The sequence below is a fragment of the Miniopterus natalensis genome, chromosome X, assembly GCF_054644295.1.
Source record: "Miniopterus natalensis isolate mMinNat1 chromosome X, mMinNat1.hap1, whole genome shotgun sequence".
Lineage (NCBI taxonomy): Eukaryota > Metazoa > Chordata > Mammalia > Chiroptera > Miniopteridae > Miniopterus > Miniopterus natalensis.
This window is the reverse complement of record NC_142103.1, coordinates 57,671,282-57,743,370: the sequence shown is the minus strand read 5'-3', so window position 1 is coordinate 57,743,370 and position 72,089 is coordinate 57,671,282. Positions and strand designations below refer to the sequence as shown.

Genomic DNA, 72,089 nt, shown 5'->3' with positions numbered 1-72,089 from the left:
TATCATCTGTGTTATTTCTTGGTCTGTATCTATTGATTGCATTTACTCATATTTTCTTGTTTTGTATACCAGATCATATGTGATTGGATGAAAGGCATTGTGGATTTTATGCTGTTGAGTGCTGATTTTTTTCTTTTTTTTTATTGTTCAAAATATTACAGATGTCTCCTTCTGCCCCCATTTACCCCTTCCACCTCGCACCCACTCCCCAACCCAGGCTCCACCACACTATTGTCTGTGTGCATGGGTTATGCGTATGTGGATATAAATTCTTTACTTAATTTCTCCCTACCCACCCACCCCCAACTTCCCTCTGAGATTCATCAGTCTGTTCCATGCTTCTGTGTCACTGAATCTATTTTGTTCATCAGATTTTTATGTTCTTTAAATTCCACATATAAGTGAGATCATGTGGTATTTGTCCTTCTCTGCCTGGCTTACTTCGCATAGCATAATTTTCTCCAGGTCCATCCAAACAGTCTCAAAGGGTGTGAGATCCTTCTTCTTTATAGCTGTATAGTACTCCAGGGTGTAAATGTCCCACAGTTTTTTATCCACTCATCTACTGATGGGTACTTGGGCTGCTACAGATCTTAGCTACTATAAATTGTGCTGCTATGAACATAGGGGTGCACAGATTCATTCTGATTAGTGTTTCAGAATCCTTAGGATATATTCCTACAAGTGGGATCACTGGGTCAAAGGGCAGTTCCATTTTTAATTTTTTGAGGAACCTCCATACTGTTTTCCATAGTGGTTGCACCAGTCTGCCTTCCCACCAGCAGTATACCAGGGTTCTCCTTTCTCCACATCTTCACCAGCAATATCATTTGTTCATTTGTTGATGGTAGCCATTCTTACAAGTGTGAAGTGATACCTCATTGTGGTTTTAATTTGCATCTCTCTGATGATTAGCAACGCTGAGAATTTTCTCATGTGTCTCTTGGCCATCTGTATGTCCTCTTTGGAGAAGTGTCTATTTAGGTCCATTGCCCATTTTTATATTAGATTTTTTTGACTTCCACTTGTTGATTTGTATGAGTTTTTTGTATACTTTGGAAATTAGCCCCTTATCAGATTCATCCTTGGCAAATATGTTCTCCCATACCATGGGGTTCCTTTGTATTTTCAGGCTGATTTCTCTTGCTTTGCAGAAGCTTTTTTGTTTGATGTAGTCCAATTTGTTTATTTTTTATTTTGTTTCTCTTGCCCTAGGAGATGTATCAGTGAAAATTCCACTACGTGAGATGTCTGTGACTTACCGCTTATGTTTTCTTCTGGGAATTTTATGGTTTTGTGACTTACATTTAAGTCTTTTATCCATTTTGAATTTATTCTTGTGTATGGAGTAAGTTCGTGATCTACTATGATTTTTTTGCATGTACCTGTCTGATCTTCCCAGCACCATTTATTAAAGAGACTGCCTCTACTCCTTTTTATGTTCTTGCCTCCTTTTCAAATATTAATTGACCATAACGGTGTGGGTCTATTTCTGGGGTCTCTGTTCTGTTCCACTGATCTATATGTCTGTTGTTGTACCAATACCAGGCTGTATTGATTGCAATGGCTTTGTAGTACAGTTTGATATATGGTAAAGTGGTCCCTCCAACTCTGTTCTTCTTTCTGAAGATGGCTGCAGCTATTCGGGATCTATTCTGTTTCCATATCAATTTTTGAAATATTTGTTTTAGATCTGTGAAATATGTGTTGGTATTTTAATAGGAATTGCATTGAATATATAAATTGCTTTGGGTAGTATGGACATTGTAATGATATTAATTCTTCCAATCCATGAACATGGTATATTCTTCTACTTGTTTATATCTTTCTCTATTTCTTTTTCCAGTGTCCCGTAGTTTTCCTAGTACAGGTCTTTTACGTCCTTGGTTAAGTTTATTCCTAGGTATCTTAATTTTTTTTAGCTGCAATGGTAAATGGTATTTCTTTTTTAGTTTCTCTTTTTGAGAGTTCATTGTTGGTGTATAAAAATGCTGTTGATTTTTTCATGTTAATTTTGTATCCAGCTACCTTGGCGAATTCGTTTATCAAATCTAGTAGTGTTTTGGTGGTGTCTTTAGGGTTTTCTATGTACAGTATCTTGTCATCTGCAAATAATGACAGTTTTACTTCCTCCTTTCCAATTTGAATATTTTTTATGTGTTTTTCCCTAGTGATGGCTGTGGCAAGGACTTCCAGTAGTATGTTAAATAAGAGTGGTGAAAGGGGACAACCCTGTCTTGTTCCTGTTTTTAAGGAAAATAGTTTTAGTTTTTGACCATTGAGTATGATGTTGGCTGTAGGTTTGTCGTATGGGGCCTTTATTATGTTGAGGTATGTTCCCTCTATTCCCACTTTGCTGCGTTTTTATCAAAAATGGGTGCTGGATTTTTGTCAAATGCTTTTCTGTATCTATTGATAGGATCATATGATTTCTGTTTTCATTTTGTTTATCTGGTGTATCACGTTTATTGATTTGCAAATATTATACCAACCTTGCATCGCCAGAATAAATCCCACTTGGTCATTGTGTATGATCTTTTTAATGTATTGCTGGATCCAGTTTGCTAGTATTTTGTTGAGGATTTTAGCATCTATGTTCATTGGGGATATTGGCCTGTAATTTTCTTTCTTTGTAGTGTTTTTATCTGGTTTTGAGATTAGGATAATGCTCGCCTCATAAAAAGTTTGGGAGTTTTCCTTACTCTTGAATTTTGTGGACTAGTTGGAGAAGAATAGATATTAATTCTTCTTTGAATGTTTGGTAAAGCTTGCCTGTAAATCCATCTGGTCCAAGACTTTTGTTTGCTGGGAGTTTTTGATTATGCTTCAATTTCATTAGTTATCAGCCTATTCAGGTTTTCTGATTTTTCCTGATTCAGCTTTGGAAAACTGTATGCTTCTAGGAATTTGTCCATTTCACCTATGTTGTCCAGTTTGTTGGCTCATAATGTTTTCTTACAATCCCTTGTATTTCTGTTGGGTCAGTTGTTATATCGCCTCTTTCATTTCTGATTTTATTTATTTGGGTCCTCTCTCTTTGTTTCTTAGTGAGTCTGGCTAAAGGTTTATCAATCTTATTTATCTTTTCAAATAACTAGCTCTTGGTTTCATTGATCTTTTGTATTTTTTTTTTTAGTCTCTATGTCATTAATTTCTGCTCTGATCTTTATTATTTCCTTCCTTCTACTTCCTCAGGGCTTTTCTTGCTGTTCTCTTTCTAATACTTTTAGTTGTTGTGTAAGATGGTTTCTTAGAGCTTTTTCTTCTTTCTTGAGGTATACTTGTAATGCTATGAACTTTCTTCTCAAGACTGCTTTCACTGTATCCCATGGATTTGGGGTTGTTGTCTGCTCATTTTCTTTTTTTTCTAGGAAGTTTTTGATTTCTTCCTTGATCTCCATGGTAACCCATTCATTGTTTGATAACATGCTACTTAGCCTCCATGTGTTTGAATATTTTTTAGTTTTTTTTTATAGTGGTTGATTTTTAGTTTCATGCCATTCTGATCCAAGAAGATGCTTGATATGATTTCCATCTTCTTGAACCTGTAAAGACTTGTTTTGTGCCCTAACATGTGGTCTATTTCTGAGAATGTTCCATGTGCACTTGAGAAGAATGTGTATTCTGCTCCTTTGGGGTGAAATGTTCTGTAAATGTCAATTAAATGCATTAGCTCTAGTGTGTCATTTAAGGTCTCTGTTTTTCTCTGTTGACTTTTTTTTGTCTTGATGATCTGTCCAATGAAAACAGTGAGGTGTTAAAGTTTGCCACTATGATTGTGTTGCTATCAATCTCCCCGTTAAAGTCCATTAAGAAAATTTTTAAAATATATTCAGGTACTCCTATATTGGGTGGATATATATTTATAAGGGTTATTTCCTCCTGTTGGATTTATCCCTTTACTATTATGTAATGACCTTCTTTGTCTCTTGTTATGGTCTTTACTTTGAAGTCTATTTTGTCAGAAATAAGTATTGCTATTCCAGTTTTTTTGTTCGTTTCCATTTGCATAGAACATTGTTTTCCTTCCCTTCACTTTCAGCTTCTGTGAATCTTTTGCTTTCAGGTAGGTCTCTTGTAGACAGCATATATATGGGTCCTGTTTTCTTACCCATTCAGCTACTTTATGTCTTTTGATTGGAGAAATTAATCCATTTACATTTAAGGTTATTATTGATATATACTTATTTAATCCCATTTTTCCCTTTATGCTGATGTACTTTCTCTAAATATTCCTTCTTCTTCTTAAAGCAGTCCTTTTAGCATTTCTTGCAGTGCTGGTTTGGGGATACTCAACTTCTTTAGCCTTCTTTTATCTCAGAAGCTCTTTATTTCACCTTCAATTTTAAATGATAGCCTCGCTGGATAAAGCAGTCTTGGTTTCAGGTTCTTGCTTTCCGTTACTTTGAGAACTTCATGCCAATTCCTTCCGTCCTGAAGTGTTTCTGTTGAGAAATCTGCTGCCAGCCTTATGGGGGTCCTCGTGTAGGTCACTGCTTATCTCTTTCTTGCAGCCCTTAATATTCTCTCTTTGTCCTTAACATTTGCCATTTTAATTGTGATGTGTCTTGGAGTGGGTCTCTTTGGGTTCCTCTTGCTTGAAACTCTCTGTGCTTCCTGAACTTGTGTGGCTTTCTCCAGGAGGGGGAAGTTTTCTGTCATTATTTCTTCCACCAGGTTCTCTATCCCTTGCTGACTTTCCTCTCCTTCTGTACCCCTATGATGCAAATGTTGTTTTGCTTCATGTTGTCCCAAAGTTCCCTTTAACTATCCTCATGCTTTTTGAAGTGTTTTTTCTTTTTGCTACTCTGATTGTTTTTTTCTACCTTATCTTTTCATTCACTTATTCTATCCTCTGCTTCATTGAGCCTGCTTTTAATTCCTCCCAGTATATTCATATATATATATGACAACTGTTTGTTTTCCATCAACCTTATTTCCATTCTGTTAAGAATTTGTGGAAGAACAGCTTAGGATCACTCAGTGGTTGTTCCTACCCATTCAGTGGCCTGAGCAGTGGGGGCTTCAGACCAGTCTTCAGTGGCAGGCTGAGCGCTCCAGTCTTCAGTAGGAAACTGCTGAATGGGCACAGAAGGCACCTGCATGCCTTCAGACCAGTCTGTGACCTCAGGCTGAGCAGCAGTGAACTCAGGAACTGGAGCAGTCCATTCACCCTGAAATTCCTCCTTGGTCACAGCCTTTTCAACAGCAGCCTGCTCTTCTTTTTCAATATCTTCAGGATCCCTGCAGAAGTAAAGATCAGGCATGACCTCCCATGGGTGTTCACGGGAGATGGTGCCACACATGTGCAGTACTTCTCGGGTTAGCATCCACCACATCGGACCCACTGAGTGAGCCCCTTTGTTGTTGCAAGGGATGGCAATGTCCACATAGTGCAGAGGAGAGTCTGTGTTGCACAGAGTGATGGTAGGCAGGTTCACATAAGACACCTCTGTGAGAGGTTGGTGGTCAGCCTGGAGATCAGTGACCACCAGAAGTCTCGGCTCCCGGAAGGTGGCCTGGATCTGATTGGTGAAGGTTGCAGGAGTGAAGCGGTGGGCAATAGGAGTGGCTCCAGTGGCAGCAGCGAACTTCAGCACAGCTCGCTGGCCAGTATTCCTGGACGATATGACACTGACATCAGCAGGGTTTTCAGTGGCAACAATGGCACGAGCTGCCAGCAGAAGCTTCTCCCAGGTTCTCTTCAGATTTATGATGTAGATGTCATCACTCTTCCTTTTGTAGATGTACTGTTCCATTTGGAAGTCAAGGTTGGTGCCGCCTAAGTGGGTTCCCACTGCAAGGAATTTGAGGACATCCTCCTCCTTCATTTGCAGGACATCAAGGGCTCTGGACATTGTGAAAGTTTCCCTTTAAGTTACGTGGGAACCGAGAACAATGCCATATGGACCCCTCTCAAGGTAGCGCGGAAAATCTCATATATATCTTTTTTCATGCTGATAAATTTTTCACTAAGTTCCTGGACCTTCCCATTAAGTGTCTTGTGGTTCTCATTAATTTTCTTGAGCATCTTTATAATCATTACTCTGAACACTATTTCTGACAACTTGCTTAACTCCATCTCATCAAGGTTTTTCTGGTGATTTTTCCTTTTCTTTAGTTTGGGGTTATTTCTTTGTCTCCTTATTTTAGTGACTCTTAGTGCTTGTATCTTTATATTAGATATATTTCCTGTCTCCCAGTCTTGTGGAGTGGGATTTTGTAGTGTATGTCCAGTGGGGCCAGAGGTGTGTTTTCCTTATACTTCTGAGCTATATGTTCTAAGCATGTCCCTTTTGTGGGTGTCCCTTTTGTGGGTTCTTTGGGCTCTTTTGTTGTGATTGGGTCTAGGTTGTTGTTCACCCATTCATGGGAGGACCCTCCTTTCAGGTTGGATAACTGTGAGGCTCAACCACAACCACATCATCTGAGCTGTTGTACAGGTGCTGACAGGTCAAAACAAAACACAACCAAACTGCCAGGAAACAAATAGGAACATACAAAATATCCTGACAATCACAATGAAAACCACCCAAGAGAAAGTAGAATTGGGAGAGTGAAACGAGAACACAAATACTAAAGCAAAAAAAAGAGAGAAAAGGATATTATTGGAACTAGTAAAAATAATAAAATAAAATACAAATTAAAAAAATAGAGAAGCTACTGGGGGATAAAAGGGCCAGAGAAAAGATTCTAAAGGAAAGAAGGGCGAGCAAAAAAAATAAGGGTAGAGAGTAGAAATAGGAAAATGGTTGAAAAGAAAAAAAAGGAAAAAGAAAAAGATAAACACAAGCAAACCAACAACAACAAAAAAAGACAAGAAGACTGAGACGAAAAGGGGGAGAAAAAGAAAGAAAAAAATTATGTCAGTGGAACAAGAAGAGAGAGAGAGAGGTAAAGCAAGGGCAGGGAAGGAGTCTAATAGCTTATGTTGTCTGAAGCTCACTGTTTTGTATGCTGATTTCGGGTCTCCTGGGAGGTATTTGTGTGTCAACCAATATCAGGAGCTGTCTTGGTTTGGCTCTGGTGTCCTTAGGTAGTTGGCTGGTCTGAGGCTTTCTGTGGACCACCTCCACTTGTCAGCTATTTTGCCTCCCCCTGTGGTTGCCTGGTCTTACTCCAGCATCTTCTGAAAAGTCTTCCAGGTATAGGCCAGCTAGTGTAGCTCCGGATATTGCCCCCCTTACTTAGAGGTTTCCCTGACAGGCACTCACTATTGGGAGGTTAGTTTCTGCTTCAAGACCAAGTCCTCAGTCTCTACCGTATCTTCCAATTCTAGTTCCCCATATAATGGCCTGCTGCAGGTTCAGATTGAATTCTGTCTGTTTCCTTTTCTGTACAGGCATTTCAGTGGCCTGGACTCAGTGGGTTTGATCAAAAGAGACTCTGGTGAGCATGTTGCCTGCCCAGCCCCCAGAAGGGATTTTCAGCTTTTCCTGCAGTTCCCAAACAATAGTCCCTGAGAGTCTTATTCTTTTATAGTCATCCTGTGAGCTGTTCTCCCTTCCCACTCAGGACTGTGCCCTGCAGGGGATATCTGGGTCTTCACTGAGCTGTACCAGCCCCTTTCCTATGTGAGAGGTGTGTGTGCTCTGCCCCTCCCTTCCCAGATCTGGTTGGCTGATCTCACAGGACACTCAGTTCAAACTCTCCACAATGCAGACATAAATCCCAGCTTTCGCTGGTCTGTCTCCCCAGTACAAACCAGGAAGGTGGATGCCCACTCAGCAATCAAAAACTCAAAAACACACAAAGCAACAAACGGGTGGAGAACCCACCCTGGGGGGTCCCAGTGCCCCCATGCCTCAGAACCAAGCAGGTGCGGTCACAAAGTCAGCCCCACATAGGTCCCCTGCACAGATGATTTCAGAAAAGCTGGGACAGCTCCTTGCATGCTATCCCAGCTCCCCTTAGAGCAGGTCAAAAATCTCCAATTCACCTCATTGGTAGCTCCGGCGGTTGGAGACCCAATCTGCCCCACCTGCGGCTCCTGTCCTCTTGCTGGAGGCAGGAGGGCTCTCTTCCCCTTCCCTGTGCTACACAGTTCAAATGCTTTCTGGGGTTCTACACAATGCCTTACAGGAAAGCAGAGGGTCCCTGTAGGTGGCTGCTGAGTGCAGCCCTCTGGCTCCTTTCTATTCGGAAGCCACACCCTGAAGGACAGCCTTTCCTGTAGTCAGTACTGGAGGTGAGTTTCCTGTCCCTGCTGCTGCCATTAGGCATGCTGTTTCACTGGAAGGCACAATTCCCTCCTCGCAGGCACACTGTTCCCCTGGCTCCCTCTGCCTGCCCTGCACGGGCTCTCCTTCCTTTCTTCTTTGCTCTGGATTTGAGATCCCAGCTTTTGGGTGCCAGTACACACTCCCAAGGGGAGAAAGCTTTGTAGTCTCTAACCCTTGGGCCTCACAGCTGAGCACTATCTTCAGGGGGTCTCCCCCTTTCTACACCCTCATCTTTCCAGACTCTATGATGTTTCTTCAGTGCTCCTTACTCAAAATATGTCCACTCAGATATATTTCCCTTGTTTTTCCAAGCCTTATGCAGTATTTTAGCTGTAAATCAAGTTCATGGCTGGGAGCAAGGGGGCTCTGCTTCTTGTCAGAGTGCCACCATCTTCCCTCCTCCTGGATTTTTTTTCTTTATCATTCCTTTAAATACTTGTGAGATTTGTTCTGGAATACAACTAAGTTACTCAGAAACAGTTTAATCCTTTCAAGGCTTTCTCTTAAGTTTTGTTAGGTAGGTACTAGACCAACCATTAGTCTAGAGCAAATTTGTCACCACTACTGAGGAAATATTCTTCTCCTTTTTTCTCTTTGTCTTTCTGGTTCTCTTTATGTGCAAGTCTCTCCACTTTGGTACTGTGTCCTGTGAATTTAAACCACTTCAGCCTTCCTGAATTCTCAGCTCTGTCTCCTAAAACTCAGAGAACTCAGAGAGACTACTAGGCTCTAACTAGGCTCTCTCTCTCTGAACTGCTGTTTCATATTTTGTCCAGTTTTGTAGTTTTTTTTAAAGCATCACTTTAATCAACAAATTAAGGACATAATGGACAACTTCACAGAACAGAAATAAGACAGTTCCAAGACACCAGAGTGTAACATTGTAGCAGACAGGTTAATATTCTTCACCCTCATCCTCTCTCTCACACTATCTGCCCCAACTTCCTCATAATCCTGCTCAAGGATCTCCATGTCTTCATGAGCCTCAGAAAACTATCTTGCCTCCATGCTCTCATCCACATACCAGTGAACAAAGGCATGCTTGGTGTACTTCAGGTCAAATTTGTGGTCCAGGTGAGCTCAAGCCTCAGCAACAGCTGTGGTGTGGCTCAGCATGCACACAGCTCATTGTACTTTGGCCAGGTGTCCATGAGGTATCACAGTAGGAGGCTGGTAATTATTGCCAACTTTGAAGTCAGTGGTGCACCAGTTCACAAACTAGATAGTACACTTGGTCTTGATGGTGGCAATGGCAGCATTAACATCTTTGGGGACCACGTCACCATGGTACAACAGGCAGCAAGCCATGTATTTACCATGGCAAGGGTCACATTTCACCATCTAATTGGCTGGCTCAAGGCATGCATTGGTGATCTCTGCTACAAAAAGCTGTTCATGGTAGGCTTTCTCAGCAGAGATGTCAGGGGCATATGCTGCCAGAGGGAAATGGATGTGGGGGTAGGGCATCAGGTTGATCTGGAATTCTGTCAATATTCAGGGCTCCATCAAACTTGAGGAAAGCAGTGATAAAGGACACAATCTGGCTAATAAGGCAATTAAGGTTAGTGTGGTTTGGGTACTCAAAATCAATGTTTCTACAACAGATGTCATAGATGGCCTCATGATCAACTATGAAGGTATAATCAGAGTGCTCCAGGACTGGTGTGGGTGGTAAGGATGGATTTGTAGGGCTTAACTATGGCTGTGGAAACCTGGGGAAGGGGGTGATAAATGGAGAACTCCAGCTTGGACTTCTTGTCATAATTCACAGAGTGATATTCCACCAGCAGAGAGGTGAATCCAGAACCATTTTCCCCACCAAAGCTGTGGGAAATCAAGAAGCCCTGAAGACCTGTGCACTGGTCAGCTGGCTTACAAATTAGGTCCAGGGCAAAGTCAATGGTCTTGCCAATGGTGTAGTGTCCACGGGCATAGTTATTGGCAACATCTTCCTTGCCTGTGATGAGCTGTTCAGGATGGAAGAGCTGGCAGTAGATACCAGTGCAAATTTCATCAATGACTGTGGGTTCCAGGTCTACAAACACTGCCCTGAGCACATGTTTGCCAGCGCCTCTCACTGAAGAAGGTGTTGAAGGAGTCATCTTCTCTCCCCTCCTAATGGTCTTGTCCTTTGGCATCTGGCTGGATGCCATGTTCCATGCAGTAGAGCTTCCAGCAGGCATTGTAGGTCTGGGCATCAGCCTGGTCAATGTGGACTGAGATGCACTCATGCATGACTGAGACTTGTAGGGCTCTGGGAGCTGGAGGAGGCAAGGAGAAGGTGACAAGGACTGACAGACTAGCAAGGACTCTGCAGGAGCCTATTTTTGTAGTTTTTTAAGGCCAAAGGGTAAATCCAGTCCCTGTTATTCCACCATAACCAGAAGCATAAATCCTTACTCTTTTGAAAAAAATCACTCTATCTACTCTGAAGAGAGAAAAAAAAAAAAATGTGGAAGGGCAAAAGTGGAAGTAGGAATTATAAACTATCACAATAATCTAAGTAGGATTTATCAACCTGGACTTATATGGTAACAGTGGAAATGGAGAGAAATAGATTCTGAGTACATTTTTGTTTGTTGTTTGACAGTAGCAAATGAGTCTGTTACTTATCACTAAACCTTTAGCACAGTAACTGGACCAGAGTAGATGTTAAATAAAGAAAAGGGACCCTGGCTGGTTTGGCTCAGTGATTAAAGCATTGGCCTGCACACCAAAGGGTCTCAATTCCTGGTCAAGGGCACGTACCTAGGTTGCAGGTTCTATCCCTGGCTGTGGTCAGAGCCCACGCAAGAGGCAACCAATCGATGTGTTTCTCTCACATAGATGTTTCTCTCTCTCCCCCACCCTTCCCCTCCATCCCTTCCACCCTCTAAAAAATCAATGGAAAAATATCCTTGAGTGAGGATTAACAAAAAACAGACTAATTACTAATTACTAAACATCTATTCTTCCCATAAAAAAAAGAAAGAAAGAAAAGGCAATGTGTCACCCCTAGTGACTTGCCCAAACATAAATAATACATGGTCACTGTCCACAAGAAATTAACAGTCTAGTGCTGAAAAAGAGATCTGATTATGCTACTCTGTTGGCACAAACACCTTTTGATGGCTCCTCATTACTTACAAAATAAAGTCAAAACTCGTTAGTACATCATGCAAGGTCCTCCTTGACGAACTTCTATTCTTTTTTCTAGCCCATCTGCAACTGAAACCCTACCTTGCCAAACTCTCACACTCTAATCTCAGCAGATTACAAGTAAATAAGTGTTGAATGAACAAATAAATGGCATTATAATATATCTATACATATATATATGTATAGATGTATGTATAGATATATTATATATACACAGTTCCAGTGTTTTCTAGTTTCTGATTATATCTTAGGAATATGACAAATTCAGAGAATTAGCATCTTACACCAAGCCACAGCTATTTTGAACTTTTAATAATTTAGAATAGATTATTTACCTTAACAATTGGCTCCTCTTCTCAAACATCCCATTCCTATTAGTGGTACCACAATTCTTCCAGTCTTTTAGTTAAAGTCTTGGCCTCATCTTTGGATACAGGTTCAAAAACAGATCTCTCATTTATTCCATTATAATGTGTTTCATTTACACATCCTTATTCAATGCTTTTAGGACCTCTACTATCCAGGATCTCATTGCTTCACACATGGATTACTATGACAGATTCCTAACTGGTCTCCCTTTACTGTTTCCCAGTATATCTTATACACAGCTGTTAGAAAAGTCTTCCTAAAGCACACATTTCATCAAGCCACTCTCCTGCTCAAGAAACTTCAACAGTGCTCTAACTGCATCAAATCAATAATACTCTTCAGCTTGGTTTTCAAAGTGTTCTATTTTCTGCCCTCCTTCTACACACACAATACTACCTATTTCCTGTTACTCTCACACCTTTAGCTGACACTACAGTTACACCAATTTCTTTCTCACTCTTTGTGGATCACACCAGGCATGTTCTCATCTCCATACCTTTCTTCATACTGTTTCTTCTTAGGATGCCCTCCATCACCTCTCTCTGTATCTTAATCCTCCTCTTGTTTAATAACCAACCCTAGTCCCCCTCTTCAGTGATTCTTTTATTAATTACCATAACCTTAAGCACACAAGGTATCTCACACTTTAGATAGCTCCCAAAGCACCTCACATAGCACTAGGCATAAAGAAACCAAATAAGTACTTTCTTAAACTGATGAGTATATAAATTAACAAGAACAAAATTCATAATATTTAGTGAACCTAATCTCAATCTCCTTCACTGGCTCCTCATTTGCTGCCCACTTCTTAAATGCTATTATAAAAATGGGGATTATAGTAATACCTACCTTACTTAAGGTTGTTGTGAGAATTAAATGAACAAGTATACATAAAGCACTTGTTATAGTACCTGCCACACAGTGGGCTCTCAGTAAATGTTAGCAATTATTACATCACAAACAACACTCCAAACTTGTTTTATTGCCAATAATCTCATTCTTAGATAATGGTCTCGCCATTGACTTAGCTTCCTAAACTAGGGCTCTTTAAGGCTTTGAGCCCTTCTTAACTCCTCTTTTACTCACCATAGTCACTAAGTCAGCAAAGGCTTACCTATTCTTCAGAAACACCTCTCTGAATCTATCACTTCCTCTCTTTGTTCAGACCTCATTTCTCCCTTGAGACATTTCCAACAGCCTTCTAGTTTCTCTTCCACTGGTGTTTCTCCCACTCAGTCTATTCTTCGCACTGTAATCAGCTGTTTAAACAGTTCACTTTCCCCTTTAAAACTCTTCAATGGCTACCAATTACACAACACAGTTTGGCACATAAGGCCCATTTGTGCTCTGACCCCTCCCTACTTACCCAACTTTATCTTCTTCAATTCCTTATTCTATCCCTATAGTTCAGATATACCAGTCTATTTTCAGTTATAAGATTGGGCCATGCTGTTTGACTAGAGCATGCCTGGGTAATTTAATATTTTCCTGAAGCGCCCTCCATAACTCTGTGCACTTAGTAAATGCCTAGACATTCTCTGTCTCTATTTAATTACCTTCTCTGGGAAAATGTCTTTAATCTCACTCTCCATTGTTACACTTTATCACATTTTTTTTTCTGTTTATGTTTCCCCTACTACTAGATTGTCTTTATTCCTTAAGAAAAGCCATGTCTTATTCATAGTTTTATTCTCAATGTGTCACATATTGCCTAGCATGTATAGTAAGAGGACAAATGCTATTTAATGACTGAATAAACCTCTTCTCCAGCTGCACTTCCTACCGTCCTACCAGTCTTATCAATGCACATTGCACTTCCTAGCCTCTCTCCCTTGCTTCTGCCAATCTCTGTGCCTACAGTGATTTCCACCACCTTATCTCAGCCTACTGAAAACCTACCTATTTGGCAAGGGCCAGATCATACTCATCTCCTATTACTACCTTTTCTTGTCACCATAGCTAGAAATGACCTGTTTTTTCCTGTTCTTTATTATAACATGATATTTTAGGATCAAGAAGATCCAAAAATAAAAGAGAGGATCCAAAGATCAATGAGATTCACCCTTGCTCTCAAGAACTTTCTGTCTCCTGTGGGGGTACTTAACTTAGGACAATGGTTCTCAAAGTCTAGTAAATAAAATTATCACCTAGGGGGAGTGTTCAAAATCTTTGGAACTCACCTCCAAAGATCCTGATTCAGTAACTGGGGGCGGGGTCTGGGAATTAGCTTTTTAAACAAGCATTCCAGTGATTCTAATGCATATGTGTAGTTCTATACATGCAATGGAGAGGAAGAGAATGAATATACAAGAGAAAAGGATAGCTGATGGAACAAGATCATGGAGAAATAGGGAGAGGGTCATCAAGAGAAAAGATACAGAATGCTTTTTCCTATTTCTTATATTGTTTAACTTTTCATAACAAGCCTGTATCATTTTTGTAAAATCATCAAATTCATTGCTTTAAGTAAGAAAAAATGGTAGAGCCCTAGCCAGTTTTGCTCAGTGGTTAGAGCATTGGACCGTAGACTGAAAGGTCCTAGGTTTGATTCTGGCCAAGGACGCATACCTCGGTTGCAGGCTTGATCCCAGGCCCCAGTCAGGGTGTGTGTGGGAGATGGTCAGTCGATGTGTCTTTCTCACATCAATGTTTCTCTCTCTCTCTCTTTCTCTCTCTCTCTCCCTTCTTCCTTCCTTCCCTTCCATTCTCTCTAAAAAGCTATGGAAATAATATACTCAGGTGAGGAGAAAGAAAAGAAAGAAAAAGAAAGAAAGAAAGAGAGAGAGAGAGAGAGAGAGAGAGAGAGAGAGAGAGAGATGAGAGAGAGAAAGAAAGAAAGAAAGAAAGAAAGAAAGAAAGAAAGAAAGAAAGAAAGAAAGAAAAGAAAGAAAGAAGGAAGGAAGGAAGGAAGGAAGGAAGGAAGGAAGGAAGGAAGGAAGGAAGGAAGGAAGGAAGGGAGGGAGGAAGGGAGGGAGGGAGGGAGGAAGGAAGAAAGAAAGAAAGAAAGAAAGAAAGAAAGAAAGAAAGAAAGAAAGAAAGAAAGAAAGAAAGAAAGAAAGAAAGGAAGGAAGGAAGGAAGGAAGGAAGGAAGGAAGGAAGGAAGGAAGAAAGAAAGAAAGAAAGAAAGAAAGAAAGAAAGAAAGAAAGAAAGAAAGAAAGAAAGAAAGAAAGAAAGAAAGAAAGAAGAAAAGGTAGAAGAGTTAGCCTTAGACAGGAAGGTCTGAGTCTGAAGAGAAAGGGGTAAAGATGGGGGTCACCATTAGTCATCTTGGAAGTAGAGAAGAAAATTTCTCACTCAATGACTAGTGTGTTCTCTGAAGCAGAAGACAGGTTCATGGATAGTAAGAAGGCCACAGTGGAGGACTTTAAAAAAATGGCACATTCTTAGAAGAGGTCAACAGAAGAGTGAGAAAGAATTGACAACAGATAAGCAAAGGCCTTCAGAACAGTACAGCAAACCCAGCTAAGTTTGAGAATGATAATTTTGCAGTACCTTCAATCTTCAGGACTATGATGTACTCCAGTAATGCTGAGCATGTCAGGATCATAAAGGGTGAGAGCACATGTCTGAATTTACACAAGACTTGGGATAAGTTGAGCTATGTAGAGAAATTTAACCTTAACAGAAAATAAATGGAGACTTCCAGCCAAGATGGCAGCATAGGTAAACATGGCGCTCCCTCCTCCCACAACCACATCAAAATTACAACTAAACTACAAAACAACCATCATTCAGAACCACCTGAAATTGAGCTAAATAGAAGTGCTACAACTACAAAATTAAAGAAAAAGCCACATCAAGACTGGTAGGGGGTGGAGACATGGAGGCAGAACAGGATGGCCTCACACCCACTTGTGGCAGATAAAAATTGGGAGGGATATCTTGGCTGTGGAGGTCCCCCGTGAGGAGCAAGGGGTCCCAGTTCCACACCAGGCCCCCCAGATCAGGGTTCCAGTGCCAGGAAGAGAAGTCCCCACAACTTCTGGCTGTAAAAACCAGTAGGGATTGAGGCTGAGGGAGATGGAGGGCTGCTGGAGTCCCAGGCAGTTCCTCTTAAAGGGCTCACACACTGACTTACTTGGACTCACTCCCTCTGAGCTCTAGTGCTGGGGCAACAGCCTCAAGGGCACCAGAGATATACAGGGAGGAACTGAATTATCTTGCATCAGGGTTAGAGCTGGAGGGGCAGCTTTCTCCCAGACAGAAGTGCTGGCAGAAGCCATTGTTCTTTCGATGAGCCTTAACCCCACAGAGCCAGCAGATGGGTTTAGTGTCTGACACTCCATCAACTTGGCTCACACTGTTTGCCTGGCCCTGGTGACTCCCTGAGACCCTGTCCCACCAACTTTCAGGCCCACCCAAGCTGTTTCCAGTGGCTTTACCATAGGAATGGCCTATCTTGGATCATGTTTCAGGTTTTCCTAAAACCTCTCAAACAAGCAGCATCTGGCCTCAGCATGCCCAGGACCTCTAGCTAAGTGGTCCCAGGCCCAGCATTAGCAACAGGCAGCCTTGGTTCACAGCTTGACCTCACCTGGGCCTCTCCAAGTCCAGCACAAGTCGCAGCCATCTGCAGATCACTTTGTAGATCACAGGCAGTGGTTAACCTTGGCCTGCACCTCTCAGGAAACCCCAGAGCCAGTGCACCCAGTCTACATCTTCAGACCACATCGAAGCACAACCACCCAATGACCTCCATAAGCAACACACTCAAATGTGGACTCAGTGGGTACCAGAGCCCTGCTGAAGTAAGTCTTGCTCTGTGCAGTGGGTTTCTGCACAGCTGATCCTCCAAGGTGGTTGGAAGTCAGTGGTGAGTGGTCATAGCAAGTCCCTGCAGCTGGTGAGCCTGGGTAAATCCCTCCCATTGACATGCCAACAGCAATCAAGACTCAACTATAACAGGGGGTATATAGCCCACATGGGGGGGGAGCACACCTCAAGTGCCCAGCTGGGGTGATCGAGAAGTGTGTGCCACTGGACCCTACAGGCATCTACTACATTAGGCCACACTACCAAGCCTGGAAGACATAGCAGCTCTACCTAATACATAGAAACAAACACAGGAAGGTAGCCAAAATGAGGAGACAAAGAAACATGTCCCAAATGAAAGAACAGAACAAAACTCCAGAAAAAAAAACTAAACAAAATAGAGATAAGCAATCTACTAGATGCAGAGTTCAAAACACCAGTTATAAGGATGCTCAAGGAACTTAGTGAAGACCTCAACAGCATAAAAAAGAACCAGTCAGAAATGAAGGATACACTAACTGAAATAAAGAATAATTTACAGGGAATCAACAGTAGAATTGATGAAGCTGAGAATCAAATCAGCGATTTGGAATATAAGGAAGCAAAAAACACCCAATCAGAACAGCAAAAAGAAAAAAGAATCCAAAAAAATGAGGATAACGTAAGGAGCCTCTGGGACAATTTCAAGTGTACCAACATTCACATCATGGGGGTACTGGAAGGAGAAGAGAGAGTAAGAAATTGAAAACTTATTTGAAAAAATAATGACAGAAAAAAATCCCTAACTTGGTGAAGAAAACAGACATACAAGTCCAGAAAGTGCAGAGAGTCCAAACAAGATGAACCCAAAGAGACCCACACCAAGACACGTTATAACTAAAATGCTAAAGATTAAAGACAGAGAATCTTAAAAGCAGCCAGAGAAAAGCAGTTAAGTTACCTAGAAAGGCACTTCCATAAGACTGTCAGCTACTTTCTCAACAGAAACTTTGCAGACTGGAAGGGAGTGACAAGAAATAGTCAAAGTGATGAAAAGCAAGGACCTAAAACCAGCAAAGCTATCATTCAGAATTGAAGGACAGATAAAGAGCTTCCAAGACAAGAAAAGGATAAAGGAGTTCATCACCACCAAACCAGTATTATATGAAATGTTAAAGGCTCTTATTTAAGAAGAAGAAAAGAAGATAAAAAAAATATGAACAATAAAATGGCAATAGATACATATCTATCAACAATTGAATCTACAAACAAAATGAACAAGCAGAACAGACTCATAGATAGAGAGAACTTTTTGTTGGTTGCCAAATGGGAGGGGGGTTGGGGGCACAAAAAATGTGAAGGGATTAAGAAGTACAAATTGGTTGTTACAGAATAGTCATGGTGATATAAAATACAGCACAGGGAATATAGTCAATAATATTCTAATAACTAGGTGTGGTGTTAGATGGGTGCAGGATTTATGGGAATGATAACATATTAATAAGTTATATAATATCTGGTAACTGGGGCATACAAAATTTTTTTAAATTTAATTAAAAAATATGTTTATCCTCCTACCAGCTATACCTCATGACCTTTCTATTCCTTAGAGCTTTGTTGTATATATTATGCTTTCAAATATTGACTAGAGGGTTTTCACACAAGAAGGAGAAAAAAATACTAGTTGTGCTTTCCCTTATATTCACAACCCAGCTCTTAAGAATGATTTCCCTAGAGTTAACAACTTCACCCAAAAACTTCTTTTAATGACTTTGATAAAAACACAATCTTCCATTGAAGTGATCCTGCCTTGATATACTATATTACTTTCTCAGGTCATTGGGGGCGGGGGGGACCAAAAAGATTTGTAATTTCCTGCCTACATGCTTCCCCCGAATTATCAACTTTCCCAAACTGTTATTAGCTATCAGCTTTAGGTGTTAACAACTACTACCAAAACCCTCTGGTGTCCAATAAACACACTTTGTAACCAGTCACTATGTCAGCCAGAAGGGAACTGGGAGATGAGAAGCTAGAGGAAAATTTAAAATAAGCTTTTTTAACCTAAGGTTTTAAAATCTATCTTAGCTCCAACATATCCTAATAGTCCATCTAAGAAGGTTATTTTCTTTTTTTTTTTTTTTTTTTTTTTTTAGATCTGTGTAATTTATTGTATGTTATTTACGCTTTGATGACAAAATATAGAAACAAAACAAGCTTACCACTTTCCTTTTTGCTTCAAGTGGAATTAGAATCTATTATCACAGCAGAATCAATGGAAAATATTTTTTTGCCTTATTTTTTCTCCCAGATAAGCAGAGGTTGAGATGTTAAATCTTTGCTGGGATTCTGGAAGCAGATGCTGGGAGACAGCATGGAGCCAAGGATGCTCGTACATGTGATAACATTCAGAGTGAAGAGTCATCCTCTGAGTTGCATAGGAAGTTAATCCACATTAGGCAAGAGGGGAGAGACCAGATGTGGGGCTGTTACTCATAAATAAGACCCAGGATAGAACAGGCCAGGGAGGAGACACTTATGTATAAACCAATGGATTTGCTGGAGGTTTGTGGCTTCATATAGGCGTGTGGGAGAGAGCTGTCAATTTAGACATTTTGGAGCTAGGGCTCCTAAGAACTCCTCAGTCATGGAAAAAAATAAGTAAACCCTTCTTGGAGAACACACAGAAGAATTTACCAAAATTTATGTTGAGGAATACACTGGCATATGTGACACCATGGTCTTCTTGCATATGTTATTCTTTTCTACTCTAGATAAAAAGATTGACTTAGCCCAGCAGGTGTGGCTCAGCGGTTGAGTGTCAACCTAGGATCCAGTCGATCGGGGTTTGATTCCCAGTCAGGGCACATGCCCGGGTTGCAGGCTCGATCCCCAGTCGGGGGCATGCAGGAGGCAGCCGATCAATGACTTTTTCATCATTGATGTTTCTATCTCTCTCCCTCTCCCTCTCCTTTCCTCTCTCTGAAATCAATAAAAATATATTTTAAAAAAAGAAAAAAGATTGACTTATAATTGTGTGTTCATTTTTCCATTAGTCTATAAACTCCTTGAAGACAAATATCTTGTGTTTTTGGCTATAAATTCAAGAATACAACACAGGCACGACACAAAATAGGCCCTTCTTCATCCCCAAGTCACTGTCTCTCAATATTATTCTTCTTATCCTAAACCTCTGCCCCCTCACCATTTGAGATCTTTTAAATTTATCTTTATTGTTGAAAGTATTACAGATGTCTCCCTTTTTCCCCAATTGACCCCCTCACCCCTCACCACCACCACCACCCCCAGGCTTTTACTGCATTATTGTCAGTGTCCATAGGTTATGCATATAAGGTATTAGGTTAATCTCTTCCTGACCCTGCTCTCCTTCCCTCAGAGATTCATCAGTCTGTTCCATGCTTCCATGTCTCTGGATCTATTTTGTTCATCAGTTTATTTTGTTCATTAGATTCCACATATAAGTGAGATTATGTGATACTTGTCTTTCTCGGACTGGCTTATTTCACTTAGCATAATACTTTCTAGGTCCATGCTGTCCCAAAGAGTGAGAGATTCTTCTTTTTTACAGCTGCATAGTATTCCATGGTGTAAATGTACACAGCAGTTTTACCCACTCACCTACTGATGAGCATTTGGGCTCTTTCCAGACCCTAGCTATTGTAAATAACACTGCTGTGAACATAGGGATGCCTATATTCTTTCTGGTTGGTACTTCAGCATTCTTAGAGTATATTCCTAGAAGTGGGAACAAAGGGCCAAATGGCAGTTCTACTTGAGGAAACTTCACACGGCTTTCTATAGTGGTTGTACCAATCAGCATTCCCACCAGCAGTGCACTAAGGTTCCCTTTTCTTCACATCCTTGTCAACACTTGTTGTTTGTTGATTTATTGATGGTAGCCATTCTGGTAGGTGTGATGATTACTAACTGAGCATTTTTTTTTTTTTCAGAGAGTGAAAGGGGGAGGTTAACAGAGAGAGACAGGAACACTGATGTGAGAGACATATCGATTGGTTGCCTCCTGCACCAGGATCAGGCCTGCAACTGAGGTATGTGCCCTTGGCTGGAATCAAACCTGGGACACTTCAGTCTGTGGACTGATGCTCCAACCACTGAGCGAAAATGGTCAGCGTCTTTAGCATTTTTTCATATGTCTCTTGGCCACCTGTATGTCTTCTTTGGAGAAGTGTCTATTCAGGTTCTCTACCTTTTTTTAAAAAATTTTATCTTTATTGTTGAGAGTATTACAGTTGTCCCATTTTTTCCCCCAATTGACCCCCTCCCTTTCACTCCCACCCCTCCTCCCGAGGCCTTCACCCTGTTATTGACTGTGCCCATGGGTTATGCACATATGCATATAACTTCTTTGGTTAATCTCTTCCCGCCCTCCACCCCCCTTCCCTCTTTCCTCTGAAATATGATCATCTGTTGCATGCATCAGTGTCTATGGATCTATTTAGTTCATCAGATTCTTTTGTTCATTAGCTTCTAAAAGAAGACCCTTCAACTTTTCCTGTAGTGCTGGTCTGGTGGTGATGAACTCCTTTAGCTTTTTCTTATCTGTGAAGCTCTTTATCTGACCTTCAATTCTAAATGATAGCTTTGCTGGGTAGAGCAATCTTGGTTGTAGTTCATGTTTTTCATCACTTTGAATATTTCTTGCCACTCCCTTCTGGTCTGCAAGGTTTCTGTTGAGAAATCAGCTGCCAGTCATATGGGTGCTCCCTTGTAGGTAACTAACTGCTTTTCTCTTGCTGCTTTTAAGATTCTTTGTCTTTAACCTTTGGCATTTTAATTATGATGTGTCTTGCTGTGGGCCTCTTTGGGTTCCTCTTGTTTGGAACTCTCTGTGCTTCCAGGACTTGTAAGTCTATTTCTTTCCCCAGGTAGGGGAAGTTTTCTGTAATTATTTTTTCAAATAGGTTTTCAATTCCTTGGTCTCTTTCTTCCCCTTCTGGCACCACAATAATATGAATGTTGGGCCTCTTGAAGTTGTCCCAGAGGCTCCTTATGCTATCTTCATATTTCTGGATTCTTTTTTCTTTTTGCTCTTCTGGTTGGGTGTTTTTTGTTTCCTCATATTCCAAATTGCTAATTTGATTCTCAGTGTCCTCTACTCTACTGTTGATTCCCTGTAAATTATTCTTCATTTCAGTTTGTGTAACCTTCATTTCAAATTGGTACTTTATTATGTTATCGATTTTCTCAGTTATTTCCCTAATAGTATGCTTAAACATCCTTATAAACAAAATTCTGAACTCTGTATCTGATAGCTTGCTTGGATCTATTTCATTTAGTTCCTCTTCTAGAGATTTCTTTTGTTCTTTCATTTGTGACATGTTTCTTTGCCTCCACATTTTGGCTGCTTCCTGGTGTTTGTTTCTGTGTATTAGGTAGAGCTGCTATGTCTCCTGGAATTTGTAGAGTGGCTTTGTGTAGTAGGTGTCCTGTAGGGTCCAGGGGCTCAGCCTCCCCAGTCACCTGAGCTGGGCCTTCTAGGTGCTCGCCTGTGTGAGCTGTGTGCACTGTCCTGTTGTAGTTGAGCCTTGGTTGCTGTTGGTGTCACTGGGAGGAATTGACCCCCTGGACAATCAGCTGTGAGGACCCACTGCAACTACAGCCAAAGAGCTGCTGTGCTGGAGACACCCCTATGGAGCAGGATTTACTTCAGTGGGGTTTTGGTTTCGCCAAGTGCGCCCGTTGAGTGTGTCACTCGTGGATGTGGTAGGGTTGTAATCTAGTGTGGTCCAGTCTCACCCCTGGGTGCACTATCTCTGGGGCCTCCCAGGAGGTGCAAAGTCAGCCTCAGCCAGTTCCTTGCCCAGGGCCACCCAGCATGAGCTACACAGCAAACCGTAGTTGGCTGCTACTTGTGCTGGGCTTGGCATTGTCCAGGAGAGGCCAAGCTATCAGCCAATGCAGGCTGTCGCTAGTGCCAGGCCTGGTGCCACTTATCAAGCCATATGGGGCCCAATGCTGCTTATTTGAGAGATTTTAGGAAAGTCCTAAGCATGAGGCTCGAGAGGTCACTTGCACAGAAAAGCCATGGGAAGTGGCTTGGATGAGCTTGCAGGTGGGAAGGGGCTGGTCCTCCGGGAATCACAGGGTGGGCCAAAGCTGTGAGTCAGGTGCTGGCGATTCAAATATGGTGCCTGCCTGTTGGCTGTGTGTGGGGAGGACTCACCAAAGGAGCAATGGCCTCCACCAGCTCTTCTGCCTGGGAGAAAGCTGCCCCTCCAGCTCTCACCCCAATTTCAGGCAGGTTAGTTCCTCCCCAAGTGTCCCAGGTCATTTCAAGCTGCTGCCTGGTGCTGGGCTCAGAGGAAGCACGTCTGAGTGAGTTCGTGCATGGGCCCTTTAAGAGGAAAGCCTGGGGCTCCCGCACCCTCTGCAACCCTCAGCGACAGTCCCCACTGGTTTTCACAGCCCAAAGTGGTGGGGACTTCTCTTCCTGGCCCTGGAGCCCTGGGCTGGGGGTCTGATGTGGAGCTGGGACCCCTCACTCCTCGGGGAAACCTCTGCTGCTGAGATACCCTCCCAGGTTTACCCAAGGCACTGGGTATGGGCCCATGGCTGCGTCTCCACGATCCAGCCCCAATCCGCCTGCGTCTCTGACCTTCCTACTGATCTCAGTGCTTCTTCAGTTCCCTGGTTGTAGGGCTTCTGTTCAGCCAGATTTCAGGAGGCTCTGAGTGATGGTGGTTCTGTGTTTTAGTTGTGATTTTGATGTGGTTGCAGGAAGCGGCGGGTGCTGTTGTTACCTACACCGCCATCTTGTTTCTCCTCTACCTGTTTTTTAATTGGATTGTTTAACTGGAAAAGTGGAAGTAAAACTGTCATTATTTGCAGGTGACATGATATTGTACATAGAAAACCCCACAGAATCCACCAAAAACTACTAAGAGTTGATAAATGAATTCAGCAAAGTAGCAGGATACAAAATTAACATCCAGAAATCTATGACATTTTTATAGTTTAGATTTTTTTTAAATATGTTTTTATTGATTTTTAGAGTGAGAGGAAAGTAGAGGGATGAAGAGATAGAAACATTGATGAGAGAGAAACATTACTGATTGGCCACCTCCTGCTCGCCCCCTACTGAGGATCGAGCCTGAAACCTGGGCATGTGCCCTGATTGGGAGTTGAACAAGTGACCTCTTGGTTCCTGGGTCAATGCTCAACCACTGAGTCACATTGGCCAAGCTCGATGGCAGTTTTATACACTAAAAATAATGTCTCTGAAAGAGAAACTTAAAAAGCAACCCCTTTTACCATTGCAACAAACATAATAAGATACCTAGGGAAAAAACCTAACCAAGGAAGTAAAAGATCTGTATTCAGAAAACTACAGGACATTACAAAATGAGATAAAGAAACAAACACATGAAAGAATATACCATATTCATGGATTGGAAGAATTAACCATCATTAAAATGTCCATACTACCTGAAGCAATCTATAGATTCAGTGCAATCCTTATTAAAATACTAATGGCATATTTCACAGATTTAGAACAAATACTCCAAAAATTTATATAGATCCGAAAAAGATCCCAAATAGCTGCAGCAATCTTGAGAAAGAAGAACAAAGTTGGAGGGATCATAATACTGAATATCAAGCTATACTACAAAGCCATTGCAATCAAAACAGCCTGGTACTGGCACAAGAACAGGCACATAGATCAATGGAACAGAACAGAGAATGCAGAAATCAACCAGTGCCAATATTGTCAATTAATATTTGACAATGGAGGCAAGAGCATATAATGGAGTAAAGACAGTCTATTCAATAAATGATGTTGGGAAAATTGGACAGGTACATGCAAAAAAAATGAAACTAGATCACCAACTTACACCATATACAAGAATAAACTCAAAGTGGATAAAAGACATAAGTATAAGTCATGAAACCATAAAAATCCTAGAATAAAACGTAGGCAGCAAAAATTTCAGACATCTAACACAGCACAACTTTCACCAAGGAAGGTTGTTTTCTAAAACCTAATTAAATACAGAGAAACTCACAGGGTATCAAAACCTAGAAGGTTACTCATTAGATGCCTCTCTCATTAAATACAACCACTACAAAAATAGTTTAAAAATTAAAATGTTATGCCCTAGCCATATAGCTCAGTTGACTAGAACACTGTCCTGATACACCAAGGTTTCACGTTCAATCACCGGTCAGGGCACATACAAGGAACAACCAATGAATGCATAAATAAGTGGACAAGCCTGGTCCACATGGCTCAGTGGTTGAGCATCGACCTACGATCCAGGAGATCAGGGTTCCATTCCCTGTCAGGGCACATGCCTGGGTTGAAGGTTCGATTCCCAGAAGGAAGCATGCAGGAGGCAGCTGATCAATGTCTCTCTCTCATCATTGATGTTTCTATCTCTCTCACCTTCTCCCTTCCTTTCTCTGAAATCAATAAAGACATATTTAAAACAATAAAAATAAAAATAAAGTAAATAAATCTGACAGGAAAACCTTTTTTAAAAAAATAAGTGTCTCTTATTTTGTATCCATCTAATAATAACTGACACTGACAACAAATCAGTATCTCTCCGTCTCCTTTCCTCTCTAAAAATCAATGAATAAAAAAAATAATTACACTGTCACATTAGAAAATATTCATTTAATACAAAACAAAGCATTAAAGGGGGACTAGAGAAACAAACCAAAAAAAGTGATGAATTGTCCTGCCTGGGTAGCTCAGTTGGTTAGAGTGTCATCTCAATACACCAAGGTTGTGGGTTTGATCTGCAGTCAAGGCATATACAAGAATCAACCAATGAATGCATAAATAAGTGGAAAAAACAAATTGATGTTTCTCTCTCTCTCTTCCTCTCTTTCTCTCTCAAATCAATCAATAAAACATTTTTTTTAAAGTGATAAATCATAGAAAAAAAACTAAAACTAAAATGGCAGAGATAATCCAACCACATAAATGATATCAATAAATGAGAATAGATTAACCAATCTGATCAAACGGCAGTTATTAGATGGATACAAAACAAGATACAAAACTTATAAAGAACTCATACTACTCAACACCATAATACAAAGAATCCAATTTAAAAATGGGCATAAATAAATAAATAAATAAATAAATAAATAAATAAATAAATAAAATTAATTAATTAAAATAAAATAAAATAAAATAATAAAATAATAAAATAAAATAAAATAATAAAATAAAATAAAATAAAATAAAATAAAATAAAATAAAATAAAAAATGGGCAGAGGACCTGAGTAGACACTTCTCCAAAGAGGATATACAGATCACCAGTAGACATGTGAAAAGATACTCAATGTCACTAATTGTCAGAGAAATGCAAATTAAAATTACAATGAGTTATCACCTAACACCTGTCAGAATGGCTACCATTAACAAATCATCAAATGGCAAGTGCTGGTGAGGATGTGGAGAAAAGGGAACCCTAGTATACTGCTGGTGGGAATGCTGATTGGTACAACCACTATAGAAAACAGTGTAGAGTTTCCTCAGAAAATAGAACTGCCATTTGACCCTGTGATCCCACTTCTAGGAATATATCCTAAGAAACCCAAAACACCAGTTATAAAGAATCTATGCACCCCTATGTTCATAGCAGCGCAATTCACAATAGCTAAGATCTGGAAACAGCCCAAGTGCCCATCAGTAGATGAGTGGATAAAAAAAGCTCTGGTTCATTTACACCATGGAATATTATGCAGCTGTAAAAAAAAAAAAAAGGATCTCTTATTCTTTGGGACAGCATGGATGGACTTGGAGGGTATTATGCTAACTGAAATAAGCCAACCAGAGAAAGACAAATATCACATGATCTCACTTATTTGTGGAATCTAATGAACAAAATAAACTGATGAACAACTAAACAAATTTATATAGAACCATGGAGCAGTCAGACAAATTTCAGAGGGAAGGTGGTGGTGGTGGGGGGGAGAGATTAATCAAATAACTTAAATACATATATGCATGACCTATGGACACAGACAATAGTTTGGAGAAGGCCGGGGGGCGGGGGGCAGAGGTGGATGCCGGGTGGAGGGGATCAATGGGGGGGAAATGGGGGACATCTGTAACACTTTCAACAATAAAGATAATTTTTTTAAAGTCAGGGTACATATATACAATGGAATATCACTCAACTGTAAAAAAAGAATGAAATCTTACCTTTTGTGACAGCATGGATGGACCTAGAGGGCATTATGTTCAGTGAAGTAAGTCAGTCAGAAAAAGACAAATACCATATGATTTCACTTATATGTGAAATCTAAAGAACAAAATAAATAAACAAAATTGAAACAGACTCATAGATACAGAGAGAACTGGTGGTTGCCAGAGGGGAGTGGGGGTTGGGGGACTGGGTGAAAGAGGTGAAGGGACTAAGAAGCACAAATTGATAGTTACAAGATAATCATGGGGAAGTAAAGCATAGGAAATACAGTCAATAATATTGTAATAATTATGTATGGTGCCAGTAGGGTACTGGAAATATTGAGGGGAACACTTTGTAAAGTATATGATAGCCTAACCACTAAGCTGAACTCAATACAAAATAAAATTAAAAGAAAAAGACCCCACAAGATCCAACTATATGTTATCTACAGGAGAAACACTTTATTTTTTTCAACAATATATTTGTTTAATTTTTAAATTTTATTTTTCAATTATAGTTTACATTCAATATCATTCTGAATTAGTTTCAGGTGTACAGCATAGTGATTAGACAATCATATACTTTACAAAGCAGTCCCCCTGATAATTCAAGTACCCACCTTGCACCATACATAGTTATTATGATATTAACTATATGCCTTATGCTGAACTTTACATTCCTGGGACTATTTTGTGACTACCAATTTGTAGCGCTTAATCCCGTCACCTTTTTCACCCCCATCTCCCCAACCCTCCTTCCCTCTGCCAACCATCAGTCTATTCTACAGGAGAAACACTTCATATCAAAGATACAAATAGGTTGAAAGTAAAAGGATAGAAAAATACATAGCATTCAAACAGCAACCATAAGAAAGCTGGAATGACTAAAATAGCATAAGACAAAATAGACTAAAAATAAAATGTTACTGGAGATAAAGAAAAATATTTTATAATGATAAAACCATCAGAAATATATAACAATTATAAGATATATGCACCAAACAACAGAACCCCAAAATACATGAAGCAAAAATTAACAGAATTAAAGGCAGAAATAGACAATTCAACAATAAAGTTGGAGACTTTAATATTCCACTTTCACCCAGCCAGGAGTGGCTCAGCGGTTGAGCGTCGACCTAGGATCCAGGCGATCGGGGTTCGATTCCCTGTCAGGGCACATGCCCAGGTTGTGGGATAGGCAGCCGATCAATGACTCTCTCATCATTGATGTTTCTATCGCTCTCTCCCTCTCCTTTCCTCTCTCTGAAATCAATAAAGATATATATATATATATTTTTTTTTAAATTCCACTTTCAATAATGGATAGAACAACAGGACAGAAGATCAACAAGGAAATAGACTTAAACAACATTATATACAAGCTCAGCCTAACAGACACCTTCAGAACACCACATCAAAAAACAGAAGAATATATATTTCACTGAAGTGCACATGGAACATTCTCCAGGGTAAACCATATGCTAGGCCTCAGTAAATTTTAAATTACTGAAATTGTGCAAACTATGTTCTCCAATCATAATGTAGTAAAATTAAAAATTAATAACAAATAAATTGGGAAATTTAACAAATATATGGAAATTATACAATGCACTCCTGGAAAATCCAGGGTTTAAAGAAGAAATCACAAAGGAAATTATAAAATACTATGAGAAAAAATATGCAAACACAACATACCAAAACTTATATGATGCCACTAATGCAATGTTCACAAGGAAATATATAGAAATAAATGTCTATATTAAAAAAGGAAAGATCTCAAATCAGCAACCTAACCTTCCACTTGAAGACACAGGAAAACAAAGAGCAAACTAAACCCAAAGTAAACAGAATGAAGGAAATAATAAGTATTAAAATGCAACCTAATAAATAGAAACTACAGAAACAGGAGAGAAAATCATAGAAACCAAAAGTTGATTCTTTGAAAAGATAATAAAACTGCGCAAAAGTTTAGCTAGATGGATGAGGAAAAGAGGAAGAAAAATGCAAATTAGTAAAATCAGGAATTAAAGTGGGAAATCCACTACTCATATTAGAAATATTTTAAAAATTATTAGGAAATACTATAAACAACTATATGTCAACAAATTAAATAAACTTGATGAAATGGACAAATTACTAAAAAGATACAAAGTAACTAAAATTACTCAAGAAGTAGAAAATCTAAAGAGATCTAAATAAATAAAAAGATTGAAATGATAATCAAAACACTGCCCACAAAGAAAAGCCCAAACAGAGATGGCTTCACTAGTGAATTCTACCAAACAGTTGAGGAAGAGTTAAAACCAATTCTTCCAAAAAAATAGAAAAGGGGGTAACATTTCCCAACACATTCTATGAGGTCACTATTATCCTGATACCAAAACAAAAGACATCACTAGAAAATTACAGACCAGAGTCTCTTATGACTATATAAATATACAAAAAAATTTTAATAACAAACAAAAAAATCCACACTTGCAACATGAATCCAGCAATATATAAAATGGATTATAAGCATGGCCAAGTAGGATTTATCCCAAGAACGCAAGGTTGGTTTAACATCCAAAAGTCAATTAGTGTAAAACACCATATCAATAGAATAAAGGATAAAAATACCATGATAATCTCAACAGACATAGAAAACTGACAAAGTTCAAAACCCCTTCATGATAAAAACATTAAATAAAGTAGAAATAAAGGGAACTCCCTCAACCTGGTAAAGGGCATGTATGGAAAAACCCACAACAAACATAATATTTAATAGTGAAAGACTGAGCGGGGAGGGGGAGACTGGATGAAAGAAGGTGAAGGAATTAGCCAAAGAACATATGTGCATAAACAGACAGACAACAGTGTGGTGATGGCCAGAGGGAAGGGGGGATGAAGGCTGGGTGGAGGTGGGCAAAGGGAAGGGAGGGGAATGGGGACATCTGTAATAGTGTCAACAAGTGAAAAAAATAGTGAGAGACTGTTTTTCCCTAAGTTCAGAATGAAAACATGCATGTCTACACTTGTCACTTTTATTTGACATTGTACTGGTGGGTCTAGCGAGGGCAATTAGGCAAGAAAAAGAAATGAGAGTCTTCCAGACTGGGGGAAAAAAGAAGTAAAATTATCTCTATTTGTAGATGACATAGTTTTGCATATACAAAATCCTACAAAATCCACTAAAAACCATTAGACCTAATAAATGAATTCAGCAGGGCTGCAGTGTATGAGATAAATACACAAAAATCAATGGTATTTCTATACGCTTGCAAAAAACAATCCAAAAATGAAATTAACAATTTCATTTATGATAGCATTAAAAAGAAAAGAATTATTTAAAAATTTATCAAAATATAAGAGTTATACTCTGGAAACAATAAACATTGTTATAAGAATTTGAATAAGACCTACATAAATGGAAAGGCATCCCATTTTATGGATTAGACATAATATTGTTGAAAATGTCAAATGCTTCCCAAACTGATCTATAGATTCAATGCAATCTCCATCAAAATTCCAGCTTGTTTCTTTGAAGAAATTTATAAGCTGAACATAAAACTCTTATGGAAATTCAAGGGACCCAAAATAGCCAAAACAATCTTGAAAATCCAAGGACAAAGCTTGAGGAAATCACATTTCCTAATTTCAAAACTTACTACCACACTACAGTAATCAAGACAGTGTTGCTCTGGCTTTCTGCCAGTGGACACTGTCAAGTAAGCATCATTAAAGTCTCCCCTCCCACAGTCGTCATATCTAAGTCAGAGTCTCCCAAAGAGCCTGAACAGCTGTGGAAGCTCTTTGTTGGAGGTTTGAGCTTTGAAACAACTGATGAGAATCTGAGGAGCCACGTTGAGCAACGGGGAAGCTCATAGACTGTGGTGATGAGAAATCCAAACACCACGTGCTCCAGAGACTTTGGGTCTGTCACGATGCCACTGTGGAGAATGTGGATGCAGCCATGAATGCAGGGCCACACAAGGTGGATGGAAGAGTTGTGGAACCAGAGAGGGCTGTCTCAAGAGAAGATTCTCAAAGACCGGGTGCACATTTAACTGTGAAAAAGACTTTCGTCAGTGGTATTGAAGAAGACACTGAGGAACATCACCTAAGAGTTTATTTTGAACAGTATCAGAAAATTGAAGTGATTGAAATCCTGACTAACCAAGACAATGGCAAAAAGAGAGGCTTTGCTTCTGAAACTTTTGATGACCATGACTTTGTAGACAAGATTGTCATTCAGAAATACCATATTGTGAATGGCCACAACTGTGAAGTAAGGAACACCCTATCTAAGAAAGAGATGCCTACTGCTTCATCCAGCCAAAGAGGCTGAAGAAGTTCTGGAAACTTCACAGGTAGTCATGGAGGCGGTTTTGGTGGGAATGTCAACTTTGCTCATGGAGGAAACTTCAGTGGTTGAGGTGGCTTTGGTGGCAGCTGTGGTGGTGGTGGATATGGTGGCAGTGGGGATGGCTATAATGGATTTGGTAATGATGGTGGTTATGGAGGAGCCCATTCTGGCTACTCTAGAGGAAGCAGAGGCTATGGAAGTGGTGGGCAAGGTTATGGGAACCATGGCAGTGGCTATTGCGGGAGTGGTAGCTATGACACAGCTATAACAGCTTTGGTGGTGGTAGTGGAAGCAATTTTGGAGGTAGCAGAAACTACAATTATTTTGGCAAATACAACAATCAATCTTCAAATTTTGGACCCATGAAAACAGGAAACTTTGGAGACAGAAACTCTGGCCCCTATGATGGTAGAGGCCAATACTTTGCCAAACCATAAGACCAAGCAGCGGTAGCTATGGCAGTGGCAGAAGGTTCTCCTTACTGCCAGGAAACAAAGCTTAGCAGGAGAGAAGAGCCAAAAAAATGACAAGGAAGCTACGAGTTACAACAGATTTATGAACTCAGCCAAGCACAAGTGGTGGCAGGGCCTAGCTGCTACCAAGAAGACATGTTTTAAATAATATTCATGTTTATGGACAAAACATTTAAGGACTGTATTTATGACTATTTTTATAACAGGTTATTTTAATTTCTATTCTGTGAAAAGTGTAAAGCATTCCAACAAAGGGTTTTAATATATATATATATTGCACGCATGTTGTTGATTGCTAAATAGAATAGTCTAATCATGACTCTGAATATATGTGTCTTTTAAAAATGTGCTGTGTACAGTTAGTCTGCTCTGAAGCCATCTCGGTAAATTACTCCCACAGTGTGAAGTTAGAATTTCTTCAGGGTGACATCAGGTTCCATTTGAAATTTATTTACAACCTGCTTGGGCATAGAAGCCATTGTCTTCAGAAACCTTGGTGTAGTTGAATTGACCGTTACTGTATCGTGACCTGGAGTTCACCATTAAAAGGGTCACCCAAGCAGAGTTGTGGAGTTTATTTGGTTACTAATGATTGTTGGCACATCCTATGCAATATATCTAAAATGGATTATGGTAACATAAAATTATAGATGGGAATGAAGCTTGTATATCAGTCATTATCATGTGTAATCAATAGACAATGTAATACCCTCTTGGGGGAAAAAAAGACAGTGTTGTTCTAGAATAAGGAGAGACATAAAGATCAACAGAATATAATTGAGAGTCCAGAAATAAACCCATTGTGGTTTGTGTGGTATGTGTGGTCAACTGATTTTTGAAAAGGGTGCCAAATATTTTCAATAGGGAAAACTTGTCTTTTCAACAAATGTCACTGGGAACACTATATAGTCAGCCACATGCAGAAGATAAAGTTAGACCCTTACCTTACATTATATACAAAAATTAACTCAAAATAGATTAAAGACCTAAATGTAACATAAGTGTAAATCTTCATTACCTTGGATTGGGTAATGGATTCTTAGGTATGACACAGAAACACAAATAACTACATAAAAAATAGATACATTGGACTTAACCAAAATTTAAAACTAGTTCTTCAGCCCTGGCCAGTTTGGCTCAGTGGTTAGAACATCAGCCCTCAGACTAAAGGGTTCTAGGTTCAATTCCAGCCAAGGGCATGCACCTCGGTTGCAGAATCAATCCACAGCCGGCCCATGCAGGAAAAAATATCCTCGGGTGAAGATTAAAAATAAGAATAATAAGATAAAATAATTTTAAAAATAAAACTTTAGTGTTTCAAAAGGCATATCAAGAAAGTGAAAAGACTTTCCTTCTCCATCAATTAAAGGATCCTTGTAAGACAGTCCATATCAGATCCCAGGGGAATAAAAAAATCAGATCCCCAAACATACGCGGGGGCTGGAGAGCTTAGACAAGGAGGATAAAGAGGTCATAGTTGTAAAATGCATCTAAATTTTCTTACAATTTTGAAGTCCAAGACATGTAGGATTATAAAGAATATCTCTCCAAATGCAATCAGCTTATCTAACTTTATTCTTTGTTTTGAAGGTAATCTCATATATCCAATTTTTTTTCTTAATTTTATTTTTGTTTAAAATATTACAGATGTCCCTTTTTCTCCCCAATGACCCATTCTACTCCATCCCATCCCCCTCCCCAGTCCCTCTCCCCACCATTGTCCATGTCCTTGGATTGTGCACATATGCATATAAGTTCTTTGGTTACTCTCTCCCCCTCCACCCACCCGCCCTCCTCCATCCCTCTGACATTCATCAGTCTGATCTATACTTCCATGTCATTGAATCTATTCTGTTCATCAGTTTATTAAGTTCTTTAGATTCCACATATAAGTGAGATCATGTGATGTTTGTCTTTATCTGCCTGGCTTATTTCACTTAGCATAATTTTCTCCAGGTCCATCCATACTGTCCCAAAGGGTACAAGATCCTTTTTCTTTACAGCTGCGTAGTATTCCATGGTGTAAATGTCCCACAGCTTTTTTATCCACTCATCTACTGATGGGCACTTGAGCTGTTTCCAGATCTTAGCTACCATAAATTGCACTGCTATGAACATAGGGGTGCATATATTCTTTCTGATTAGTGTTTCAGGATTCTTAGGATATATTCCTAGAAGTGGGATCATTGGGTCAAAAGGCAGCTCCATTTTTAATTTTTTGAGGAACCTCGAAATTGTTTTCCATAGTGGTTGCACCAGTCTGCATTCCCACCAGCAGTTTACCAGGGTTCCCCTTTCTCCACATCCTCTCCAGCACGTGTCGTTTGTTGATTTGTTGGTGGTGGCCATTCTGACAGGTGTGAGGTGATATCTCATTGTGGTTTTAATTTGCATCTCTGATGATTAGCGATGTTGAGCATTTTCTCATGTGTCTCTTGGCCATTTGTATGTCCTCTTGGAGAAGTGTCTATTCAGGTCCTTTGCCCATTCCTTAATTGTGTTGTCTTCCTCTTGCTGAGTAGTATAAGTTCTTTGTAAACTTTGGAGATTAACCCCTTATCAGATACATCTTTCATATATCCAAATTTTAGAATGCTCAGAGAGAATGTAAAACATATCTGAGACACTACTTACAAGAATAACTGCTTAGGGAAAGCTGATGCACAGGTACCTGGTACACAGTGGGGCAATGGGTCAAATGCAGTTTGTAGTTGTGTGTTTTCTTTATGTCAAAGATCCCCCAAGTGACCCCTACACCCACCCCTTTCTACTCTTAAAATTCATGCATCTATAACATCACTGCCTAGAACAGGTCAATAGTGAGGCTCTGATCAAAAAAAGATGCAAAAACAAAGAACAAACACATTGGGCCCCTTCGGATCATGAGATACACAAAACACCTCAATGACCTACCCCTCCCACCAGGGTGGGCTACCGTGCAGAGGCCAGTGCAGCCAGTGCAGCCCAGCTGCTCTCCTGACTGTCACACCACTGTTGTCTTAACTGTCAGTAACAAAAAAATAAGGCACATGGTGCAGCACGAGGGTCAGCTGGAAGGTGGGCACCAGGATGCAGTAGAGGGACAGCTGGCCCATGCTGTGGCACCTCTTGCCCTGTTCTACGTAAATGGCCAGCAGCGCCTCCCGCAGGCCGCACGGCTCACTGTAGGCCAGGCACAATAGTACTTTGCCCACCTGGCTCACCAGCTGGCCAGGCAACAGCAAGTGCTGGGGCCCCATGAGCCCAGTCGTGCCTGGGCCAGGCGCTCCTGCAGCAGCTGCATCAGACTGGCACATAGGTGCTCGTCCTCAGGGACTCTAAGGAGCTCAAAGTCGGGCAGGGGCACCCCATCCAGGTATGTTGCATCTTCCTCCAGCCCAAAGCCACTGTTGCTGCTGTCCAGAGACTCGCATTCTGAGCTCTCCAGGCACACGCAGCAGCAGAGCACCTCTTTTCTGGCCGCCAACCCTAGGCTGAGCGCAGTGTCTGATTTGGGGTGGGAGTTCAGGACAAGGATAAACACAGAGGAGGAGGACGACAAGAAGCAATCCCAAAGGCCAGGCATAGTGAGGACCAATGCTAGGATGTTTACAGATGAGCTCAGCTCAGGGTGCAGTAGGGCAGAGGACGCAACTGGTGAGGTCAGCAGGAACTGCTACAGCTATCCCGTAAGATCCAAGGAGTCTTCCAGTAACCTGCCAGTGGGCCAAGTGGGCTGATCAAAGTGGCCCACAAACCGATGCAGGTCTGGGATTGCTGGTAGGGAAGTAGAATGTTACAGCCATTTTGGAAGACAGTCTTCAATTTGTAATGATGTATTGTCTGTGAAGTGCCATAAAAGAAGGTGTGCATGAAGGAAGGCACAGGGATTGGGCCGTGCTCTGGGTTCCAAAGGCACACATAAGAGCCCACACTTATTTTTTAATATTTCAGATATATTTTTTCATTGTTGACACTATTACAGATGTTCCTCATTTTCCCCACCCTTTTCCCCCCTCTACCTAGCCCCTGCCCCCCTCACTTTCACCACATTGTTGTCTGTGTCCATGGGTTATGTGTATATGCATATAAGTTCTTTGTTTAATCTCTTCCAGTCCTTTCCCACCCCCCTCCCCTTTGAGATCTGTCAGTCTGTTCCACAAATCCATACATCTGGTCTTATTTTGTTCGTCAGTTTACTTAGTTCATTAGATTCCACATATAAGTGAGATCGTATGCTTTTGTCTTTGTTTCTTCAAATTTGTTGTTTATCGAGATCTGAGCCACACTTATAAAAAGACAATTCAGTGGGGGAACTATTTTTAAAGAACAAAAATTTAGCCCAAGCCGGTTTTTCTCAGTGGTTAGAGCATTGGCCTATGGACTGAAGGGTCCTGGGTTTGATTCCAGCCAAGGGCACATACCTCAGTTGCAGGCTCGATCCCCGACACATGCAGGAGGCAACCAATCTATGTGTCTCTCTCACATTAATGTTTCTCTCTTTCTCTCTTTCTCTCTCTCTCTCTCTGAAAAAGCATTGGGAAAAATATCCCCAGGTGAGGATTAAAATAATAATAAAAAAATAAAGCACAAAAATTTCCTTGAGGAGAATTCAAAGGATTAGTTATTTAGACAATCTACGTTTTATTTTCCCTGCTGTAAAGAGTCAACCCTCCACATTCTAAATTAAATTAGTGGCCACAACATGTGTCCAGAATCTAGGCTCCCTAACCCAAGGACCTTAATGACTGTTATGTGACAGAACCTAAAGTATACCACAAGCAGATACCTCCACAAGAATCAGTACCAGGGTAGAAAAACCTGAACTGTAATTGATGACATGCTAGGCTCAGAGTGGACAAGTCTGAGAGATTAAAATTCCTGGGAGACACAGTCATGGGGGACCCCCACAGTTTTGTTACTTTTACCTCCAGGTTCTTACACGGAAGACTGATGAAAAATGTCCTCAGGATTCCAGTAGGAAGAGGGAAAAGTAATCATTTTGAAGTATGTCAGACCATTCTGTTCTACCTAACAAGACATGCCCCCAAGAGAAACTATTTTACCAGAGCCTAACCTATTGAGGTTTTATCAGAGCCTAACCAACCTGGGGGAAGGAAAATGCCCAACTCCTACCTCTTCTAGCCACCCTGAACCAACTAAGGGGGGAGAAAAAACTGAGAGACAGTTATGAAGTTCAAAGCCTAGGGTCACAGACTCACTAAACTGAGACCTAATCATAGGACTATAAAAGGCTTCTCCTGCCCTAGCCGGTTTGGCTCAGTGGTTAGAGTGTCAGCCTCTGGACTGAAGGGTCCCAGGGTTCAGTTCTGACCAAGGGCATGTACCTCGGTTGCAGGCTCAATCCCAGGTCAGGGTGAGTGTGGGAGGTAACCAATTGATGTGTCTGTCTCACATCAATGTTTCTCTCTCCTCGCTCTCGCTCTCTCTCTCTCCCCCTCCCCCTCTGAAAAGCAATGGAAAAAGTATCTTCAGGTGAGGTTCAAAAAAAAATTCTTTTAAAAAAAGGCTTTGTTTGTGCCACACCTTACCAGTACAGTACTATAGGCCAATTTATCAAAGTTCCTTTTACCTAGTACATCATACTGGCTTACAACAAAAAAATACAAGGCATACTAAAAAGCAAAAAATACATTTTGAAGAGATAAAGCAAACATCAGAACCAGACCCAAATATGCCAGATTATCAAACAACTATGATTAATATGCTAGGGGCGCTAATGGAAAAAGTAGATAACATGCAAGAACAGATGAGTAATTTAAACAGAAAGATAGAGATTCTAAGAAAGAATCAAAAAGAATTGCTAGAGATAAAAAATACTAACAAATTAAGAATGTTCTTGCCCAGCCGTGTGTGGCTCAGTAGTTGAGTGTCGTCCTAAGATCCAGGCGATTGGGGTTCGATTTCCAGTCAGGGCACATGCCCGGGTTGCGGGCTCCATCTGCAGTTGGAGGCGTGCAGGAGGCAGCCGATCAATGACTTGCTCATCATTGATGTTTCTATCTCTCTCTCCCTCTCCCTTCCTCTCTCTGAAATCAATAAAGATATATTTTTTTAAAAAAAGAATGTTCTTGACAGGCTCATTAGTGGACTGCACATGGCTGAGGAAAGAATCTGTATGCTTGAGGACATATCAATAGATACTTCCAAAAATGAAAAGCAAAATGGAAAAGACCTACAAAGCAAACCAGAATAGAATATGAAGAACTGTGGGTCAAGCAAAAAAAAAAAAAAAAAGTGTAATAAGCATAATGGGAATATCAGAAGGAGAAGAAAAAGGAACAGAAGAAATTGTTCTTACTTTTAATTGAACTAATAGATAACAATTTGCTCAAGATAATAATAGCAACAATGTATTCAATTATGTATGCTTGTGTGTGTGTATGTATGTGAAATGAATGACAGAAGGGAGGAATTAGGACTATTTTGTTATTATAAGGAACTCATGCTGCCTGCAAAGCAGTATAATTTTATTTGAAAAGTGGACTTGGATTAGCTGTAAATGTATATTGAAAACCACACAAAAAACACTAAAAAAAAAAAAACCCACTATAATTGATATGCTAAGAAAGAGACAAAATGGAATTGTACAAAACTCAATTAAAATCACAAGAGACAGAGACAGCAGTCCCTTCGGGGTCCCAGCGAGCTTGTTGGTTGTTGGCCTTGGTTGTGCACTCGGGGTGGTGGGCGGAGCATGCCTGGTCACAGTGCCTATGAGAAGAGGAGGTGGGGCCCAGCAGGCCTCCTGGTCAGAAGGCGCCACACCCTGGCCTTGCAAGTGGTAACCGGGTATGGAGCATCCTGTGGAGATGAGAGGCGCAAATGGGCAAGAGGCTGCCACAGAAGGCTAGTCACTGGCTGCCGGAGGTGTTCAGGCACTGAAGGAAGGCGGACAAGTAACTCCCCTTGCTGGCAACCAGAGGAGCACCGCCATCAGTGACCAGATCAAAGCCAGGAAGAACATGGAGGACTCTGGAGGACTTGGGGGAAATGGTCTTGTTGGCCTGAGCTGTGTTACCAGCACAAGCTACCTAAAGGATTATTTTACCAAATTTGGAGAGGTTGTTGACTGCACAATAAAACACTGGCCTGTCAAGAGGGTTTGGGTTTACCCTCTTCAAAGATGCAGCCAGTGTGGAGAAGGTCCTATATCAGAAAGGGCATAGGCTGGATGGCAGTGTCACTCACCCCCCAAAAGGCCATGCATGGCCAAGAAGAAGGATCCAGTAAAGAAAAGTTCTGTCGGGGATGGGGGGTCTGAATCCCAAAGCCACTGAGATCAGAGAGTATTTTGGTGAGCTTGGGGAGATCAAGGCCATTGAGCTTCCAATGGATCTAAAGTTGAAGAGGAGGCTTTGTTTTAATCCCCTTTAAAGAGGAACCTGTGAAGAAGGTTCTAGAGAAAAAGTTCTATACCATCAGTGGATATAAGTATGAAATCAAGGTGTCCCAGCCCAAAGAAGTCTATCAATAGCAGCAGTATGGCTCTGGGGGCTGCTGGAGCTGCAACCTAGTGAACCAAAGTAGCAGTGCTGGTGGCCAAAGTGGAGGAGGTAAGAGACAGAGTTGGAATCAGGGCTAGGGCTACCCAGCAGGATTACAACGGGCTATAACTACTTGCCCTATGGCCATTATGGCTATGGTCTGGGCTATGGCTACAGTCAAGTTAGTAAGAATTACTGGGGAAAAGCCAGTGACATGGTGGCCATCATAATAACTACAAGCCATACTGAGGCACTCCTGGACTAACTGCACACACTTTGTCTGGATATCGAGTGAATGCTCACAAACAATTATATACAAAATTTAACTTGATATACTTTCAAAGGCTTGTCCCATATGCATCTTATTTGAACTCCTGCTGCCCTGAAATCATTCTCCTATTTACTGTTTCCACAGCTCTAGTTGTATTAAGCAGTGTGTGATGTCTGTGGCCAGAGCAGCGTCGAGGGCTGATTTTATTACAGGATTACCCAGAACCAGATGAGAGGGTCTGCTTTTCGCAGCCGCCTTGCAGATTGGACCTGTGGACTCTGGTTGTAAAGAGGTCTATCTTAGGAAATCAATCTCACCTTTTCCCCCCCAGGTCTTTTCCTGGAAAGTATGGAATGCATTATGAATTTGCATGTCATCCTTGAGCAGGGACCATGCTAATCTACTCTGTATCATTCCAAGACACCATTTAATTTTACATTATCTGTGTTATACATTTCCTGTAATGGAAGTGTTAATTTTACTTTACCTTTTGGTACCTTTTGGAATCTAATGTATTATAAGATATCCAGATTTTGCCACAACCTGGATATTGAAGCTATCCAAGCTTTTGAAATAAAAATATAACACCACCCCCATCCAAAGAAACCCAAAACACTAATTCAAAAGAATATACCCACCCCTATGTTCATTGCAGCATTATACAATAGCCAAGATATGGAACCAACCCAAGTACCCATCAATAGAGGAGTGGATAAACAAACAAACAAAAAACAAAACAAAAAAAACAAACAAAAAAGAGCTGTGGTGCATATATACAATGGAATATTACTTGGCCATAAAAAAACACAATGAAATCTTATCATTTGCAACAGCATGGATAGACCTAGAGGGTATTATGCTAAGTGAAATAAGATAGTCAGAGAAAGACAAATACTGTATGATTTTACTTATATGTAAAATCTAAAGAACAATATAAATGAACAAACAAAACAGAAACTGACTCATAGATACAGAAAATAGACTGATGGTTGCCAGAGGGTTGGGGGATTGGGTAAAAATGTGAACAGATTGACACATTGGTAGTTACAAAATAGTCATGGGGATTTAAAAACAGTATAGGGAATACAGTTGATAATATTGTAATGACTACATATGGTGCCAGGTAGGTACTAGAAATATCAGGAGGGAATACTTTGTAAAGTATATGATTGTCTAACCACTATATTGTATAACTGAAACTAACACACAATAATATTGAATGTAAACTGTAATTGAAAAATGGAAAAAAATTTTTTAAAATAACACCCCCTCCAAATAAATAAATAAAACCAAAAAAGACAGAAAAAGAGTAGAAGACAAAAATAAGAACAAAGACCCTAGTACACTACTGGTGAGAATGCAGACTGGTACAGCCACTGTGGAAAACAGTATGAAGGTTCCTCAAAAAATTAAAAATGGAACTGCCATTTGACCCAGTGATCCCACTTCTGTGAATATATCCTAAGAATCCTGAAACACCAACCAGAAAGAATATATGCACCCCTATGATCATTTATAATAGCCAAGATATGGAAACAGCCCAAATGTCCATCAGTAGATGAGTGGATAAAAAAGCTCTGATATACTTACACAATGGAATACTATGCAGCTGTAAAATAGAAGGATCTCTTACCCTTTGCAACAGCATGGATGGAGCTGGAGATTAATTTGCTAAGCTAAATAAGCCAGTCAGAGAAAGGCAAATACCATATGATCTTGCTTATATGTGGAATCTAATGAACAAAATTAACTGACCAACAAAATAAGACCAGAGGCATGGATACATGGGGCAGACTGACAGATCTCAGAGGGGAGGGTGAGGGGACTGGAAGAGATTAAGCAAAGAACTTATATGCATATACGCATAGCCCATGGACACAGACAACAATGTGGTGAAGGCTGGGGTAGGGGAGGTCTGGATGGAGGGGAGCAAAATGGGAACATCTGCAATAGTGTCAACAATAAAACAAAAGAACTATTAAAAAATAGGAACAAAGAAGGGCAACAAATAGAAAACACTAATAAATATGGTAAATAATTATCACTTTAAATAATAATGGTCTAAATATGCCAATTAAAATATAGAGATTGTCAGAATGGATCAAAAAACAAGAACCAGTTATATGTTATCTACAAGAAGCCCACTTTAAATATAAAGATAGCCCTGGCTTGTTTAGCTCAGTGGTTAGAGCATCAGCCTGTGGAGTGAAGGGTCTCAGGTTCAATTCCAGTCAAGGGCATGTACCTCGGTTGCAGGCTTGATCCCCAGCCCAGGTCGGGGTGTATGCAGGAGGAAACCAATCCATGTGCCTCACATTGGTGTTTCTCTCTCATTCTCTCATTCTCTCATTCTCTCTCTCTCTCTCTCTCTCTTCCCTCCCTCCACTCTCTCTGAAAAGCAATGGAAAAATTATCCTTGGGTGAGGATTAAAAATTAATAATAATTAAATAAATAAATATAAAGACATATATAGGTTAAAAGTAAATAGATGGATGAAAATATGCCATGCTAACAATAATCAAAATAAAGCAGGAGTAGCCATATTAATTTCATACAGAGTAGACTTCAAAGCAAGAAAAATTATCAGGGATAAAAAGGTTGCTTCTCCAAGAAGACTTAACAACACTCAACATGTATGTTCCTAAAACAAAGCATCAAATTATGTGAGGCAAAAACTAATAGCATTGCAGAGAAATAGATGAATCCAGTATCTTAGACGTAGACTTCAACACCCCTCTATCAGAAATGGACATATCCAACAGTCAGAAAATCAGTAAGGATATAGTTGAACTCAACACTATCATCAAGCAACTGGATATAATTGATATCTATAGACAACTTCATCCAACAACACCAGATGACACATTCTTTTCAAGCTTACATGGAACAGTCACCAAAAATGATCACATTCTGGGTGATAAAACACATCTTAACAATATAAAGAGAAGAATTTTAAAGACTAGAAATGATACAATTTCTGCTCTTAGAACACAATGGAATTAAACTAGAAATCAATAACAGAAAGATATCGGAAAAATCCTAAAATGTATAGAGATTAAACAGCACACTTCTAAATAGCACATGTGTCAAAGGAGAAATCTCAAGAGAAATTTTAAAAGGCTTTGACTAAATGAAAATGGAAATACAGCTTATCAAAATTTGTGGGATGCAGCAAAAGCAGTGCTTTGAGGGAAGTTTATAGCATTGAATGCCTACATTAGAAAAGAAGAAAGGTCCAAAACCAATAATCAAAGTTTCCACCTTAGAAAACAAGAAAAAGAAGAGCAAATTAAATACAAAGTAAGCAGAAGAAAAGAAAAATAAGAATTAGAGCTGAAAACAATGAGATTGAAAACAGGAAATCGATAGAGAAAAATCAATGAAACCAAAAGTTGGTTCTTTGAAAAGATCAATATATTGAATTATACAATAGAATTGTACACTTTAGATGGGTTAACTGTGTGATGTATGAATTATACTTCAGCAAATATGTTTTTTAAAATCAGATCAAAACTATGTTAACAGTAAAAAGATCAATGGTTGCCAGGGGTTAGGAAGTAGAGAGGGAAAAAGAGGCGAGCACATAAGATTTTTAGAGTGGTGAAATTATTCTGTATGACACTAATGGTGGATAGATGTCATTATACATTTGTCAAAACACATAGAATGTACAACACCAAGAGTGAACTCTAATGTAAACTATGGACTTGGGGTGATTATGATTTGTCTATGTAGGTTCACTAGTTATACCAAATGTATAGGATGGTGCAGGATGTTGATGGTACGGAAAGATGTACATGTGTCAGGGCAGGAACCTAAAATTGCTCTAAAAAATAAAGTCTTTAAAAGAAAAAAATAAAATAAATCAGAGACTCTTCAAACAAAATATGAAATAAAAACAACAAAAATCCTATACCTTTAAACTTTCTCTTCCATGGCTCCTTTTTAGGCCTAAAAAACTAGGTCCATAAAAAGCTGTGTAGCCCAGCCGGCGTGGCTCAGCAGCTGAGCATAGACCTATGATCTAGGAGATCACAGTGTGATTCCTGGTCAGGGCACATGCCCAGGTTGTGGGCATGACCCCCGGTAGGGGACTGGCAGGAAGAAGCCAATCAATGACTCTCATCATTGATATTTCTATCTCTCTCTCCCTCTCCCTTCCTCTCTCTGAAATCAATAAAGACATTTTTAAAAAAAAAAAAAAGTCTATCTAGACTGAAAAGCCTATCTCTTCCTCCTTAACTTAAATAGGCGGGCCAGGAGCTTCATTAGGACCTCTGTTTTAGGATCCCTGTGACATTTCAACTCAAGGCATTCCACTTCACTCTACCCAGACAAGTGACCTAAATGAATTAGATGCAAAAGGTGATCCACACTAACTGTGGAGAAACCTTTACCTTTAATACTCTTACCATCTTCTGTTTTTCAGCTAGCATGGCCTGTCTACCTGGCCTGTCCATCATTTTGCCATCTTCTCCAAAATTCAAGATTCAAGTTAAACAAACAAAAATATTACAGACACTAATGGTAAATCTAATTAAAAATACTAATGTTAAAAGCATTATTCTGGAATAAAAGTATATAGAAGACCTAATTTGTTACAAACTCAGGAAACAATGGAAATTACCCTCCTTCAAAATAACCTAATTAGCACTCATTGTAGCCTGATCTCCAAGAAGTTCTGATCCTGAAAATTCGTGCTGCAAGCTGCTCTGACAAGAAATAACTAATTGCATATCTATCTGTGAAGAATAATTCATCACCTTATTGAACATCCATCTCATTTACTCTCACACCGCCTGATAATAGTGACTATATATTGAGTTCTAAGTATGTGCCAGGCATCATACTATATACTATATATATTTTTTCATTTAATTCTTACTATAGCCATATAAATTTCATTAATTTATTTGACAGGTAAAGAAACTGGGGTTTGGGGAAGGTAAGTAATTTTCCCATGATCACACAGCTAGTAAGTGAAAGAGCCAGGATTCATTCTCTTAACTATTAAATATTAAATAAATATTTAAAATATAACTATCATCTCTATACAGCTAATATTTCATTTGAAAAAGATACATTACAATTAAATTTCTATCTATTTTAATTTTAAAGCATACTTCCTTCCTATTTAACGTTGCCTTCATAGATATTTTTATTGCAGTTCAATCTAAATTTCTTCATTCTTGAAGTTAAGCCAGGTCACAAAACAGACTTAGTTCTTCCAGTGTGTTTATGTTTCATGGCTACGACTCCACTGAGATTGTATGTAAGCCCTGAGGTTCTCTCCTGCTCTTTTGCTGCTTAAGGACCAGGCCTTAACTTCTCCTCTGGCATCTAAGAATCATATCTATATTTTTCTATACTCACCTTCTTTGCTTTTTTTTTCTTGTTCTTTTCTAGAGAACATGAAACTAGTCCATAGGAACTAGTTACCTGGCTAGACCAGAATGATACAGATTGCCTCATGAACTGGAATTCTGACAGCCTAAGAGCTCAATATCCCATGTCTCAAATGATTAAGAGGACTGTACAGACAATAGCTTTTCTGTTATCCCTTTTCTGATGGCTGCTGGAATGATAAAAAAAGAAATATTACATTTATAAGAATAACTATTAAACACATTCATATTATAACAGTAGAAATCAATATAATAAGTCCCCAGAGTTATCATAAATAATTTTTCTGTTGTTCTCCAATACCAAATATACAGTATTAATATAAAAAAGCTAGCTCTAAGGCTCCTTGCCAACTAACCAACTCCATACCTCCATCCCATTGCCAGCAATTATGCACCTCTGTATCCAATTATTTCAATGTTCTTTCAGTTCATAACAAATGATAGCTAAAACTGAAAATGTGTCAAATTACCATCACAGCAGTTAATCTTAAGGCTTCCAAAACTGGAGCTCTACATCTCCAATTCAGTCTCATTTTTGCTTTACAATTTCTCTTTTCATTTCCTTCTAGCTACATATCTTACTTATACATAGACACAATCATAAAATAGAGTCAGGGCAATTGAGATCAAAACCCTCACACTGAACCAGATCCTATAGAGTCCTCTATATATTGCAGTTTGCAGATGGTTCTGGAAAAGAATAAAAAAAGAGTATTCCAAAAAGTCAATACATTTTTAAAGCTCCAATTTTCTAATTACAGAAAGACCAAAATTCATTACAGTCTACTGAACACATTCCTATCAAAATTATGATCTATAGTCAACTTCAATTCCTATGGTGTCATTGAAAACTTACTAATTATAGCCTGGCTGGGTGTGGCTCAGTGGCTGGGTGTCAACCTATGATCCTGGAGACTGTGGGTCAGGGCACATGCCCAGGTTGCAGGCTCGGTCCCTCAGAGGCATGCAGGAGGCAGCCAATCAATGATGACTCTCTCATCATTGATGTTTCAACTCTCTCTCTCCCTCTCCCTTCCTCTCTCTGAAATCAGCAAAAATATATTTTTTTAAAAATGTGGCCCAAAAGGTATTTACATGAAGACAGGTAAATTTTTTTTTTTTTAAAAGCACAGCTTACTAATTATATACCAATTTCACATACGTCATAGTCAAAGTATTCCAAAACTGTCAGCTTCCCCGCTACCAATACCAGTTCCAAAATTTCCCTAATACCTAAACAAAATTAATAAGTTCAGTTTCCTTAGCATATCATCTAACTAATAATATTTTAACAATAATGGCTCTAGTTATATTCTAGTTTTAAACTAACCACATAGATTCCAATGTTCTATTATACCCCTCATTGCACTCCTTGCTTAAGCAAAAACAAAAACAAAAAACAACAACAACAACAAAAACCTATCCACCATTTCCTAAAACTTTCTTGCTTTAGGTCTTGCTCATTCATTCAGCCTCCATCTCCTCTCCTTAACTCTGTGTCTCAAATTCTACCATTTCCTTTGCAGAGCTCTTAATTGGAGGTTGCTCATTTCCTTTATTCACCTCTCCATATATCAAAATCAAGTTAGCATCTTCTTCACTGGATCCTCAAAGTATTATTTTACCACCTTCCCTCAACAGCCTGTCTTTCTTCAAACTTCATACTACTTGATTTTATCACCTTCTCAATGTTAAATATCAACTTCTAGGTTTTTCCCCTACAGTCACTGAAGACTTTGGGAACACTAAACCTTTCCCTCTTTCATCTGAAAGCCTTCATCATCCCCCTTGATGATCTAAGACCCAAATCTCACAGCTCCTTGACAAATCTTAATCTGATGTCATCTCAATTCCATTTCAATTGTCTATTTCTGTAGTGATAACTGTAATGGCTCTACCTCCAAAACCAAACACAGAATCCACTCTCTGAACTACTAGTTTTTCCACCTCTCCTATACTTTACACTCCTTGAATTTACCCTCCAACTTCCTTAGGCCTTTAATTTATCAAGCCTCTTACCTATTTTCCAAGGGCACCATGTTTCTGTGGACTTCACTTCCTTCTCTACCTAGGAAACATTCCATGGACAGTGGGACTTCAATGATAGTATCCAGCACTTTTAATTTTCCTATCCCCTCGATTTTCTACCATACCTATTCCACTAATCCCCACCTACAAATCAGCCTGACTATTGATATTTTTCCATTCCTGTTCATAAATTACAAAGTATTACTGAGTAAAACCCTATACTACTGACCACCAATTTCCCCTGTACCCAACTGATCTTCCACTGCTACCAGAATGATCTTCTTTTTTAAAAAAATGTATCTTTATTGATCTCAGAGAGAGGAAAGGAGAGGGAGACAGATAGAAACATCAATGATGAGAGAGTCATTGATCGAGCCTGCAACTGGGCATGTGCCCTGACCAGGAATCGAACCCTGATCGCCTGGATCCTAGGTCAATGCTCAACCGCTGAGCCACGCCCGGCTGGGCCAGAATGATCTTTTAAAACAAAAATTAAGCAGGGCTTCAGGAATAGCAGAGTGAGGGGATCAGAAAATCCTCTCCCCCCCAAAACAATGATATAACTGTACAACTCTGTCAAAAACAACCATTTCAGGACCATGGAAATAGAACAAAATTAAACAATAAATTAAGAAGTGTTTAAGAGCCTGGCTGGGCATGGCTCAGTGGTTGAGCATTGACCTAGGATCCAGGAGATCACAGTTCAATTCCTGGTCAGGGCACATGCCTGGGTTGCGGGCTCAATCCCCAGTCAGGAGCACACAGGAGGCAGCCGATCAATGACGACTCATCATTGATGTTTCTCTCTCTCTCTCCCTCTCCTTCTGAAATCAATAAAGATATACTTTTTAAAAAATAATAAAAAGTAAATAAATAAGAAAAAAAAAGATGTGTTTAAGAAAACCTACTGAACCTTGAGTAAGAACAGTGGGAATCTATGGTGTTTTAGCTTGAGGCTATTCACGTCCCCACTCCCAGCTCCACTAGAGCTGATTTTACAAGGGCAGAGCAGGACAAAGCCTTAAAAATCAACAACTTGGCTGCTGGACTGGAATTACTTGTTTAGGAATGAGCACGAAAAGTCCTATGCCCAGGGGTGTTGAAAACAATAGCAAACTACTTAGATCAGGGAAAACCAACATCACAGTTACCTGAGGTCACAGTAATGGTGGGAGCAAGCAACAGAACAGCAGGCCTGTTTAGCAGAGAGATTCGTAAACAAGACAGCCCTAATGGGACTTGATAAGCTCCCTCCATATCCTTGGTGATCTAGAAGGCTATGCATACATGCAATGCTGCACTCAAGCTCAGGGTACTGGAAAGGGCCCTAGCCATCTACATTTCCCTGGCTGAACTGAAAGACCTACACAGATACAGAGGGGACATGAGAAGCCTTAGCAAAAAGTAAAAATTAGGGGAGACTTGTAAACTCCCTGAACTTTGAATATGCTTCTCAACAAACACACACACACACACACACACACACACACACACACACACACAATTCCATCAACAAAGGTTGGAAGATAATACTGGCCCAAGGTGTTTAAGGACAATCTCTAACAAATGACTGTTCACTAAGCTATTCTGACCCAGGTATGATACCGAGGAAGCCAGGCTTAGAAATAAAAAGAATTTTTAATAAACAGAGCATAAACATCAATGGGCTACACATTGAAGAGGAGACAGAATCTACAGAATTAGTCCAGACAAGTCACTAAACAAATTTTAAAAAGAAACAAAACCACAAAATCTCTGGGGGTGGAGGGGTGGGGATCAGAACCTGAACTTAAGCTTTTGAGGAACTACTGACTTCCAAAGTGGCTACACCCAAAGGATGGCTATGATTTTTTTTAAAAAAAGATGGACAGTAAACAAGTGTTGGCAAGAATGTGGAGAAAACTGGAACCCTCATCCACTGCTGGTGGGAGTGCAAAATGGTGTGGTTGCTTTGGAAGACAGCATGAGTTTCTCAAAATGTTAAACACAGAATTAACTACCATATTGCTTTAAACTAAAAAGGGGTTCCACAATAAACCTAACCAAAAGTAACCTCAGGATGACCTGATCATAAATTCCTGACTGGGCAGGTCATGGTGAGTAGTCACGCCCCAGGCATATAAAAGTTTCATCTTCAACTTAAGGAAGCCCTATCCATTGTTTTTGTGCACTAGGTTAACACACCTTTGAAATGCCTCTTTTTCAGACTCCTTGGAAGCATAATCACCCTCAAAAGAACACATAATCTTGTTAACTGTCTTGTAATCGGATAAGAGATTTCACTGCCTTAATTTCTCCCATGTTCATGGAATCTTTCTTAAGGTCTCTCCTTAATTCCGAAGGTATAAAAGGAACTGAAAAACTGTTATTCTTTGGAACATTTAAGATCTTGCTTCCTGGCATGTCATCAGTTTAACTCAAACTCATAAAAATTCTCTACAAGTTTGGACATTTCTTACATTGACAGTGCCCAAAAAGTAGAAACCACCCAAAATGTCCATCTGCTGATGAATGGATAAACAAAATATGGTATATTCATACAATGGAATACTACTTAGACATAAAAAGGAAGAAACCAGCCCTGGCTCAATTGGTTGGGCGTCATCCTGTGCATGGAAAGTTTACCGGTTTGATTCCCGGTCAGGGCACATGCCCAGGTTGCAGGCTCAGTCCCCAGTAGTGACATGTAGAAGGCAGCCAACTAATTTCTCATTCTCACATCAATGTTTCTCTCTCTTCCTCTCTCTCTAAAAATAAATTTTTAAAATCTTTTTTAAAAAAGGAATGAACTAAGTGCTGACAAATTCTATAACATGGATGAACCTTGAAAACACTATGCTAAGTGAAAGAAACCAGACCAAAAGGCCACATACTGTATTATTCCACGTATATGCATGTCCAGAGTGTGCAAATCCATAGAGAAAGAAAGTAGATTATTGGCTGCTTGGGGCTGGGGGGAGGGTGGAAATGAGGAGTGATTGCTAACCAGTACAGAGTTTCTTTTTGGTGTGATGAAAATATTCTGGCCTTGGTCTGTGTGGCTCAGTTGGTTGGAACATCATCCTGTACACCAAAAGGTGGTGGGTAGTAAGGAGATGTGCCCAGCAGAATGGAGTGTGGGGGCCAGGACCCCAGGATGGGGCAGAGTATCCTCAGTGGTTTCCTGGGACCTGGCGGCAGGGCAGAGGGACTGGCTGCTAGGTACCCAGGAGCCCCTGAGCCAGACTGATACCATACCTCTGATGAAATCATGACCAGGTGGGCATGAATTACTACCACATATAACAAAAGACCCTTGCCCGCAACCTCATGGGAGGATATGAAGAAGGGGTCCTTTGAGGAAAAAAGTCAAAACCTCAAGAGTGAACAACTTGAAGTCAATAGGCTGTCCCTTAGGAATGATGCACCCCAAGCAAAACACAAAAAGAACAAAAAGAAAAAGAAGTACTTAAATGAATATGTGAATGGATTCATGGACTCCCTAAAACAAAATTCACAGATGGTTCACAATGGGGAGATAATAGCAATAGACAGTCAGGAAGGAAGGGAAGAAATTGCAGTTGCTTTAAAGAAAGATAGTCTCAGGGAAGGAAGACGATTAAAAAGACAAGCAGCAGCCCTAGCTTGTTTTGTTCAGTGTTAAAGCATCAGCCTGAGGACTGAAGGGTCCTGGGTTCAATTCCGACCAAGGGGATCAGATGAAGACTTGATCCCTGGCCCAGATGGGGCATGTGCAGGAGGCAACCAATTGATGTGTCTTTCCCACATCATGTTTCTCTTTATCTCTCTCTCTCTCTCTCTTTCTCTCTGTCTCTTCCCCTCCCTTCCACTCTTTCTGAAAAAAACAATGGAAAAAATATCCTCGGGTGAGGATTAAAAAAAAAAAAAAAAGACAAGCAGCAAAGAAAAATGCAATGGGCGTAGCCGGCATGGCTCAGCAATTGAGCATCCACCTATGATCATCATTGATGTTTCTCTCTCTCTCTCTATCTCCCTTCCTCTCTCTGAAATCAATAAAGATAGATATATATATATTTTTTACTGCAATGGTATGTTTTCATTGTAGAAAACATGGCCATGGGATTGCTAATTGCCCAGCTGCCCTTGAGAATCAAGATATGGACACTAGAATATGTTATCCATGTGGATCTACAGAGCAGGAAATAACCAAGTGCAAGGCTAAAGTAGACCCAGCTCTAGGTGAATTTCCTTTTGCAAAATGTTTTGTTTGTGGGGAAATGAGGCACCTGTCCAGATCTTGCCCTGATAATCCCACAGGAGTCTATGCTGATGGAAGTTGCTCCACACTTTGTGGCTCTGTGAGACATTTTTTTTTTAGTCCCATCAAGGATATTCTTTTTTTTTTTTTTTTTTTTTTTTTAATATATCTTTATTGATTTCAGAGAGAGGAAAGGAGAGGGAGAGAGAGACAGACAGAAACATCAATGATGAGAGAGTCATTGGGGATCGAACCTGCAGCCTGGGCATGTGCCCTGACTGGGAATCGAACATCAATCTCCTGGATCCTAGGTCAATGCTCAACCACTGAGCCATACCTGGCCAGGTGAGGATATTCTTTTTCCATTGCTTTTCTGAGAGAGTGGAGGAGAGAGAGAGAGAGAGAGAGAGAGAGAGAGAGAGAGAGAGAGAGAGAGAGAGAGAGAAACATCGGTTGATTGTCTCCCACACATGCTATGACCAGCACTGGGGATACAGCCTACAACTGAGGTATGTGCCCTTGGCCAGAATCAAACCTGGGACCCTTCAGTCCAAGGGCCAATGCTCTAACCACTGAGCAAAACCGGCTAGGGCTCTGTGGGACATTTTAAGGATTGTCCTCAAAGTCAGAATTCAGATCAAATGCTTACAGTAGGTCGCTGGGCAAAGGGAATGAATACAGACTATGAAGAAATTTAGTATGTGCCTAAAACACAGAAACCCATAACAAAGATACCTAAAGTTGTTAATTTTGTATAATGATTAGTACTATCATGAATTACTATCTCGTTGTTACATTCTGAACTGGGCTTTCTTCACAAATTGAAGCTGGGCTCCCCTGGAGAGGCCTATATTGTAGATGTCAGTATGATCTGGGTGTGGTCAAATAGTTTCCTGAGTTCTGTCCTTCCATACTTCTACTTCTTGGAGAAAATCACTAGAGAAAAGAATAAGATGTTTAAATTGGATTCTTTAAAAGAATTTTTTTAACAGAACTTATATATAACTAAGTGGTTATGTATCTAATTGTAGCAGTCAACTTTTTCTTAAAAACAAAATTATGCAGCCCTGACAGGGTGGCTCAGTTGGTTGGAGCATTGAAGCATAGACCAAAAAGGTCTCCAGTTCAATTCCCAGCCAGGGTGTGTACGGGAGAAGGTAACTGATTGATGTTCCTCTCTAGTGTCAATGTTTCTCTCCCCCTTCTCTCTTCCCTGCCCCCTCAAAAATCGGTGGAAGCATATCCTGGAGTGAGGATTAAAAAAATAAAATAAATTATGCATTCATCTGAACCACTCCTAAACAAAGGGTAATTAATTGCTTTGCAATTGGAAATGGATTTTTGGTTATATTGTTTTTTAGATTCAAAGTATCAATTTATTTGTAAGTTGCCACAAAATCTGCTGTATTTTTTAATGTTTAATAAAAACTTATTTGCTATTTTTCTGAGTACCTTAAAAAGGGGGGAGGTGAGAAAAAGATGGAAGCAAACTGAGTGGAAGCTACACTGACACTCTCCCAGGACCAAACTGGAATTACAACTAAAATATAGAAAAACCATCCTGAACAATCAACAGCAACTGAAGATGAGATAGAGAACACCCTCATAACCAATGAGGAAAAGTGGAGACCCCACAGAGGCTGATAGAAAGTGCAGAGGCATGAGAGGGCTGGCCAGGCTCCCACAGGCAGCAGCTGACGGTCCAGAGGGAGGGTTCCCACTGAGAACTCTGGGGCCTAAACCCCTGGCGGGACTCCCCAGCCCAGAGCACCAGAACTGAGAAAGGTACCCATATAACATCTGGCTGTGAAAAGCAGCCAGGTTTCTATCTGCCAGGGAGATACAGATGGAAATGCAGGTGCCCTCTTAAAGAGCCAACACAAAGTTTTGTGTGCAGCCACTCACCTTGGGCTCCAGCAGATAGAGGGCAGAGTGGACTGGAGCTGTGTGAGGAAAATCTAGGGTTGTGGGCTCTAGAGATAGAGCTCAGAGGGCACTCCTTTGGATTCCAGTGCAGAGTCATTCCCCCATACTGCAGAGGCAGACATTTACCTTCCAATCAGCTTTTACCTGAGGGTGAAGCAATTGACCCACCCTGCTGGAAAAACCTCTCCCCCTACCCCATGGAGTTTCTACAGCCTGAGGCTCATTAAAAGAATCAGATTAATCAACCTGCAAGCAGAGGCAGACTTCAGAGTGCTTTGAGTCTTTGCTTGATATGCTTCTGGACCTGAGCCTTGGAAAAGCAGACTTTGGTGTGAATCTTGGTCCTGTCCAAACACACCGAGCCCCAACACAGAGGACCTCAAGTAAGGAGTTGTTGATAGCTCTAAACAGGGTACTCAAGACCAGTCACAAATAGCATCTGACATTGGCCTGCACCAGAGACTTTCCCAAAAGACTGAGAGTCCTAGCAGGCCTACTTAACACATAGAAACAAACCCAAATAGGCAGCCAAAATGGGGAGACAAAAAAACAAGCCCCAAATGAAAGAACAAGAGAAGTCTCCAGAAAAAGAGCTAAGTGAAACAGAGATAAGCAATCTATCAGATACAGATGTTGGGAATAGGTTTCAACCATATCACAAATAAAGACACAAGAAATTGAAAGTAACTCGGCAAGGAAAACTTTACTTCTGCAGAAGGATGCAGAGCTCTCCAAGTTAGGAAAGCAAACACACCAAATGGGAAGTCCCTTCAGTTTTTATCCCTAAGGTGAATTCCACTGCACCATACTCTATTGGTTAGGGTATGGCTTCACAATCTAAATGGACTGGCTAATTTAGAAAATGCATGTGCGGGGTGTACCCTTGGGTTGAACAATTGGGCACATATGTATTGAGTACAAAATGGAGGATGTTAAGGTGATTGTTTATTCAGTTTGGCCTATTCTAATCCCTTTGACAGAAAAGATTATTTCCTTCTTACACAGAGTTCAGAATACTGGTTGTAAGAATGCTCAACAGCATGAAAAAAGATATGGAAACTATGAAGGAAATGAAGAATGACATAGCAAAAATAAAGAATACACTGGAGGGAATAAACAGAAGATTAGAAGAAGTTGAGGATTGTATCAGCAAATTAGAAGACAGGGTAGAAGAAATCACTCAATCAGAGATCCAGAAAGAAAAAACAATTAAAAAACAGGAGGACAGTCTAAGGGAGCTGTGGGACAACATGAAATGCAACAATATTTGCATCATAGGAGTGCCAGGAGAGGTTGAAAGTAAGCAAGGGTTAGAAAACCTGTTTGAAGAAATAATAACACAAAACTTCCCTAATCTGGTCAAGGAAAAAGTCACACATGTTCAGGAGGCACAGAAAGTCCCAAACAAGAAGAACCCAAAGAGGCCCACACCCAGACACATCATAATTAAAATGCGAAAAATTCAAGACAAAGAGAGAATCTTAAATGTAGCAAGAGAAAAGCAATCTGTTACTTGCAAAGGAGCTCCCATAAGGCTGTCAGCTGACGTCTCATCAGAAACTCTACAGGCCAGAAGGGAATGGCATGAAGTGTTTAAGGTAATCAAAAGCAAGGATCTGAAACCAAGACTACTCTGTCCAGCAAGGCTATCATTCAAAATAGAGGGTGAAATAAAGAGCTTCCAAGACAAAAACAAAAAGCCTAAAGGAGTTTATCACCACCAAACCAGCATTGCAGGAAATGTTAAAGGGGCTGCTGTAATAAGAAGAAACAGAGAGAGAAACATAGGCATAAAGAATTAAAATGGCAATAAATAAGGACGTATCAATAATAACCTTAAAGACTTTAAGAGAGAGATCAACAGCAATACAGTCATATTTGTGGACTTTAACACCCCACTGACTTCACTGGATAGATCTTCCAGACAAAAAATCAACACAGAAACAGTGACTCTAAATGGCACACTATTTTTTTGTTTTATTACTGCTTCAATTTTATCAGTTGTTATTAGCTTATTCAGGTTTTCTGATTCTTCCTGATTCAGTTTTCACTCATATAGACTGAGGAATAAAATAGATCCAGAGACACGGAAGCATGGAACACACTGATGAATTTCAGTGGGAAGTCAGGGGTGGGGGAGTGGGTGGGGAGAGAGTAATCAAAGAGCTTATATGTTTATATGCATAATCCATGGACACAGACAATAGCATAGTGAAGGCCGGTGGGGGGGGGGGATGTGGGGTGGAGGGATCAATGGGGGAAAAAGGGGGGATATCTGTAATACTTTCAACAACAGAGATAAATTTTTTTTTAAAGGGGTTCGATTCCCATTCAGAGCACATGCCCAGGTTGTGGGTTCGATCCCTGGTGGGGGTGTGTACAGGAGGCAATTGATCGATGTTTCTCTCTCTATCTCTCTTCCTCTTTCTTTCCCTTTCTCTAACATCAATTAAAAAGTAAAAATTAAAATTAAAAAATATTCTGGAATCAGATAGTGGTGATGGTTAAACAACTTTGTGAATGCACTAAAACCACTGAGTTATATACTTCAAAATGGTGACTCTTATGGTATGTGAATTACATCTCAATTAAAATTAAAAAAAACAATGCTAAGTGAAAGCAGCCAGATGCAAAGGCTATATAGTGTATGATTCCCTTCATATGAAATCTCTAGAAAAGGCAAATCAATAGAGATCGAAAGAAGATTAGTAGTTGCCTGGGCGAACTCTTTATTCTGAAAATTGGTAATCAAGTGCAAGATCAAGGATTAAGCATCAATAAACGACTTGTGCTGGCAAGGGTGTGGAGAAAGGGGAACCTTAACACACTGCTGATGGGAATATAGACTGGTGCAACCACTATGAAAAACAGTTTAGAGGTTCCTCAAAAAATTAAAAATGGAGTTGCCTTTTGACCCAGTGATCTCACTTCTAAGAATATATTCTAAGAATCCTGAAACACTAATCAGAAAGAATATATGTACCCCTATGTTCATAGCAGTGCAGTTTACAATAGCTAAGATCTGGAAACAGCCCAAGTGCCCATCAGTAGATGAGTGGATAAAAAAGCTGTGGGACATTTACACCATGGAATACTATGCAGCTGTAAAGAAGAAGGATCTCATACCCTTTCGGACAATGTGGATGGACCTGGAGAATATTATGCTAAGTGAAATAAGCCAGGCAGAGAAAGACAAACATCATATGATCTCGCTTATATGTGGAATCTAAAGAACTTAAACTAATGAACAGAATAGATTCAATGACATGGAAGCATAGATCAGACTGACGAATGTCAAAGGGATGGAGGAGGGCGGGTGGGTGGAGGGGGAGAGAGTAACCAAAGAATTTATATGCATATATGCACAACCCAAGGACATGGACAATGGTGGGGCGAGGGAGTGGGGAGGGGGATGGGATGGGGTGGAACGGGTCATTGGGGAGAAAAAGGGACATCTGTAATATTTTAAACAAAAATAAAACAAAACAAAACAAAAAAGAAAAATGTATATGCATATATGCATAACCCCTGGACACAGACAGTAGTGTTGTGAAGGCCTGGGGTGGGGGGGGGTGCAGTGTAGAAGGGCTCAATGGGGAAAAAAGGGCGACATCTGTAATACTTTCAACAATAGAGATAATTTTCTTTCAAAAAGAAAAAAAAAAAAAAGAATTAAGCATCTCTCCTGCCTTCCCTGTACAAGTAACCCAATAGCCCTAGTTCATGAGGGAAATTTTACTTCCAAAAAAATTCCAGCTAATTAATGTAGAAGATAAAATTAGAAAAATCACCATTTTGAAATTCATAGTTAAATAATTCTGCCAATTATCATCAAAGTATTATACCATTAGATGAAAAGCTGAATAAGGCTGTCACTTACTCATTAAAGGTGGAATAGAATGTGCCTCCAAATATGATTCAAAGTGAATTCAACGGCAACCCCTGTGAAGTATTCTTGACACACACACAAAAAGTTGAACCTGAATATCGCCAAGCCTCTAAAGCCAACTTCCATTATAGAAAAATATGGGATTGGGATATAGAGGAATAAAGTAAATGAGAGCACAAAAAAGAAAACAGACAAATCCAAAATGTGGGATTTTTTATCGGACAACTGACCCAGTTTCTACCAGAATTCAATGGCTTGAAAAAGAAAAAAATGAGGCACAGCCCTACCCGGTTTGACTCAGTGTTTAGAATATTGGCCCATGGACTGAAGGGTCCCAGGTTCGATTCCAGTCAAGGGCATGTACCTAGGTTGCAGGCTCGATCCCTGGCCCTGGTCAGGGCACATGCAAGAGGCAACTAATTGATGTGTCTCTCTCACATCTCTCCTCTCTCTCCTCTCTCTCCTCTCTCTCTCACTCTCTCTCTCCTCTCCTCTCCCCCTTCTACTCTCTCTCTAAAAAGCAATGGAAAAAATATCCTCAAGTGAGGATTAAAAAAAAAATTTTTTTGAAGCACAGACTGCTCTAGATTAAGAGGTATTTAGAAATAATAACCATTTTGCATAACTGAAACTTTGTACCCCTTGACCAACATTTCCCCCTTTACCCCCTTCTCCCTTGATTGTGGTGAATATTTCACAAAGTATACTCATATCAAATCATCAAATTGTACACAATTTTTAATTTTCAATTACACCTTGTCTTAGTCTGGGCTGCTTTAAAAATAAATACTGTATACTGCATGGCTTATAAACAACAGAAATTTATTTCTTACCATTCTAGAGGCAGGAAAGTCCAAGATCAAGGCACTGGCAGATTGTCTGGTGATAGCTTGCTTGCTAGTTCATAGCCTACCCTCTTTTATTGTGTCCTCACATTGTGGATTGGGCAAGGAATATCTCTGGGGTCTCTTTTATAAGGGCACTAATCCCATTCATGAGGGCTGTTTTCATGAACCTAATATGTTAGGTTTTAACATATTAATTTGGGGCACAAACATTTAGTCTATAGCAACCTCAATAAAGCTGGGGGGGGGGGGAGATAATCAAGTGTAATATATAGACCTTGTTTGGATCCTTATATGAACAAACCAATTGTTTGATAATCTTTTGAGATAATCTGAGAAATTTTATAATAGGCTGGGTATTAGATGTTATTAAAGAACTATTAAATTGTAAGATAACATAATGACAGGATGATTATGTAAGAAAGTATCTGTACTTTTTAGACATGCCTACTGAATGTACAGGCGTGAAATAACATGACATCTATGATGGCTTTCAAATACTTCAGCAAATTTTTTAAAAGAATGGAAAGAAAGAAAAAAAAAATAACTGAAACAAGAATGGAAAAATCTTGATAATCATTGAATGTGGTTAATGGGTATATGAGGGTTCATTATACTATTTTCTTTTCTTATGAGTACATTTGAAAATATTTAGCCTAGCCGGGCATGGCTCAGCAGGTTGAGCGTCAACCTGGGATCCAGGCGATCAAGGTTTGGTTCCCGGTCAGGGCACATGCCCAGGTTGAGGGCTCGATCAATGACTCTCTCATCATTGATGTTTCTCTCTCTCTCTCCCTCTCCTTTCCTCTCTCTGAAATCAATAAAGATATATTTTTTAAAAAAAGAAAATATTTAATAATTTTTAAATTCACAAATCTGACCATGTAATTTCCAAGCATGAAATATACCTTCAATGGTTCCCCAAGGTCCACAGAGATAAAGTTCAAATCTACAGCATGGTATACAAAGCCCTCCATAGCATGGTTCCCAACCTCATCTCTTACTGTTCCCTAAATTCTAGCCACTAAAACTATCATACCTCCATGCCTCTGCATCTGCTGTTTCCTCTGCCTTTGTTAACACACTTCACCCCACACTTTTCTGGCCTTAGAAGTTTTCTGATTACAACACATATCTCCTCTTTGAAGCCTTTCTTGACTTCTCATATTCAGTCTACTCTGGTTTTGAACCTTATTATCCTATCACATAATATCTGGGTTCTTATCTACAGCCTTAGAGTTTTTGCTTAGGTTAAAACTCCTGTACCCAGGACCTCTGATACTAGGATTCCTAGAGCCTTCATATTTAGTCCTTCCATGGCTCTCACTGCTCTGTTTCCCACTGACAGACCTCAAAATCACTGTCCCAGTGCATAGCATTTAAGGAGGAACTCACTCTTGGGGTCAAGCAAGTGTAGATTCAGCACTACAGGCATTTCATTAGCCTCACCCTAGTCCTGGCCCTGGTCTCTCCTCAGACCTTAAAGTCCTTCCTATTATCTTCTACCACTCTCAACTCAGTTTCACTCACTCACATCAAATTCTTTTTTTAAAAAATATATCTTTATTGATTTCAGAGAGAGGAAGGGAGAGGAAGAGAGAGACATAGAGACATCAGCGATGAGAAAGTCATTGATCAGCTGCCTCCTGCACGCCCCCAGCCAGGGATCAAGCCTGCAACGCGGGCAAGTGCCCTGACTGGGAATCGAACCATGATCTCCTGGATCCTAGGTCAATGCTTAACTGCTGAGCCACACTCAGCCGGGCCACATCAAATTCTTTAATTCCCCTCTAATGTTTGGCATATTGAAAGATGTGCCTCTCCCCATTTGTGAGCTGAAAATTTGCCCTGATCATGGGGCCTGGTTGCTGAGTATAAGAACAGTGTTGGTATTACACCAGTCACAGAAATGCAAATTGCTTAAATCCTTAATGAAATTAAGCATTAAGACTACCTTTCTCTCAAGTACTAGCACTCAAGTTAAACTTTAAAAACTCACTCAATTTTCTTTTGTTTAATAACTAATATTACAAAAATATTTTCTATTTTTCATTGCTTATGTGTAATGTTTCATTTACATTGTGGATTAACTAGGCTTTTATCTGCTATTCTGGAAACATACCCACTAGCTATAAATGATTTCTCTGATAAAATTGTCCAAAACTCCAAATCACTAATTTAAAAAACACAATACAAAAGATTTAAACATTTACCTTGCCAATCATGTACAAACTGTATTTTAGGATACCAAATAGACCTAGTGGGTAAGGGAAAATTCTTTACAAAAGAATTCCAGCTAGTACATGTAGAATGAATGACAGAACTAGAAAAAAATCACCGGTTTGAAACCCCTTATGAAATAACTGATTCACATAATGATCATCAATGGATGCTAAAAGCAATAGGAGAAAGATGAATGAAGAATTTTGCAATGCAAGGATCAAGCTGTCACCAATCTGCATTCACTGGTCAATCACAGTATCACTAAAAGTGGAACAATCAGACACTGGAATAGCATATGTGAAGGTTTGGATTCTAGAGCAAGAGAGCATGATATTCCAAGAATGGAAAATGGGATTCAGAATGATTTAGATACAGAGTTTGAGATGGGGAATTTTGATAAGTGAAGCTGATGTAGGAGCAAGATGTAGAGCCTTATAAGATACTCAAAGAATTTTGGACTTTCTCTTCAGGGGACTAGGAAGTCACTGAAGGACTGTTTTTAGAAAATGTTCTCTGGCTGTAAATTGGAGAGTGATTTGAGGGTAAGAAAGAGTAGGGGCAGGTAAATAATTAGGAGAGAGTTGCAATAGTTCAGGTGAGAGGTGATGGTGGCCTGGACAGGGTAGTGGCAGTAGGAATAGAGAAAAGTATATGGATACAATGGATATTTAACAAATATACCTGAAAGGATTTGGTGGTAGAATAACTAGAGGGAGCATGGTATGAAGGTTTCAGGCTTGGGCACCTGAGTTGATGGTGGTGCCATTCACCGAGATAAGGAACAAAAAAGGAGAAACAGGTTTAGACAGAGTGCAGGAAATGGTGAATTAGAGATGCTTATCCACATAGGCAGATGGATACAAGGGGTCTGAAGCTCAGGAACAAAGTCTGGTTTTGACATACATTTGTGTGAAGTGGGTGTACAGTAAGCAGTTGAAGCCATGAGAATGGATAAGATGACCCTAACAAAAAAACAGCAAAGGATGAAACATGTCCCCACAGCCCCATATCTTCCACCCCTCACAATTCCAGGCCAATTGCAGAAGAGAAGCCAGATAAGTGAATTGGAGAGCAGGAGGTGAGGAAATAACAGGTGTATGAAGGGGAAGAGAGGTGAGAGGAACTGAAGAATATGAATTTGTATAGCACTCATCTGTGCTGTCCAATTAACCCTTTACTTATATTTGTCCTATGTTGTATTCCTCAAGAAATGCCTCACAGCCCTGCCAGGCGTGGCTCAGTGGTTGAGCGTTGACCTAGGATCCAGGCGATTGGGGTTCAATTCCCAGTCAGGGCAAATGCCCGGGTTGTGGGCCCGATCAATGACTCTCTCATCATTGATGTTTCTATCTCTCTCCCTCTCCTTTCCTCTCTCTGAAATCAATAAAGATATGTTTTTTTGAAAAAAGAAAGAAATGCCTCAGATGCATATCTAGTCTACCCAGTAAAACTATAAGCTCCTTATGGAGCTTTTTTTTTTCTTCTTTGTATCCCCCACTATACATACAGAGTCAAAGAGCTGTTTAAGATCAGGAGGCTTAGTTGCTGACTACAGAAGAACAACTTCCTAGGTAGACAATATCTTTGTGGCATCACAGTGGTCAAGGGTATGGTGCTCAGCAAACCAAACTAGCCGATCCCACAACTATCTGGATTATATGCCAGTGTACTGATTAAGAAAGGGAAACAGATTTATCTTAACAACCAGGACCTGGTACAAGGCAGTCCCTCTAGGGAGACAAGCATATTCAGCAAGCCAGACTATATATTGAAAGGTGGATTTGTGAGCACATTTTTAAAACAAAAGGAGCTTATATCCATAAAGAATATATACCCATCAAATTATATGACCTGATAAACTATCTTTCTCCCTTCAAGATGTTTCTATTAAAAGTCTACCTAGTCTACCCCAAAATTTTGAAAACATTTATTTGTAAAGACATATGTACCCCTATGTTCATTGTAGCATTATTCACAGTGGCCAAGACATGGAAACAACTGAGGCATTTCCAGATAGATGACTGGATAAAGATGTGAGGATTTCTTTGCATTTCATATATACAATTCATGTACACATTTCATGTATACAATGGAATACTACTCAGCCACAAGAAAAGATGACATACTGCCATTTACAACAACATGGATGGACCTTGAGAATATTACGCTAAGTGAAATAAGTCAGACAGAAAAAGCTAAGAACCATATGATTTCACTCATATGTGAAAATAAAACTGAAAGCAATAAATGAACAAACAAACAAACAAACAAAAAATCATAGACACAGACAACAATATGGTGGTTACCAGGGGGAAAGGGGTGGGGGGAGGTAGTAAAGGGTAAAGGGGGTCAACTATATGGTGACAGAAAAAGATTTGGTTTGGGTGGTGAACACACAATGCAATATACAGATGAGGTATTATAAAACTGTACACGTGAAACATAATTTTATTAACCAATGTCACCCCAATACATTTAATAAAAATTTTTAAGCCTACTTAATCAGAACTGGGAGCAAGAGAGCTGGTGAAAAGAAATTTATTCTTACCTATAATGTTTTAATATTTTTTTACAAGAAGAAGTATTTACATATTACCTAAATAATTAAAAATAAACAACAAAAAGAACACTCAGAGAAGGCAAAAGAAACAAAATATCATTCTTCCCCTTTCCAGGCTCCTTGCAAATAACTACTCTTCATCCTTTTATTCACAGATTACTATTTCAGATAACTTGGCCAAGTTATAAGGCAGTTAAATAAGTGAGGATTTCTTTGCATTTCATTCTCTTCTTCTCGGGATGACACTCTGGTCTTTCATTGAAACTTGAAAAATAGCCTGGTCTCATCAAAAGAAAACTTAGATGCTCTCACTTAAGGTAGGTTAATTCTATAGATATATGCTTTCAGATAGCTACTTTTATCCATTATATTTCATTTTACTTCATTTTAAGACAATGACCTTTCCCCATCCTTATTTGCAATTCTGAGAACACCCTTCATTAAGGCACTTTTCCTCCTTTTTAATAAGATATATAAGTACTTGTTGACTAATATAGCAGATTAAAAAAGAAGGGCACATTAATAGAGATTTTGTCAGTCAGATTTTTGAAACTTGAACTAGGTGACCCCTAAAGTTTCTTAGATTTGATGATTTAGATAGGAATGTCTTGGCTCCCTGAAACATTTCTCTTTGTCCTCTGGTACCAAGGAGGACAAATACTGATGCAGATTAGGCCAATTTCCACTCAAGGATAAGTTTGGACTATGTGAAAGGTCCCCATTTTACAATAAACAAGCGTCCTTATGACCTCGAATTACTGGCACTAAGAAAAAACTAGAAATTGAACCTATTTTGTGTATTGTAGCAGGTCTGTTGGCTCAGATCCTATATACATCAGCAGCTAAAGGTAGATGAACAGCAGCAGCCCTTGTTTGATGGACCAATTTCAACATAAGAGAAAGTCTCTAGTTAGGTTGAAAAGATTTGAGCTCCACCCTGCCCTTCTTGATATTTTTAAATAGTTACTTGTCTGATGAAACTAATGGCATACTAATCAAGTTTGCAGATGATAAGCTACAAAAGATAGCTAGTACAATTGGATGACATTCAAAATTCAAAATAAGCTTGACAGGCAGGAAAAATAGGCTAAATTTAACAAGCTGAAAAGAAAGAGATCAACTGAAAGACTTGTACCAGGTCCTAAGACAAACTGTGCAAGTGCCAAATGGATGAACACAGCAGCAGAGTTAAAAATATAGGGATTTCAACTCCCTATAGGCTCAACAGACTGATTGATGCAACTGTCAAAAAGAAGAAAAGAAAAAAAGCTAAATTAATCTTGACCTGCATGAATAGTAGCATGGGGTCTAGAACAAAGAAACTCATTGACCCACTCCTCTGTACTGATCAGAACATGTACCTGGAATAATACACTTCATTCTAGAAGCCAGTCTTTACATAGAGATATTAATGAACTGAAGTATGAACAGAACACAATAACCAGAATGATGAAATCTTAAAACTCTGCCATGAGAATAATGGCAATAAAGGAACTGCAGATGTTTAGCACAGAGAAGACAAAACTTAGGAGACGAAACCAGTAACCACTGTTTTCAAATATAAAGGGCTGTAAGTATCAGAGCTGCCCAACAATGGAAGAAACTGTCTTTGGAGAAATTTCTTCAAATAATAGTGTTCAGGCTCAGACCTAAATAGTTACTTGGTGGGGATACTGAGAGAGATTCAAAAGCCTGGGATAACTCCTAGGTCTCTCTGCTTAAAAAGCCCAAAAGCTATGATATTCCAGTAGCAATAAGTATACCTAGACCCAGACCCTAGTTTCTAAATAGGTTCTCACTTAAGGGAGCCAGTGTTCCTTGGAGAAATAGTTGATTCCATGGCAAGGGCAGGGAAAATACAAGATGACCCTAAAATACTCTTGTTGTCCCAGAAAATAAGGAAGTGCTAAAAAATGATGGGGACATGTCAGTAGTCACAGAAATCAGCTTGACAGAGCTCCCACTGTCCAAATCTGGGCCAATTCAAGCATTAAATTGAATAATGATAGTAAAACATTATAATCCATGTGGTAAACAAGGATCCATGTGTACATACTTATAATCAATCAATCAATACATGGGGTAAAGGGAAAGCTCTTCATTACAGCAGAATGCCAGCTAATGAATGCAGAACTAGAAATGTACTTAGAAAATCACTAGTTTTCAACCAACATAGTAATAACTGATTCAGGCAAGAATCATCAATGAATGTTAAAAACTATTGGGTGAATACACAAAAATTAACTCAAAATGGATCAAAAGCCTAAATATAAGACCTGAAACAATAAATTACATAGAGAAAACATAGGTACTAATCTTATGGACATTGGTCTTAGAGAAGATTTTATAAATTTGACTTCAAAGGCAAGGGAAATGAAAACAAAAATAAATGAATGGATCTATAGCAAACTAAAAAGCTCTGCACAGCAAAAGAAATCAACAAAACTAAAGCAACCAACTGAATGGGAAAAAATATTTGCAAACAACACATCCAATAAGGGGTTAATATCCAAAAATATAAAGAACTCATAAAACTCAACAACAAAATAACCTAATTTAAAAATGGGCAGAGGACCTGAACAGACACTTTTTACAAGAAGATATACAAATGGCCAACAGATATATGAAAGGATGCTCAACTTCACTAGCTATTATGGAAATGCAAATCAAAACCACAATGAGATACGTCCTCACAACTGCTAGAGTGGCTATTATCAACAAGATAAGTAATAACAAGTGTTGTAGAGGTTGTGGAGAAAAAGGAACCCTCATTCACTGCTGGTGGGAATGTAAACTGGTACAACCACTATGGAAAACAGTATGGAAGTTCCTCAAAAAATTAAGAATAGAGCAACCATATGACACAGCAACACCTCTTCTGGGTACATACTGGAAAACTTTGAAAACATTTATTCATGAAGATATATGTACCCATATGTTTATTGCAATATTATTCATGGTGGCCAACATATGGAAACAACCAAAGCGGTCTTAAATGGATGATTGGATAAAGAAGATGTGATACATATATACAACGGAATACTACTCAGCCATACGAAAAGATGAAAAACTGCCATTTGCAACAACATGGATGGACCTTGAGAATATCATGCTAAGCAAAATAAGTGAGAAGGAAAAAGTCAAGAACCATATGAATTTCACTCATATGTGGGATACAGAACTGAAAGCAATAAACAAACAAATAAGACCAGCAAACAAACACTCAAAGACATAGACCAGTTCAATTCCGGGTCAGGGCACGTGCCCGGGTTGTGGGCTCGATCCCCAGTAGGGTACATGCAGGTGGCAGCCGATCAGTGACTCTCTCATCATTGATGTTTTATCTCTCTCTCCCTCTCCTTTCCTCTCTCTAAAATCAATAAAGATCAATAAATATATATTTAAAAATTAATAAAGAAATAAAGTATTATAGAATTATACTTTTGAAACCTATATAATTTTACTAACCAATGTCACCCCAATAAATTTAATTAAAAAAGAAAAATTTAAACTATTGGGTGAAAGTTTGATAAGGCACAAAACATTTATATAGTCTCAAAGTATCCCCCCACAATTCATATAGTAATTACAAAAGGAAAAAATAGTAAACTTAAAATGGAGAAACCTGGCAGACTCCACTTTAACCAAATAGTCAAAGTTAACATCACTGATTGTGGAACAAACTAACATCATGGATCTCCTATTGTATTGCACTGACAGCATATCACTTCTATGGTATTCCTACAGAAAAATGCATAACCTGAAGCTAATCATAAGGGAACATCAGAAAAACCCAAACTAAGAGACAGTCTACAAAATAACTGGCCTGTATTTTTCAAAATTGTCAACATCGTGAAAGAAAAAAAGACTGAGGAACTATACCAGATTAAAAGAGACTAAAATGACATGACAAGTTAATTCAATGCATAATCCTGGAAGGTATTCTGGACTGGGGGAGGGGGGTCACTATAAAGGACGTTATTAGGATAACAGGTAAAATTGAATAAGAACAGTAATAGTATTGTATCAATGTTAATTTTCGCGATTTTGATCATCATACTGTGGTTTTGTAAGAGAATGTCCCCATTCTTAGGAAAGGCATATTTAGGAGTATAGAAAATTTATGTCTATAAATTACTCTAAGTGATTCAAAAAAGTATATAGATAGAGAGGCAGATAGAATACGAAAGCAAATGTGGCAATATGTTAAAAATTTATGAAACTAACTAATTTGGCAAGGTAGCTGGATACAAAATTAACATCTGGAAATCAATGGCATTCTTATACACCAACAATGAACTTTCAGAGAGAGAAACTAAAAAAACAATACCATTTACTATTGCAACTAGAAAAATAAGATACCTAGGAATAAACTTAACCAAGGATGTAAAAAGCCTGTAGTCGGAAAACTACGGGACACTAAAAAAAGAAACAGAAGAAGATCTAAACAAGTGGAAGAATATACTGTGTTCATGGATTGGAAGAATCAACATCATTAAAATGTCCATACTACCCAAAGCAATTTATAAATTCAATGCAATTCCTATTAAAATACCAACAGCATATTTCACAGACCTAGAACAAACATTTATATGGAACAAAAGAAGACCCAAATAACTGCAGCCATCTTGAGAAAAAAGAACAGAGTGGGAGGGATCACTTTAAAAGATATCAAACTGTCCTACAAAACCATTGTAATCAAAACAGCCTGGTACTGGCACAAGAACAGACATAGATCAAGGGAACAGAACAGAGACCCCAGAAATAGACCCACACCATTATGGTCAGTTAATATTTGACAAAGGAGGCGAGAGCATACATTGGAGTAAAGAGTATCTTTCATAAATGGTGCTGGGAAAATTGGACAGATAGATGCAAACAAATGAAACTAGACCACCAACTTTCACCATACACAAAAATAAACTCAAAATGGATAAAAGACTTAAATGTAAGTCGTGAAACTATAAAAATCCTGGAAGAAAACATAGGCAGTAAAGTCACAGACATCCCACATAGTGGAATTTTCACTGATACATCTCCTAGGGCAAGAGAAACAAAAGAAAAATAAACATATGGGACTACATCCAACTAAAAAGCTTCTGCACAGCAAAAGGAAACAGCCTCAAAATACAAAGGAACCCCACAGTCTGGGAAAACGTATTTGCCAAGGATGTATCTGATGAAGGCTTAATATAAGGAACTCATACAACTTAGCAAAAGGAAGACAAACAGTGCAATTAAAAAATGGCCAAAGGACCTGAATAGACACTTTTCCAAAGAGGACATACAGATGGCCAAGAGACATGAAAAAATGCTCAACATCGATAATCATCAGAAAGACGCAAATTAAAACCACAATGAGATATCACCTTACACCTGTCAGAATGGTTACCATCAACAAATCAACAAACGACATGTGCTGGCGAGGGATGCAGACTGGTACAACCACTATGGAAAACAGTTTAGAGGTTCCTCAAAAAATTAAAAATGGAGTTGCCTTTTGACCCAGTGATCCTACTTCTAGGAATATATCCTAAGAATTCTGAAACACTAATCAGAAAGAATGTATGCACCCCTATGTTCATAGCAGCTCGATTTATAATAGCTAAGATCTGGAAACAGCCCAAGTGCCCATCAGTAGATGAGTGGATAAAAAACTGTGGGACATATACACGATGGAATACTACGCAGCTGTAAAGAAGAAGGACCTTGTACCCTTTGGGACAGTATGGATGGACCTGGAGAAAATTATGCTAAGTGAAATAAACCAGACAGAGAAAGACAAACATCACATGATCTCGCTTATACGTGGAATCTAAAGAACTTAATAAACTGATGAACAGAATAGATTCAATGACATGGAAGCATAGATGAGACTGACGAATGTCAGAGGGATGGAGGAGGGCGGGTGGGTGGAGGGGGAGAGAGTAACCAAAGAATTTATATGCATATATGCACAACCCAACGACACGGATAATGGTGGGGAAGGGGACTGGGGAGGGGGGTGGGATGGGGTGGAATGGGTCATTGGGGAGATAAAGGGGCATTTGTAATATTTTAAAGAAAAAAAAAAAGTGATACTATGTAAAACTCATTGGCCTATGAGTCAGATATCCTCTTTGGCATCTGAGTGATGCATCTCATTAAGCATTTCTGAGACTTGTGGAATAATACATGGAGAGACAAAGCTGAAAAACCTTGAGAATATGGACTGTCAATAACCCCCAGGGCTCCCAGAAAAAAAAAAAAAGTATTCATTCAGCCTTTTGGTGAGCAATATTGTACTATCAAAATGTAAAATGTGCATACCCTTCAACCCGATAATTCTATTTTTCACTATCAACTCTAGAGAAATACTGTCTTTCAGTGATTCTCAAACTATTTGTGGTAAAGGATTAGTTTTGTTTCCTTTTTTTAATTTTAATTTCCAATCCATTACCATTGTAGAGAAAAAAGGAATTACTAGAAAAGTGCTCATGATCTTGATGTCATGGCAATACCAACTTGCTACAAAAGTTTTTAAATGTTCACTCTCAATTTCTGTACTTACCTTATTAAGGACCAGTGATAGTTCATGACTAGCATGTCTCTGGAATACAGTTCAAGTAGCACTGATCTAAGTGTCCACCAAAAGGGAAACAGGAATTCCCACAGGATTCAGCAATTCCATTTCTGAGTATACACCCAAAAGAATTAGAAGTAAGGGCTTGAACAGATATGTGTATACCCATGCTCACAGCAGCACTGTTCATAATAGCCAAAGGGGGAAGCAATCCAAGTGCTCACTGATGGATAGATGGATAAACAAAATGTGGTACAGACAGACAAAGGAATATTTTTCAGCCTTAAAAAGGAAGGAGCCCTAGCTGGTTTGGCTCAGTGGTTAGAGCGTCACTCTGTGGACTGAAGGGTCCCAGGTTCGATTCCAGCCAAGGGCATGTACCTCAGTTGCAGGCTTGATCCCCAACCCTGGTTGGGGAGCATGTGGGAAGCAACGAATCGATGTGTCTCTCTCACATCAATGTCTCTCTCTCTCCCTTCCACTCTCTCTGAAAAGCAATGGAAAAAAATATTGTCTGGTGAGGATTAAAAAAAGGAAGGAAATTTTGACCCATGCTACAAAATAGACGAAACTTGAAAACATTATGCTAAGTGAAATAGGGCAGTTACAAAAATTCTATATGACTTCACTAATATGAGGTCCTTAGAATAGTCAAATTCACAGAGACAGAAAGTAGAATGGTGGTTGTCAGGGGCAGGGGGAAGGGGGAATGGGAAGTTATTGTTCAATGGGTATGGAATTGCAGTTTGGGAAAATGAGAAGAGTTCTGAAGTTGGATGGTGGTAATGGTTGCACAACAATGTGAATATACTTAATGCCACTGAACTGTACACAAAAAAGGTTAAAATGGCAAATTTTATGTTATGCTTATTTCACCACAATTTTAAAAACGGAAACTGAAAACAGTGCATGTGTACTATAGAATACATTGCAGTGTGTTCTATGTCAGAATCACAGGTCTATCTCACTCTCTTAGGCATATTGCTGAGTAAAAAGCAAGCTGCATAACAATATAGAGCATGATATCATTTATATAGGAAAAAATAAAACTATGATTCTATTTTTAAATGTGCAGAAAATGATCTGGAAGAACAAATACCAACCTGATAACATTGGCTTCCTCTGGGATAGGGAACCGCATCAGGGGGTTGGAAAGGAGAACTATCTATAATGTTTGGCTTAAACAACAAAAACATATTCATTGTATTGCTTGAAGAATTAAAATGCTTTTTATAGCCCGGCCAGCGTTTCTCAGCAGTTGAGCATCGACCTATGATCCAGGAGATTGCAGTTCAATTCCCGGTCAGGGCACATGCCCGGGTTGCAGGCTCAATCCCCAGTCAGGGATGTGCAGGAGGCAGTCAATCATTGACTCTCATCATTGATGTTTCTACCTCCCTCTCTCCCTCTCCTTTCCTCTCTCTGAAATCAATAAAGACACATTTTTTTTATTTAAAAAAAATAAATAATAAAATAAATACTTTTTATAAAAAATCAAAAGAATGGGTCAACTACACAATGGAATACTACTTGGCCATAAAAAAGAATGAAATCTTACCTTCTGTGACAGCATAGATGGAACTAGAGGGTATTGAGCTAAGTAAAATAAGTCAGACAAAGACAAATACCATATGCTTTCACTTATATGTGAAGAACAAAATAAACAAACAAAACAGAAACGGACTCATAGATACACAGAACAGACTAACGGTTGACAGAAGGCAGGGGGCTTAGGGGACTGGGTGAAAAAGGTTAAGGGGTTAAGAAGGACAAATTAGTAGTTGCAAAATAGTCACAAGGATATAAAGTACAGCATAGGGAATATAGTCAATAATATTGTAATAACTATATATGGTGCCAGGTAGGTTCTGGAAATATCGAGGGTATACTTTATGTTGTGTGCCTGAAACTAATAAAGAATAATATTAAGTGTAAATTGTAGCTGAAAAAAATGAATGGGTCATCTAAAGAAAACATACAGTACGGTAAATAAAGAAAGAACAGGTGCTATGGGGATACAAAGGCATACCAGAAAGCACAGGTGCTATAAACATACAGAGGGGTACCTAATCCCAGCCTGAGAAAAACAAGGAAGGCTTCCCAGAGGAAGTAGAAAGGAAAGCCTGAAATGAGTTTTGAAAGACGAGTAGAAATTAGCCTAGAGAAATGTGAGTGGGAACAAAAAGATGAAGAGGATACTGTAGGCAGAGGGAATTGTATATGTGAAGGCATGGATGTATGAGAGAACATAGCTTTCTCTGGGAACTGGAACTCATTCACCAGGTTTGAAACACAGAATCCATAAAAATGAGAAGGGGATTTGGCTTTTACACTGAAAACAATGGGGAATTTTTAAAGCTTAGAGGAGTGACCTCTAAGTTTTAGAAAGATCATTCTAGCTGCTGTGCAGAAAATTGATTGGTCAGTAGTTGTAGACATAAAAAAGCCACTTTGAAAGCTACTTCAGTAATCCAGAAGAGAAATGATAAAAGGGGGCAAGAAGGAACAACAGAAGGTTTTTCTAAAATTTAAAAAAAAAATTTCAATTACAGCTGATACTCAATATTATATTAGTTTGCACTGTACAGCATAGTGGTTAGATCTTTATATAACTTATGAAGTAATCCTCCTGATAAGTGTAGTACCCGCCTGGTACCATACATAGTTATTACAATATTATAGACTATATTCCCTATGCTGTACTTTACATCCCTGTGACTAATTTGTAATTACCAATTTGTACTTAATCCCTTCACCTTTTTCACCCAGCCACCCAACATGCCTCCCATCTGGCAACCATCAGTTCAGAGGGTTGTTTAATATTGGGCATTTTAAGTTTGAGAATAATTTTCAAGTAGATGTGTTCAATAGAGAATTGGATTAAACAGGTCTGGGACTTGGAAGAGAGCTCTGATTAGAACCACCACACATTTAGGAATCAAGTTACTGAACCCATGAGAATTCAGAGTTTCTTCTGTATCATAAACCTCGCCCTCTCAACTGGCTCCTTTCCATCAACATTTAAATAGATTCAAGTTTCAACTTTAAGAGGAAAAAATCCTTTTTTAACTCTATCCTGCATTCTCTATTCCTTCATAGAAAAATTTTGAGCCCTGGCCAGGTAGCTCAGTTGGTTAGAGCAACCTCCCAATATGCCAAGATTGCAGGTTTGATCCCCAATCAGGACACATACAAGAATCAATCAATGTC

General features: G+C 39.5%; 7 pseudogenes; 3 read left to right on the top strand and 4 right to left on the bottom strand.

Moving 5' to 3' along the window:
• Nucleotides 1-4,976: 4,976 nt before the first annotated feature.
• Nucleotides 4,977-5,858, bottom strand: LOC107532872 (small ribosomal subunit protein uS2 pseudogene; annotated as a pseudogene).
• A 3,259-nt stretch (nt 5,859-9,117) lies between these two features.
• LOC107532871 (tubulin alpha-1C chain pseudogene) lies at nt 9,118-10,457 on the bottom strand (annotated as a pseudogene).
• A 20,048-nt stretch (nt 10,458-30,505) lies between these two features.
• LOC107532865 (heterogeneous nuclear ribonucleoprotein A1-like) lies at nt 30,506-31,427 on the top strand (annotated as a pseudogene).
• A 3,035-nt stretch (nt 31,428-34,462) lies between these two features.
• Nucleotides 34,463-35,028, bottom strand: LOC107532864 (DNA damage-inducible transcript 4 protein pseudogene; annotated as a pseudogene).
• A 3,643-nt stretch (nt 35,029-38,671) lies between these two features.
• On the top strand, nt 38,672-39,199 carry LOC107532863 (heterogeneous nuclear ribonucleoprotein A/B pseudogene; annotated as a pseudogene).
• A 364-nt stretch (nt 39,200-39,563) lies between these two features.
• Nucleotides 39,564-39,663, bottom strand: LOC148090508 (U6 spliceosomal RNA; annotated as a pseudogene).
• Nucleotides 39,664-49,905: 10,242 nt separating this feature from the next.
• LOC107532870 (zinc finger CCHC domain-containing protein 9 pseudogene) lies at nt 49,906-51,632 on the top strand (annotated as a pseudogene).
• Nucleotides 51,633-72,089: the final 20,457 nt, after the last annotated feature.